At 47.7% G+C, this 62,475-nt stretch overlaps 3 protein-coding genes across 3 annotated transcripts; 2 read left to right on the top strand and 1 right to left on the bottom strand.

Annotated features, from left to right (window-relative positions):
• Nucleotides 1-11,117: 11,117 nt before the first annotated feature.
• On the top strand, nt 11,118-14,544 carry LOC119328163 (cytochrome c1-2, heme protein, mitochondrial-like). The gene is made up of 8 exons (XM_037601182.1): nt 11,118-11,249; nt 11,958-12,025; nt 12,509-12,711; nt 12,897-13,176; nt 13,265-13,336; nt 13,785-13,901; nt 13,989-14,054; nt 14,153-14,544. Exons 2-8 carry the CDS (start codon nt 11,966-11,968, stop codon nt 14,267-14,269), a joined length of 915 nt encoding a protein of 304 aa, XP_037457079.1. The 5' UTR covers nt 11,118-11,249; nt 11,958-11,965; the 3' UTR covers nt 14,270-14,544.
• A 32,453-nt stretch (nt 14,545-46,997) lies between these two features.
• On the top strand, nt 46,998-56,169 carry LOC119329290 (putative low molecular weight protein-tyrosine-phosphatase slr0328). Its single transcript, XM_037602304.1, has 6 exons — nt 46,998-47,399; nt 47,979-48,091; nt 48,187-48,322; nt 48,420-48,487; nt 49,232-49,318; nt 55,897-56,169. The coding sequence occupies exons 1-6, from the start codon at nt 47,084-47,086 to the stop codon at nt 55,972-55,974; spliced, it is 798 nt and encodes a 265-aa protein (XP_037458201.1). The 5' UTR covers nt 46,998-47,083; the 3' UTR covers nt 55,975-56,169.
• Nucleotides 56,170-56,715: 546 nt separating this feature from the next.
• LOC119333467 lies at nt 56,716-57,730 on the bottom strand. Its single transcript, XM_037606347.1, has one exon. The coding sequence runs from the start codon at nt 57,728-57,730 to the stop codon at nt 56,837-56,839; it is 894 nt and encodes a 297-aa protein (XP_037462244.1). The 3' UTR covers nt 56,716-56,836.
• Nucleotides 57,731-62,475: the final 4,745 nt, after the last annotated feature.

Genomic DNA, 62,475 nt, shown 5'->3' with positions numbered 1-62,475 from the left:
TAGTTGGAAGCATAAAATGAAAATGCATATTCTTGGACATAACCCCGCCGTTTGGGCTATTGTGTGTGTTGGTTTGCAAGGTGACTTCTTTGATGGGAAAGAACCAAACCATGAAGCTACCGCGGATGAGTTGAAGATGTTGCAATACAATGCTCAAGCTTGTGATATTCTCTTCAACGGATTGTGCCCCGAAGAATTCAACAAAATCAGCCGTCTTGAGAATGCAAAGGAAATTTGGGACACTTTGATTGATATGCACGAAGGTACCGACTCCGTCAAGGAATCCAAGTTGGATGTGCTTCAAAGTCAACTTGACAAGTTCAAAATGAAGGATGGTGAAGGTGTCGCTGAAATGTACTCTAGGCTTGCTCTCATCACAAATGAGATTGCCGGCTTAGGAAGTGAAGAGATGACCGATAGATTCATCATCAAGAAGATTCTAAGAGCCTTGGATGGAAAATATGATACCGTGTTCACATTGATCCAAATGATGCCCAATTACAAAGATCTCAAGCCAACGGAGGTGATTGGAAGAATTGTTGCTCATGAGATGTCACTTAAGGATAAAGAGGAACTTCACAACAAATCAAGTGGTGCCTACAAAGCCTCATGTGAAGCTCCTACATCATCAAGTGAGAAACAAAACTTCAATGAAGAATTGAGCTTAATGGTGAAGAACTTCAACAAGTTCTACGAGAGTAGAAGCAAATATAGAAGCTTCAAGTCAAGGTCCTACAATGACAAAAGATCTTCTAGTCAAGAGCGAAACTGCTACAGTTGTGGAAGACCCGGACACTATTCCAATGAGTGTACGGCTCCCTACAAGAGAAGAGAAAATTCTCCAAAAAGAAGAAGCAAATAATCACCACCAAGAGAGAGAAGGAGTAGAGATGATCGTTATGAACGAAGATACTCACGGAGAAGCAAGGATTCGGAAAGGAAGGAAAAATCATCAAGGAGCTACACAAAACGAAGACATCAAGCTCATGTTGGTGAATGGGTATCCGACTCCGACAGCCACTCCGAGAGAAGTTATCACTCCGACTCCGAAGATACTCAAGATGAAGGTGTTGCCGGTCTAGCACTTGTGTCAACCAACTCCTACGACATATTTGACTCACCAAATGAAGGAATTGGAAGATGCTTCATGACCAAAGGTCCTAAGGTAACACACCCCAAGTATGTTGATTTCAATAGTGATGAAGATGACTTGTTAGGTGATGATTTGCTTGTTGACAACTCTAGTGATGAATACTATGATGAAACGTCAATTAATCATGCTAATCAAGATAAAACGAATGACAATGATAAGGAGAAGATTGAGGCTCTAACTAAAGAACTAAACACTCTTAAGTTAGCTCATGAAACTATCTTCGAAGATCATCAAGAACTTTTAAGAGCTCATGAGAAATTACGCTTTGAAAAGCTCAATCTTGAGCAAGAGCATGAGTTCTTAAAAGCAATCAATGATGATCTCCGCAAGAAAAGTTCTTCTTACATTGCCAAGCGTTTACTCTTATCCACTTACATGCCTCAAGTCAAGTCTAGTAACAAGAAAGATTCTTCCTCTAGCAGTAACAATGATCATGCTAAATCCAATATTGTTGCTTCTAGTAGTTCTCTTGATTCCACTAATGATTCTCTTAGCCAAGTTATACTTGAGCAAGAAAATAGCTTATTGAAGGGAATTATAGAGAAAGGAGTGTACAAAAGCCTTGCCGGGAGTAAGCAATTCGAGGAAATTGTGCGCAAGCAAGGAATGCACCGGAAGAATCAAGGTGTTGGTTTTGAACGAAAGTTCAATGCCAATGGAGTTGAGTAGGAAGAAGATCAATACCCCAAGACAAAGTTTGTTCCTCAACAAGAGAAGTATGATACTTCTTTCAAGGGGACACAAGCTCAAGATGATCTTCCACCACAAGACTACAAGCAAAAAGGCAAGGACAAGCTTCAAGAAGAAATTGATTCATTTGAAGAAGCTCCTAAGACCTCAGTCAAGTGGATTCCCAAGACTACTTCAAGTTCCACTTCATCAAGTACGACTACAACTCCAAGGATTCCCATCAAGATGGTGTGGATCCAAAAGAAGAAGAACTAGAGAGTTCTTGAGGGTGACTCCGCCAACATACTTCACTCTTATCATTTTGGCAAGAACAAGTGCAATCAACTTCCACATCTTGCACTAGTTCAAGGAGTCACAAACCCTCTTGTTGGTAAGACAAGGGACAAGGTAACCTAAAAGTTTTCATGGACATCATCTTGTGTGTGCATCACTCTATGTCTATGGATATCCTTGTTTGTTCCTTGTGGGACTAACCCATGTAGGTATTGAAAGTGCAATTCACTCAAATGGATAGCTCCAAGTGATCTACATCAACATTGAGTATCCACATCTTCAACATCTACATGAAGTCATCATCGACAAAACCCGAGGTTAGTTCATCCCTCTAAGGGGGATATCACATCTAGGGGGAGCTTTACTCTAAGACTTGAGCTAAAGCAACTCTAAAGATGTGAACACAACAATGCTTTATGTAAAAGTGGTAAACCCACTTGAGCTTAAACGATGAGTATGACCTATGATCAAGCGTTCTCACTTGACTCATAAGTCAATATACTCATATATAGATGACCTTGTCATCGCAAATTGCTTGATAGATGCTAGAATTGGTTGTGCATGTCTTGTCACATATTTCATTTGCCATCTTATTGTGTGAGCATGCTGGTTGCATATTTTACTCATTCGAGGACATCCACTTGTTGTTTTGATTGTTTGGTTTTATTTCCTTTTGCCAAGTGGATGGACAAGAATGCCTAAGAACCTCCTCTAGCTATCTATGCTTTTCTCGTCTCAAACTCTATTCATACTACATCACAAAATTTGATCAAGTCAGATTCGAACCACTCTGTGTGAGGAGCGCTCGGAGTCCTTGATTCGTCATAGACTTAAACTTCCAAAACCTCTTTATGATTCTCGGTCTGACCGATACCCTACTTTCGGTCCTACCAAGATCATTAAGTTGATCTATGTTTTCGATCTCGGTGCAACCGATTTGAACCATTCGGTCACGCCGAGTTGCAATAACTGTATACAGTTTTGCATCTCGGTGCCACCGAGCTGTTCCACTCGGTCACACCGACAGGGTCGGGCTATATATAGTCACGGGCAAAAATTTGGAAATTTCTCCGAACCCCTTCGCCCGCGCGATAGCCTGCTCTGCCAACTTGGTCTCCGGATCGTCTCCTCGCCGCAGCCGCCTCCAGTCGCTGGTCTCCATCGCCGTCAACGGAATTCTACCCCGCCGCTGCCGCCGTAGCGAGTCTCCGCCAAACTAGGGTATGGACTCGATCTTTGTGCTATTCTCCAATCCGATTCTTAGCACATTGTGATCATCATGATTCTTGCCACGATTGCAACACTCCTATCCAGTCAATGCGCTCGTAGATTAGGTTTGATTCGAAAATTTTAGGGTTAGGTTTCCGCCGAAACCATCTCGGACCCACCGAGTTGAAAAACTCGGTCCCACCGATTTGGCTTATGCCATTGCACAAGTGAGACTCTGTCTGACCGAGAATTACTTATCGGTGTGACCAATTTTAGAATTCTGTGAAACCCTAGCAGTCTCGGTGCCACCGAACTGTGACTCGGTCTGACCGAGTTCACTAGTTTAGGTGCCAAAACTGCTTTGGTATCACCGAGTTTAAAAATCGATAGATCCGAGATGATTTTAGTGGGAAACTAAAACTAAGTTTTTGGATAATTCTTTTGCAAAAATCTCTGCATTTGTGATGCTCATCTATTCTACCTCATTTATAAACTATTCACAGGGTTAGCAGACAGCTTGTTCATCATGTCAGATCAGAGTGACAGCCAGAATGTGTCAGAATAGCAAGTGCACATGAGTGAGGGCACTAGTCCCTCCAGCTCTTCAGATGATGGCAGCAGAAGTACTCCTAGCAATCTGCCTAAAGCTGCCACCAGACAGAGAAAGAAGAGAACTTCAGATTCTGAGGATGAGGATTATGTGGCAGAGGAAGAGGAAGCCACATCAAAGAGAGTTGAGCCAGCATAGGGCACAAAGCCAGGCTTAAAGATCAAAAGGCCAGCAGGTAGGCAGCCTATGCCAAAGGCCAGAGTTTCAACCAAGATTTCTGAGAAGCCCACTCCCATAGAGCCAGTTGCTGCTGAAGGCAAGAAAAGGAAAAAAAGGGTCAAGAAGACCGTAGCCACAGTGCTTGGAAAGGCTTCCATCATGGAAGAAGAGGAAGAAGAAGAGGTAGCTGCACCAGCACCTAAGGCACCCAAGCTGATGGGTGATGCCATAAGATCAGGGGCAGCTGCTTCCAAGGCCAAGCCAGCTCCAAAGCCAAAGCCAAAGAGAAATACAAGAAGCATCCCAGCTACTGAGAAGAACAAGGCCCCAGTGCCTGAAGCTGCTGAAGAAGATGATGAAGAGCAAGTTCTCAGAAAGCTCAAGCCCAAGATCCTAGACCATAGTGATGCTCATCCTGTGGCTGAGGACATGAAGCTCAGGAGAGACTCAGGGCTCAGGAAGTGGAGAGAAGCAGACTCGTATGCTTCAAGGAGAAGAACTGCTGTGGATTACAGGTTTCACACCAAGGAATAGCAAGATTTCTATGAGACAGTGCTGCTTGATAAGAAGCCAATAGTCTGTGATATGAGATGGGTTGACTGGCAATACATCAAGGATAATGAAGAACACTATCCTGGAGTGCAAGACAGCTTCAATGCTTGTGGAGTAGCAGACTTTGTTGGGCAGAAGCTCACAAAGTGGAATGAGGAACTTATTATGCAATTCTACTCCACGGCACATTTCTACCCAGATGGAAAGATCACATGGATGTCTGAAGGTACGAGGTACCAATCTACAGTTGCTGAATGGGCTCAGCTGATCAATGCCCCAGAGGAGCATGAGGATGACTTGGATATCTATGCCAAGAAGAAGATGGACCACAACTCTATGTCCAATATGTACAAGGAGATTCCAAATGAAGCTCTTGAAACTTTCAAATTTGGCTCAGTGCATTATCTTCTGTCAGGGCTGCCAACTATTAATTGGATTTTGAGGCACACCTTGTTGCCCAAGTCTGGAGATCACAAGATGATCAGAGGCCATGCAATAAATTTGCTTCATATATTTGATGTGCCACAGAAGTTCAAGGTGATGAGCCTCATGGTAGAGACAATCAAGAGGACAACAGCAGACCAGAAGAGGAGCTGTGGATATGCCCCACAGATTCAGGAGCTCATCAACTCCAAGATGGGCACGGACATATACTTATTGGACAAGGAACACCTGCCCATCCGTCCAGATTTTGAAGATAATCAAGTTGTCATGAATGAGAATGAACCATCATCAGTTCAAGCACAAGCAAAGAAGGAGAAGGCAAGGAAGGAGAAAGCTGCCAAGATGCCAACTCAAGAGGAGGCATCTGAGTATTTCTTGAAAACCAAACAAGAGCAGCTTGGTTACTTGATTGCATCCACACTGAGGATTGAGCAAGGACTGGCCACCCTCACTCAGAATCAGCAGAGCTTAGAGAGGATCATGGAACAAAAGTTCTATGACTTGGATGTCAAAGTAACAGAGATTCAGTCTGCAGTGGAACAACTTCAGGATGACATGCAGGAGAGGAGAGGCAAGACTACAACTGATGCATTTGCCAGAGTGCCAAGAGCTCAGAGATCATCTACAGTGCCAGTTGCTGACACCAGAGCCACCACTTCTGCACCAGCTGCAGCCTCAGTTCCACCAGCTCCAGCATCTACTTCAGCCTCGACTCCGACCACGTCTACAGAAGGCTTCGTCCTTGGAGTGCTCCGGACTCCACCACCACCAGAAGATCAAGCCTGAGCGTTGATCTAGCACTATGCATTTTCTAGGAACTTTTTGGTAACTTGTTGCCAAAGGGGGAGAAAAATGTATAGATCATAGGCTTCGAGAGAGAGAGAGTGTTGCTTTTTTCTCTCTTGCTTTATTTGGTGTTTTTTCGAACTTTGTTTGCTTTTGAGTGCTTGAGATACTATGTCATTGCTCGTGAGACATTGATGATCATGTGTTTGATCATAAGCTACACTTATGTTTGCTTAATATTATCATCTTATCTATCTTATGTGATCATTCACTATTCTTGGTGATGAGTGCATGTATTTCATTCTTATCATTTTAAGCGCTCCACCAAGATGTATGTGACATGGAAGAGTAACCCATGACTCTAACTCCTTGTGCATTTGCAGTCCAAAGCAAATTTTAAATATGCACAAATTTAGGGGGAGCTCTTACTTGTCACATACTTCTCAAAGCGATGATATATTTCATGCTTATTATCATTTGTCGAAGCTTTGATCTATATGTTGTCATCAATTACCAAAAAGGGGGAGATTGAAAGTGCAACTATCCCTAGGTGGTTTTGGTAATTCATAACAACATATAGCTCATTGAGCTAATGCTATTCCAAGATGATTATTTCAGGAAAGCTCAATGATGGCATGGCATGGATGGTGAAAGTGGAACCCTCAAAATGCTAAGGACAGAGGATTGGCTCAAGCTCAAAAGCTCAAGACTCTTCATTTTATATTTTAGTGATCCAAGATCACATTGAGTCTTTAGGAAAAGCCAATACTATCAAGGAGGGATGAGGTGTTGCTTAATGAGCCTCTTGCTTCATGTGCTTAGTGATATGCTCCAAAACCCTCAGCTACTTTCCCATATCCACAAATGACCTAAACCCTAAGCCAAACTCGGTCCTACCGATTCTTTCTATCCGGCGCCACCGAGTTTCACTTGTCATAAGCCACTGCCAAACCCTAGCAAATCGGTTCTACCGATAGGGATCTCGGTCTCACCGAGATGGGATTGCAAACTCTCTGTTTCCCTTTCATAATTTTTCGGTCTCACCGAAAGAGCGAATCGGTCCCACCGAGATTGCAATGAAAATTCAATGTTTCCTTTTTGTAACTTTTCGGTCTCACCGAAAGAGCAAATCGGTCCCACCGAGTTTGCCTGACCAACTCTCTGGTTAGCTAATTACCAAAATCGGTCTCACCGAGTTTGTGTAATCGGTCTCACTGAGATTACGTTATGCCCAAACCCTAACCATATCGGTCCTATCGAGTTGCATGTCAGTCCCACCGAAAATCTCTAACGGTCACTAGGTTTACCTTTTCGGTCCAACCGAGTTTGTTGATTCGGTCCCACCGAGATTGGAAAACTGTGTGTAACGGTTGGATTTTGTGTGGAGGCTATATATACCCCTCCACCTCCTCTTCACTCGTTGAGAGAGCCATCAGAACACATACACAATTCCAACTCATATGTTCTGAGAGAGAACCACCTACTCATGTGTTGAGACCAAGATATTCCATTCCTACCATATGAATCTTGATCTCTAGCCTTCCCCAAGTTGCTTTCCACTCAAATCTTCTTTCCACAAAATCCAAATCCTATGAGAGAGAGTTGAGTGTTGGGGAGACTATCATTTGAAGCACAAGAGCAAGGAGTTCATTACCTACACACCATTTGTTACTTCTTGGAGAGTGGTGTCTCCTAGATTGGCTAGGTGTCACTTGGGAGCCTCCGACAAGATTGTGGAGTTGAACCAAGGAGTTTGTAAGGGCAAGGAGATCGCCTACTTCGTGAAGATCTACCGCTAGTGAGGCAAGTCCTTCGTGGGCGATGGCCATGGTGGGATAGACAAGGTTGCTTCTTCGTGGACCCTTTGTGGGTGGTTGCTTCTTCGTGGCCCCTTTGTGGGTGGTTGCTTCTTCGTGGACCCTTCGTGGGTGGAGCCCTTCGTGGACTCGCGCAACCGTTACCCTTCGTGGGTGGAGCCCTCCGTGGACTCGCGCAACCGTTACCCTTCGTGGGTTGAAGTCTCCATCAACGTGGATATAGGATAGCACCACCTATCCGAACCACGGGAAAAACATCCGTGTCTCCAATTGCGTTTGAATTCTCCAAACCCTTCCCTTTACATTCTTGCAAGTTGCATGCTTTACTTTCCGCTGCCAATATACTCTTTGCATGCTTGCTTGAATTGTGTGATGATTGCTTGACTTGTCCTACAATAGCTAAAATCTGCCAAGAACTAAAATTGGGAAAAGGTTAAGTTTTTATTTGGTCAAGTAGTCTAATCACCCCCCCCCCCTCTAGACATACTTTCGATCCTACAGCTTTAAGAAGGCCTCCCGCCTAGCAACCGCATTGAAGGAGGGCCGCTGGCCTTGACGCCGACGCGGGCGACCAGGTGAGGCATGGGCGCGTTTCCTGGCGTGGCACGCATTGCGGGATTGGGCCTCAGTCCATCCATCACCATGGCCCGAAGGGGAACGGTCGGCGCGGGGGGAAGGGCAAACCTCGATGGACTTAAGGCGAAGCTGCCCAGCCTGGCGATCCCTAGCAAGATCCGGGGTGGAGAAGGTGGCGTCGGTCCTGGAGCAGAATACGCGGCGAAGGGCCTAGAGGCGGGCCGGGGGTCGTCAGAGTGATCAGATCCGTCAACGGACCGTAGGGTAGAGGCGGATCTGGGACGGACACTGGTCTGCCCCACCTTACGATGTCCCGCAAGCTGGAGCGGGCAGAACTGCACGAGTGCACCGAGCGGGCACGACCCATGGATGTAGGCGAGGTGGCGCCCCTAGCCGAGCGGCCAGAGACGGAGGCGGGTGGCCGCCGCGGCCGGAGTGATCATCGGCGCGAGCGAGAGAGCGAGGAGGGTTGGTTGAGTGGTGGTCACCGAGGGAGTGGTGGTGCATGCCATTGGTTGGCTCAATCCAGAACATATACATGCTATGTTTGTGGTGATTTTGGATCAAACGTTGTATTTGAAGCGATTTTTTGGGAACTTTGCATGTTTTAATTTGAAAAACTCAATGATGAAACTTTATGTTATGTATAAATTTAAATTGAATGTTTTTAACATGTTTATAATTTTGTGCCTTGGTCAACATGCCGAAAATAATACACCTAAAGAAACAGAGAGATTATATTGTATAGTGTTTGAAGTTCATGCAGCGAGGACACAAATTTTACACAATTTTATTTTTACTCCACTAACTATAGAAGATTGGCTAGGTGCGGCCATTGTTAATAAAATAAAAAATTTACTCCGCTAACATTACTCCACCGGATTTTTTAGCAAGAAAACTAGGTCTTTATTGATCAATACCAATGTTTACAAGAATGCGATTGGGTCACTTGACGTGCCCAACCAAATATGGCGCCCGTAAGGTAGAGAAGTACCTGACCTAGCTAATCTATGAGCTTCAGTATTTGAAGCTCGAGGTTCGAAAACAAAATTATAAGAAGTAAAATTTCTCACAGTTTCTAGGATCTCCATAATAACACTTCCATAGCTTCCTCCCACGCCCTGGCGAATATGGTTCACAACATGTTTACAATCTGATGCAATTTGGAGATGTTGTAAACCCAAGTCTTGCGCCAGTGAAGGAGCTTCTCGACAAGCAAAAGCTTCCAAACTAGCTGGATCCGATATGCCCTGGATAACTAACACTGACGACCCAAGATAGGAACCGTCACAATCACGACAGATGGCTGCTGCGGTTCCTGCACTGTGTTGCACTGAAACTCCGGCGTCCACATTTATCTTCACTAGTCCCTCATCTGGCGGGATCCAGCGTCGTTGCATATTATTGCATGTAGAACCAGCTCTTGTTGTGGGCTCAGGTATACCCGGAATTTGATCCAACTCAGAGATGAAGTTTGTGACAAATGTATGAGTTTCATAGGGGCTTTGATTAATACCTTCATGAATGAGTTTTCTCCTTGCATACCATATCGTCCACAAGGTCACCGTCATCCGAGTGAATTCGTCGTGACTTAGAACATCCATCATAGAAAAGAGCCAACTCCTAGCGTCTGGTTCTGGTGTTGCAATCATATGCTCTAACAAATCATGGTCCACGAGAACCCATACGCAACGCGCCATGGTGCACTCTAGGAGATTGTGCCTCCACGAGTCTTGAGCTCCACACACGAACCATTGGTCATGGTGAGACATCTTCCCATGCTTGCGAACATCCTCTGTTGCGAGCGAATTCTTGGACAGCCTCCATAAGAACACTTTTATCTTTGCTGGTACAATAGTTTTCCAGAAAGTAGTCCATGATTTTTCAATTTCAGAGCTATTAGAGGACCCCGCTCGATTCTCTAGCCAATCTTTTCTTCGTTTCTTGATAGCCATGATCATCCTATATGCAGAATGGACAGAGAAAACATCATTCTTTTCAAAATTCCACGCCCAGAAGTCCTCTATGTTTCACGTGCACACTGGAATCTGCAAGATAGCGGCTGTATCATAAGGCAAAAAAATTTGCTCAACTAGTTGTGCATTCCACCTTGCGTTATTCCGGTGCAATAACTCAGAGACCAACTGAGGTGGTTGGGCAATCAGTGACACGATTGGGCGCATGTTTTCTGCTCTCGGGATCCAATTCATATCCCAGATGTTTGTCGTAGCACCTGTCCTTATCCTCCTGATAAGTCCCACCTTCAATATGTCCCGACCTTCAAAAATTGATCTCCAAATCTGAGATGGGTGATTGCCCAACTCAGCTGACAAAAATTCTGTGTTGCGGTAATAGACTGCCTTTAAAATCCTAGCACTCAGAGAGTCCGGGTTTTCATGTATACGCCATGCTTGCCTGGCCAACAGCGCTAGATTAAAGATTTCGAAGTCTCGAAAGCCTAAACCTTCCATATATTTTGGCATGCTCATGGTGTTCCAAGAGACCTAATAAGATTTGCGCTGGCCTTGTTTACTGCCCCACCAGAAAGCTTTGATTATGGACGTCAACTTCTCACACAACCCTCTAGTCAGCTTGAAACAAGACATAGAATGCACAGGTATTACTCCGCCGGATACTGGCTGTTAGGATCGGTTAGAAATGCCCCTTTTCGCTCTTTTCAACACACAATGTGCGAGACCGATCCGCGACCTCAGGCCTTTGGGCCGGGACAACACGGTCCGCCCAGATGGCCAGGTTTTGGCTCAACCTGACTACCCGAGGCAAACGGCCCATACGAGATCCTCGGGGCAAGAGGCCCGCGTGTCAGCGTCATGCCCCCCAAAGCCTCCTCACTCTCATCGCGTTCCTCACATCGCCACAAAGCCTGCGCCTCCATCCACCTCCCTCCCACCCGCTCCCCACCCCCCGCGCCGCCGCTCGTCGGAGCCCCACCTCGCCGTGTCAAGTCCGCTCCCAATCGGTAACTGTGCTACGCCCTTCACTGCTTTCTACCCGTCCCTCCCGTTTCAGCAATATATTACCCGATCTGGTGATCTGCTCCGGTCGTCGCGCGGTTGCGCACGGGCGATCCGGTCAACATCTCGGGGGTGAGTGGTAATCGAGCGCGTAGATAGATCGCGCCGTTTCCTCTGCGAATCTGACACATTTGGGCTGTCGCGCCGTAGTCGTACCGTTACCAATAGCGCGTCTCGGTTTAGATCTCCCGGGGGATTGGTGTTACTGCTTGGGAACTGTAGATATGGAATTGCCACCCGCCACACTTCGGTGAATCTGATCCATTTAGGGTCGTTACAGTCCTGTTTTACCCCCTTCATTTCGTGTGGAGATCATCATACTTTACTGCCAAGCCTGGTCCAGTGTATGATCTAATATCTGTTGAGGTTTGTTAGTTTCCAATCTGAAGTGACTGCCCTGAATTTTATTTCGAGATTTGGGCTTGACGTTGTAGAAAAAAAAACATTTTGCAACATATCCTTCTGATTATTGGGTTTGTACTTTGTGCCACAATTTTCTTCCAATCCTCTCCAATATGATGGCTTGGATAATGTAAATGCAATCACAGTCATTCAATTTATCGCTGGCAAGTTTGCATCTATTGTCTGTTGCTTTTGTGATATCACACCACTCCAACTTGTTTCTATAACACAGCTTGTAATCTTTGATGCAGAGCCCTGAATGGCTGCCGGCAGGGGCATTAACCAGCTTCTGAGGAAAACTCTTCAGAGCCAGTCTTCTGTAAGTGCTTTCTCAGAACTCCCGCTTTGGTATGCATTCTATTGAAAAACTAGTCCAGTATCTAGCCCTGTTATTATTTGTTTTATTAGTTTCCACGGTTGTACTGAAGTTATGACATTACTGTTCCATATGCTGGGAATAAATCCTTGGCATGCTTAGTCTGTATTTAGTTTTTTTCTGATAGAGAAACCAGTTATTGCTCAAATGCTGCATGTTTTTTTTGGGGTGCGGGTTAAACGTTTGGCAGGATTACCTTTTCGTGTAAAGTAGAATGGATAGTTCTCAATGCCGGACTTTCGGTTGGGTCAAGCCATCAACTAGTTAATACTTAATACTACTCCCTCCGTCCCAAAATAAGTGACTCAACTTTGTACCAACTTTAGTACAAAGTTAGTACAAAGTTGAGTCACTTATTATGGGACGGAGGAAGTACTATTTATGCGCTATGACTGCTCGTTCTAACATTATAATCTTTTTTTCCAGGGCTCATCTCTGCTTTCTTCATTTCGGGGAAAGCATGAAGAGTCCTCTGCTGGACTGAGAGCATTGGCTCTTCTTGGAGTTGGTGCTTCTGGTCTTTTAAGTTTTGGTACGATAGCATCTGCAGATGAAGCTGAGCATGGTTTGGCAGCTGCAGAGTACCCCTGGCCGCATGCTGGCATCCTTAGCTCGTATGATCACGCATCGTAAGTCGCCCATTTGTGCTTCTTTTATTTCGTAGATGAACTATGTGTTTAGTGTGTCACATTGAGATTAATATTATGAACAAAATATCGCTGTGCTAATGTATTTTCCCAGTAAGATAGTGAAAAAAAAGTTAGGGCATTCATTTTGAACTGTAACGCTTTATACAAATAAAATCTATGAGCAGAATCCGCCGTGGACATCAAGTTTACCAGCAAGTGTGTGCATCTTGTCACTCCATGTCATTGATTTCATACCGTGATTTGGTTGGGGTGGCCTATACTGAGGAGGAAACTAAGGCAATGGCTGCTGAAATTGAAGTGGTTGATGGTCCTAATGATGAGGGTGAAATGTTCACACGTCCTGGCAAGCTGAGTGATCGCTTCCCGCAGCCTTATCCAAATGAACAAGCAGCCCGATTTGCAAATGGTGGGGCATATCCCCCAGATCTCAGCCTTATCACGAAGGTAATAATAGCCCATCTCTTTGCATTGCAGTGGTGTAATCTTTCATCTCAAACTTTTAACTTACTGTATTTGATTCATATGAGCTCAGGCAAGGCACGATGGCCAGAACTACGTGTTTGCTCTTCTTACTGGTTACCATGACCCACCTGCTGGTGTTCAGGTAAGCCTCCTGTATGCCTTTTGGCTCCATCGTGTAGCTTAGGTTTGTACTTTCTTTCTGTATTCATTCTCTCTCTGTACCTGCATTAAAGTTGCTAAGGCACATGGTATGCAATCATATGGATACATTTCACACCAACACACGAATACATTCCAAAATTAGGATTTTTGGCTAGCCTAAGAAGACTTATTTACCTTCCCTGCCAATGTTTATTGTTTCTGCTGAATATATTCTATGATGTTTGCAGTACTTTATACACTTACTGAAAAAGCTTCTTTTGTCTATCATCTAGCAAGAGGCTGCTAACTATAATAATTGTTGTAAACCTGTAATTTTTTGTACTGTTTACTTTTTTTTTGTAATTTCTCCTCTGTTGTAATAGTTAGCAAGAGGCTGCTAATAGACTCTTTTGGCATTAGTAAACTTACTCTGACTGATTAAATTGTAGATTCGTGAGGGTCTGCATTACAATCCCTACTTCCCTGGTGGTGCCATAGCCATGCCTAAGATGCTTATGGATGGGGCTATTGAGTATGAAGATGGTACTCCTGCAACTGAAGCCCAGGTATGTCGTTTAAACCTTTGTTGAGCCCTTAATGCGTAAATTGTTGTCTTATTGTGCTAACACCGAAGCATTAAATTTCTATCGCAGATGGGCAAGGATGTTGTGTCATTCTTGTCGTGGGCTGCTGAGCCTGAAATGGAAGAGAGGAAACTGGTAACTGCCTGACACTTTACTCATGTAAAAGTTACACACTGTTTTAGTTTTCCATTGTTCTGATGTGCCTAATACCTACATCATTTTTTTTCTTCTAGATGGGTGTCAAATGGATCTTCCTACTGTCACTTGCTCTTCTCCAAGCCGCATACTACCGTCGCATGAGGTGGTCCGTCCTCAAGTCCCGCAAGCTGGTCCTGGACGTCGTCAACTGATGACCATTGTTTCTTCTTTTTATTGCAACGTTGAGGCTTTAAGCAGAAGCGATTGAAATAATGGCTTCCGTTGTATATTTTTGCTACTAGGGTTGTCTCCCATCATACCTTGGGTACAATCTCTTTTGTTTTCTTCCTCTGCTGCAAAAGCATTTCTCCAAGGAGCAGTTATTTTCAAATATTTTTTGCCAGTTGATACCTGATGGTACCAACATACTTCTAACAGAAGAGTTGATAAATGCTTTATATTGCATGCGGTTGTCTATTGTCTTGCCCATCCGTCCAGATGAAGTTCATAAATGCTTTATATTGTGGAACGCAGCATCATGCGGTTGTCTATTGTCTTGCCCATCCGTCCAGACATGCTGATTTGCATGTGATCACATCACACTCTTTACAACATTGTCGTCTCAAAATTATGTAGTGGTAATCTGAGGGGACGTGAATTTTTGGGACATGAGTGTGCCGTGACGCTTTAAATTCGTAAATTCACATACTACTTTGTCTGGTAGAGCATGTACAGAGATTGGTAAGACAATCTTATCTTAATCTTGGCTTGTAGTGTAGAGATGATAAAAAAGATGATGTACAATGGGCGGTCTCTTAATCTTATCTGTAATTCCTAAAAATATGGTGAGAGAATTGTTGCTAAGAGATCATCTCTTATCATTAAAAGAAGGCCGAGAGGATGCAAAACACGTGTTGTTTCTATATTGTGTCAGAAGGCAAAAAAGGTGTGGGATAAGTTGGGGATGTACGAGGCGGTTAAAAAAGCTTGTGTTGTTGATCGTGCGGGAGAGGCAATCCTTGAATTATTACTCCTCATGCGAGATCAAGAATATCTATAATGGGTTTTTAGAATGCATGTGAATTGATCGCTATAACCGCTTGGTATTCATGGTTTTAAGAAACAAGTTGGTTTATGGGAATTCGTGCTATAACGGCAAACTATGTAAATGTCTGCTCCCCTAATGCAACTAGGAGAAATGGAGGATGGAGTAGACCTCCTATAGGGTTTGTTAAGTTGAATGTCGATGCTTCCTTTGATCATGATCTGTTTAGAGGCGCAGCCGATGCTGTATTCACGGATGACAAAGGAAAATTTATTGTTGCCGGAAATTGAAAGATTGATTGGTGTGCTGATGTACTGACAACGAAAGTGTTGGTGCTTAGATTTGACTTATTGCTGGCACAAAAGGCAGGTTGCAATCGTCTCGTTATTAACTTTGATAACATGGAAATCATTAACACAATGAAGAACAAAGGACTTTCTGCGGAGTGGCGGCGACAATTTTTGATAATTGCTTTTTTATGGCCTGCGAACTTGCTAGGTTAGTGAAATGTTTCGTGGCAAGGGATTAGTTCGAGGAGCTTATAGAAAATAATGTATCTATTTTTATAGATGATGTAACCATTGTTTCTAATTAATAAAGTTATTGTTGTCTTTTTCAAAAAAATAAAAAGAGAGAAGGTAAAGTCATTTCTTTGGTTTCTCTTTTCTTCACCTAAGCATTTATCCTATGCGACACAAATAAAATTAAGATAGCACAATTGTACATGCCCGTGCATTCGCAGATCTGTAGAATTTAAATAGCTGCTTGGTGGCTTGATGACCTACATGTTATTTAGAAATGTTTTTTGTTATGAATCAAACGCAACCCGGTACGAGTTAGTTGGGGTAGAAGAGAGGGGAGGGCACACATTTTAAATATGCTTCTTGCAGGTGGATGTAAATTGAACGGTGTTGAATCTTATCAAATTCAGTCTATGTGTGATCAGTTGAAGTAGTGTCTACTATATGTAGTTTAGTAGACTGAATCAATATTACAGTATATAATTTATTATCTAGCATTAATTGTATGGTAGGTGAGCATACATTAAACACTCGAGGATAAGGGGGACACATGAAAAACAACACTCGAGGATATAGAGGATCCACATGAACCTCAACTTATGGTCACTAGGCGAGTAGTGCGACCTCATCTTGGATAATGATGAACACATGAGCAACACTAGGACACTGGCGGAGCTACAGTGGATTCCTTGGGCGGGCCAACCTGAAGAAGAAAGCGTAGAAAGAGATAGACAAGGACACTTGACTGGCTAGTTGAGCCGCGTTTCAACTGGACAGGGCGGGCCAGAGCACAGGTTGGCTCCAACATAGCTCCGCCACTGCACTAGGACATAAACATAAATATTGGTGCTGGAGAAGTTGATGGACATAAAATATTGGCTACGACAAAAAGGACCAAGAGAGAAGATGAGAAATATGAACTAAAATAAATAAATTTGAAAAATCCATGCTTTTACAACACACATGTACGAATGTTCTACTTCCATGCAGTTTCGCTAAGAGATAACATTTAATGTGTACAGAACAAATAAACAAAATTAGTACTCTAAAAAGATCATCTTTGAAGCATTTTGGACCGTCTGTTTTGTTTTTTATACCCAAAGTTCTATGAATGTGATTTCTTTATGAAAATTTATTTGTAGGAAGAACACTCAAGACCGTGTGCTAAAAAATTCAAAGTATTTTCAGTTAATTTTTGCCATTTTTCCAGAATGTACTGTTCACCTAGGTGCATTTTCATTTTGGAGCAGGAGAGCACTTTCAGAGAGAAAGAGAGAGTGGACGTGATGAAAATGTACGAGGGCACATGCAAACTCACTACTATTTCAAACGCGGTGAACTAAATGTAGCTCAAATGGTTATGTTCTTGTGGTGAAATCAACCCATTAGAGTTCATGTCCTAGACTTGTACTGGTGGTCGCATTTTTCCGAATTTACTTTAGGTCTTATGACGATTTGCGTTCAGCGGAAGGAGACGTTCTCGTCAATTATGAAGGCGTCCGTGATGACTTCATCAATTCCAAAATATTGTGCCGGCTCAGTATATCGAATGTACTCATAGGAGTATGTGTATGCACGTGCCAAAGTGGTTGTTTTAATCTGATGTCACATCCCTAGCTTCTGGTGCTGCCTAGTGTTTGCATCATGTTTAAATTTCTGAAAACTTAAACTGGAGAAATTTAGAAGCCTCAAAACCCTAAATAAAAGAAGGGCAAAAACCCTAAAATCTCATTCATTGTTCCAAAATGCTCTTCTTAAATGTTTGATAATTTTTGGAAAGGGTTCTGGTCCCAACCAAAATATTGAACATTTTTAAGGACTTAATCTTGGGACTTTGAATTTAAATCATTAGCTATTTGAATTTGAATTATATTCATATAATTAGAATATAATTTCAAATACCCCTGAAATATTTTATGAGCTTTTGGAAAAGTCCATCTAGCAAAATAAAAATATTCAGAGGAGTTTTTGGCATTGTTTGGATTATTTTAAATTCAAAACAGTGGCAAAAGATTAAATAAAAGAAAACAGAACAGAAATATAAAAAAAGAGCAGAAGCCTACCTGGGCCACCTACCTGCAGCCCACCTAGCGCCCCACCTGGCGCCAGCAACCGGCCCAGCTCCTGTGCTGGCAGCCCATCGGTGCGCCCAGCCCACCAGGCGCCTCCCCCTGTCGCCTTCCTCCTCGTGCCAGTAGGCAGAGGAGGGACACCGCGACGCCGCCGCGCGCGCCACCTCCACCCTGCTCTGGCCACCTCCTGCTTCGCGCTGGAGGCTCGTCCTCCTCCCTGACCCCGTGCCTGGATGACGCCACGCTGCCCCGACTCCCTCTCGCACTCTTCCTCGCCTCATCCCCTCCTCTGTCTCTCTCTCACACGCACGGCCGTCGCCACCGACGCCGTTCGCCGCGGCCACAGCCACCGCCTCGCCTCTCCGACACGCCCATGGGCTCCGCCTCGTCCCTCTCTTCCTCCTCACCGAGCCGTCCGACGCCGGAAGCCCCTGGACGTCGCAAGCACCGCCGTTCCCCTCGTCGGCCACCGGAGATCGCCGCCGTCAATTCTCCGTCGCAGAAGCTTCCCCGAGCCCATTGAGCCGCTCTGCGAGTCCGCCGTGATCCCCTCTTCCTTTCCCCTCACCTCTCTCTCTCGCGCATGCCCTGTAGCCGCCGCCCCACGAGCACCCGAGGCCGCCGTCCGCCATGGCCGGTGAGCTTCGTGCTCCCGAGCTCCTCCACCTGCGCTCGTTGCCTCCGAGTGCTCCTGATGACCCCAGTGACCCGTAGAGCCCCTCCAGCGCCTCAGCTCCCTCGTTTGCGAGCAGCAGTGCCGAACCCGACCGCACCCGAACTCCGGCCGCCGCTCACGAGCTCGCCGTCGTCGGTACCGGCCACCACAGGCACGGCCACCACCACCATTCGATGCGCACCAGCAAGGGCTCTCCAACGAGCCCAAGCACGGCCTCGCCCGTGCCCTGTAGCGCGTTTCCGGTTCGCGCCGCCGTCTCGGGCCTCGCCGGCGTCATGTCGCCGGTGGGTTTGACCCACTTTGACCACGGCGGGACCCCCCCTGTGTCCATGACATGTGGGGCCGGCCTTTGACTGAATTAGTGTAGGATTTTAATTAGTGCTAATTGCTCTGTTAGTTAATTAGGATTAGTACTAATTGAATTAGTTAAACTAATTACCCCTGCTGACACTGACAGTGGGCCCCGTGGCTATTAATTTGATTAGTTAGAATTAATTAACTCTGTTAGTCACCTGAGTCACTGACCAGTGGGCCCCACTGGTCAGGTTTGACCGGACCAGCCCCTGTTGACCTGCTGACGTCATGCCAACGCCATGCTGACGCAATATTCCTTTTCTGGAATTTAGTTTATTTTATAAATAATCAGGAAATTCTAGAAAATTGTATAAAGTTCTAAAATTCATAGAAATTCAACCGTAACTCCAAATTAAATAAATTATATATGAAAAATTATCAGAAAAATTCAAGGAATCCATCTGTACCATTTTCATGCATGTTTGAACAATGTTTGTCCTCTGTTTTGGACAAAATAAATAAAGGGCATTTAAATAATCATATATGGAGTTGGAGTTTGAATCATGTATTCAAACCAACTTCATTTAAATCATAGCTAGGTGCATTAGCCCAAAACACATTCATATTGCCGTGTCATAGGATGCATCATATTATGCATTGCATTGATCGTGTTTCTTCTGTGTTTGCCGGTGTTGTTCCCCCTCGATAGACGTTGTACCGGCGATGTGATCGATGACACCGATGAAGAGCTATATTATCTTCAGAAGTGCCAGGCAAGCAAAACACCCTTGTTCATTCCGATATAATCCCACTCTCTCGCTCCTGCTCTCTTTTACTGCATTAGGACAACAACGATTCATCTGTTACTTGCTGCGGTAGCTGAATCCCTTTATCCTCTGCATGACCTGTCATTCCACAGTAAATAGATGAAACCCACTAGCATGAGTAGGAGTTGTTTGAGCCCTGTTGTGCCTACTCATTCTTGCTTGTTTGTCATGCCTGCTACTGCTTAGAGTTGTGTCAGGTCTGATTCATCGAGAATGAATCAGAGGTGTGTGAACATGTCCTACTGTGTGTGAGCTAAGTGTGTGAACACGATTTGGTAAAGGTAGCGGTGAGAGGCCATGTAGGAGTACATGGTGGGTTGTCTCATTGAAGCCGTCCTCAGGAACTGAGTTCTGTGTTTGTGATCCATGATTCAGCTACTACCACGCATTGGGCCCGAAACCAATGGACCCTCTCGGCTTCTTAATCACCCTTGTCCTCTGTCAAGGAGTTGTAAGTAGTTTCTGGTGTTTGTAGTATGCTGGAGGCCGTGGGCAGCGCTGACCGGAGGGGTGGGCTGTGATGCGGTAGGCACGTGGCATGGTGTACCGGGCGCCCGTTTGGTGTCTCGGGAACCCTGTTCACATCGTTTGGGGCTGTGAGCAAAACTCCGGCCGGATCTCCTCATGGATGGAACCCGAATAGGCGATAAACCTGGACTAGAGACTTGAGTGTTTAGGCAGGCCGTGGCCGACACCCACGTTGGGCTTCCGCTTGAAGGTTGCCGAGTACATGTCGTGTAAACGGCGGTAAGTGGTGAGAGCGTGTGTGAAGAAGTACACCCCTGCAGGGTTAACATCATCTATTCGAATAGCCGTGTTCGCGGTAAAGGACTTCTGGGTTGCTTATATCAGTTCATAGACAAGTGAAAGTGGATACTCTAAAATACGCAAGATAAGCGTGAGTGCTATGGATGGCGTTCTCGTAGGGAGACGGGAGCGGATCCATAGTGGTGTATTGATATGGTGAATATGTGGACTCGTGTGCGCCACCTCAAAAGAGTTACTTGCAGTCGTAGTTCAGGATAGCCACCGAGTCAAAGCTGGCTTGCTGCAGTTAAACCCCCACCATCCCTTTGTTGATAATGATGCATATGTAGTTAGTTCTGATGTAAGTCTTGCTGGGTACATTTGTACTCACGTTTGCCTATTTTATGTTTTTGTAGAGAGACTTCGGTCTCGCTAGTAGTACCGCGTGGACTTCGGCGTTTAGCTTGTTACCTCAGCTACGATCTTGTGCCCTCGGCAGGATCTGGTAGATAGTCAGGCTTCTCAGCCTTTTTCATTTTATAGTTGTCTATACTCAGACATGTTAAGCTTCCGCATGTGCTTTGACTTGTATGCTCTGAATGTTGGGTCATGAGACCCCTGTTTGTAATATCTCGCTCCTCGGAGCCTATTGAATAAATACTTAAGTCGTAGAGTCATGTTGTGATGCCATGTTGTATTTGCACATATCGAGCATATTGTGTGTATGTTATTGAAATGCTTGGTATGTGTGGGATCTGGCTATCTAGTTGTTTATCCTTAGTAGCCTCTCTTACCGGGAAATGTCTCCTAGTGTTTCCACTGAGCCATGGTAGCTTGCTACTGCTCCGGAACACTTAGGCTGGCCGGCATGTGTCCTTCTTCGTTCCTGTGTCTGTCCCTTCGGGGAAATGTCACGCGATGAATACCGGAGTCCTGTTAGCCCGCTACAGCCCGGTTCACCGGAGTCCTGCTAGCCCAGTGCTACAGCCTGGATTCACTCGCTGATGACCGACACGTTCGATGCTGGGTCATGGATGCCTGTCCCTGTAAGTTAGTGCCACTTTGGGTTTACGACTAGCCATGTCAGCCCGGGCTCCTTATCATATGGATGCTAGCGACACTGTCATATACGTGTGCCAAAAGGCGCAAACGGTCCCGGGCAAAGGTAAGGCGACACCCGTGGGAATACCGTGCGTGAGGCCGCAAAGTGATATGAGGTGTTACATGCTAGATCGATGTGGCATTGAGTCGGGGTCCTGACAGCTTTGGTATCAGAGCTTGACTGCCTGTAGGATTACCAAGCCAAACTGGTCGAAGTTGATTCTAGAAATTCTTTAGTTATATAAGGGAATTGATTGTGGGATGGAACGTAAGGCTCTTTTTACTCCTTATACCTCATGGCCTTCTGATCTGAGTCATCATCTTCTCTTCTACGGGGATTAAGAACTAGGCTATCTCTTCTTTCCATCAGGATCACGTGTTACTAATCCGTAGACTTATAAGATTGTTGGATTAAGCCACAGTTCAGTTTCTACCTCTGTATGTTAATTATTGATCTCGAGACCTTGATATTGTGCTTCTGAGTGGTTATGCCACCATTTTTGTGAATGTCTCAAATCTTTTCTGAGCATTTACAGCCGTTATGCTGTCCGAGTCATCCCAGGTTTCCAAAGAGTCTGATGCATTTGCAAAATCCTTTTCCTCTGGTTTCAATGTCTTTTAGGCCAGGTTAATCACACAAATTGTTGAGTTGAGGTACTCTACTGCCTCGACCTTTATGTTGGAGTTATTATCATGACCCTAGGTGTCTCAGGGGATCATCTAGTAGTCTAGCCATGTTTTGTGTCCCAGTGTGATGATTCTGGCTTTTATTCTCGAAAGCATCCCGTGATGCCACTTAGTAGTAGGTATTCTACTCCTTGGGTTTTGAACCCGAGATTCACCCTACTTACTTCATGTTGATAGTAATTGCTAGCTCCCTTAGGTTATTAGTAACCTTTGCGATAGTCCTTGAAGTCCGTGGTATCTTCTTCTTCCAAATACCATGAACTACTTATGGCAGAAGTTCCGCGTTGAACTGAACGATCACAACTAGAGTGCTCTTGATGAGTTCTCCATGCTATATTGTGACTCTGCCAGCTCAATCTTTCTGCATGGGTTATCCGGAAGAATTATGTTGAACCTGGTTCGACATACTAATCTACGCATCCACAACTCAAAAAGTTATATGTTCCTTTGAGTTGTCCCTCTTTAGCTGTCTACTGACCTTCGTCTATCAATTGATAGTCAAGAGTATGCGTGCGTTCGTTTATCGATGCCTATTACTCTTGTGGTCCGTCAAGCCATTCTATCACGGAATGACTAGGAGAAACAAACTCCAGTACCTCTTCCATATCTAGGATTGGGTTAAAACAATTGTACTCCGCAGATCAAAATGCCAATCCAGCTTTTGCCCTGTTCTACCTTGGAGTATTACCATCTTTTATATCGGGATTGTTATAGGAATTGCACACCATCCTATGAACTCTTGGTACAGTGATACTTCTTGCCATCATTGTTCATTCCTCGGTTCCTGTGTTATTGTAACCGGAATGCCGACAAATGAATCATGGCGTGTGAAATCAATACTGCTAGCAACTCTGTTGCTTGGTAGTTAAATGGACGATAACCTCATTCTTAGCGTGTTGATTATTGAATCGTCACCCTAAGACTGATTGTGCTATCTAGTCCTTGTTCTCGGTGCACTCCTCGATCGATGAGTTAGGATTATTTCAAATCTTCGCTCTATTGATCATATCGTCTTGCCTCAAAAAGCAAGATTGTTCTCGAGCTTACTAACATATCGGTGGTTCGTGACTTTCCAAATATCTTCTTGGAAGTGTTACCGGGTTGTTTCCTGACTGTTATGTTGAACTCGTGATCAAGTTGGTTTCTTGTGAACCACCCTTTCTCCAAGAATCTGTGTTGGATATCCCTGAGCTAGTTGGTTAAGCTAGACAACAACTTGGAGAATTGGAAGATAAAAGCTTGCCTAACTTAGTTCGTTCCAAAGGGATATTCTTGTGTAGAGTGTGTTGAAGAAAGATGCTATCTTCATCGATTGGTCCCTGTGATCAGTTGCTGGACCTATTGTCTTATCAATCCTTTGATTTGAGTGTGGGCTATCGTCAAATCAAATCAGTACCAACGATGCTCGTAATGTTGTCTTACTCGTGGTTGATCCCTCGAGCATACACCATTATATCTTTTGGGTCTGACCAATGCTATCACTTGTTCACTTAACTATGGAATTCCTTTTGAAAGGAAACCCAGATGAATTGTTGTTGAGCCCATTGACAACATCCTTGTCTTCTCCATAATTTTGCTGAACATTAAGCTAGTGTTGAAAAACTTTTGAAAGCATTTGTTCATGCTAGCTCATGAAGCATATGTTCGGATGTAAGAAGTGACTTCCTCTAGTTCATGTGCATTTGATGCAAGTTGCCGCCGTGGATTCGAGGAAGATTGTTTTGTTTCCTTTGGAATCATCCCAAATCAGTCATGCACACGTGCGAAGTATTCTGTAGTCTGGAGGCTTGCAACCTTCATTCTATATGTGTCCCTAGCACACTAAGCCACTGATTGACTTGTTCAAGGAAAATAAGTCTATGCTTGGGATCTAATCCATGGACTTGCGTAAAGACTTCGATATCCTCGATGATGGTTCTCCACCTGAACTCGGTAGTGTTTAATTATAAGACTACTACGTGGCCATGCTTGTCTGGGACAACGTGTTCACATGTTTGTAGCAGAACCAACTCATGTTTTGGAGCTTACTATCGTAGTTCATTCCCCGAGAATCTCACAACGCCGTCTCGTCGATTTGTGTTGTAAACTTTCATTTTTCTTTCTAGACTTGATGAGTCTGGAATATTCTGACACCAACCAGATCTGAATCTCAGGCAGATGTGATGGTTGGAACATTTCCCAAGAACTATAATATTGGTCTCGCGATAACCGGTAAAGTGGATATCGTGGCCAACACACCCAGCCGGAAGACCTCCTGTTGTAGTATCTTGATTTGAGGAAGTTGGCCACCTCCCCATAGGGATTTCGTAGGATTTACTCCCTAGTTGCCCCTATGGATTTCTGTGTTCCGAAGTCCGACCTTTTTACTTGATGTTCTAGATATCAAACCATATCTATGAATGGGTTACACTAGCACATCAAGGAGAACATTAGAAGAGGAGTGCTAAATGTCTCTCGGTCGATCATCCAGATTTCGTTCCCTTGGCCTCGCTAAGGTGAAATCTGAGAAAGTGTTATCCTCCTTTGCATCTGCATCGTCCATCGCTATTCATCATGGTAGTATGTTGTGTTGTCAGCACCCTTGACACGGATGTTGATAAAACCTTGATGATTGTGGAAATGCTCAAGTTCTTGAGAGCACGCACAAGCGCTACGTGTTATCATCGGCTCTAACTGGGATTCCTCTCAGTTTCCTCGGCAATGCTATGACCTTTCAAACAGTGAATTCACTCTCTATTGTTGGGTTCTTCCCCAGTTACCAGAATCATTCCCAGCATTTGCATTCTGTTCCCAGCTTGCGCCGCCATTGTGCCATTCTACCATGGGTCTCTTCCATTTCCGGTGGTAAGCAAAATCATCCATTACGTTGTCTTCAACAAGGTAATCCACATCATCCAAGTCCGAGTATGCCATTCTACCGACCCCCTCCAAACGATCGCTCGAGAATTGCCTTAGGCTGGTTTAAAGAGTCTCAATGATCTCTGAATCAAAGGTAATTCTTTTTGCCACTTAAGGGGATAATCTACGAATCACCCTCCTCCAGGATGTTTCGTCGTGGTATCATGGCAACTCAACTCCTCGCTACGTTGACAATCGTTTACCACCTTCTTAGGTGTGGAATTGTTGTCTACCTAGTGAGCCCTCGTCATCTGTCTCACTCCATTTCCTCAGATGTATGCTTCGTGTCTCAGCTCGAGAGATGTGACAATGTCTCATCCCATGAGTTGATCCTAAGTTGTTCGGTCTTCAAGAAGATAGATTCTTCTAGAGTTTTCCTTCCCTCTTCTCGTCATGTTAGCTGGAGTTCTCAGAGGAAAACGTCGAGACAAAGATGGTGATTGAAACAACGTTCATTTGAAGTGCAACCTGGATCGTGAAGATTGTACTAGTTTCGTTTCCCCTTCATCTTACCCTACGCTTGAATCTCGGGACGAGATTCTTGTTTAGTGGGGGCGAGTTGTCACATCCCTAGCTTCTGGTGCTGCCTAGTGTTTGCATCATGTTTAAATTTCTGAAAACTTAAACTGGGGAAATTTGGAAGCCTCAAAACCCTAAATAAAAGAAGGGCAAAAACCCTAAAATCTCATTCATTGTTCCAAAATGCTCTTATTAAATGTTTGATAATTTTTGGAAAGGGTTCTGGTCCCAACCAAAATATTGAACATTTTTAAGGACTTAATCTTGGGACTTTGAATTTAAATCATTAGCTATTTGAATTTGAATTATATTCATATAATTAGAATATAATTTCAAATACCCGTGAAATATTTTATGAGCTTTTGGAAAAGTCCATCTAGCAAAATAAAAATATTCAGAGGAGTTTTTGGCATTGTTTGGATTATTTTAAATTCAAAACAGTGGCAAAAGATTAAATAAAAGAAAACAGAACAGAAATATAAAAAAAGAGCAGAAGCCTACCTGGGCCACCTACCTGCAGCCCACCTAGCGCCCCACCTGGCGCCAGCAACCGGCCCAGCTCCTGTGCTGGCAGCCCACCGGTGCGGCCCAACCCACCAGGCGCCTCCCCCTGTCGCCTTCCTCCTCGTGCCAGTAGGCAGAGGAGGGACACCGCGACGCCGCCGCGCGCGCCACCTCCACCCTGCTCTGGCCACCTCCTGCTTCGCGCTGGAGGCTCGTCCTCCTCCCTGACCCCGTGCCTGGATGACGCCACGCTGCCCCGACTCCCTCTCGCACTCTCCCTCGCCTCATCACCTCCTCTGTCTCTCTCTCACACGCACGGCCGTCGCCACCGACGCCGTTCGCCGCGGCCACAGCCACCGCCTCGCCTCTCTGACACGCCCACGGGCTCCGCCTCGTCCCTCTCTTCCTCCTCACTGAGCCGTCCGACGCCGGAAGCCCCTGGACGTCGCAAGCACCGCCGTTCCCCTCGTCGGCCACCGGAGATCGCCGCCGTCAATTCTCCGTCGCAGAAGCTTCCCCGAGCCCATTGAGCTGCTCTGCGAGTCCGCCGTGAGCCCCTCTTCCTTTCCCCTCTCCTCTCTCTCTCGCGCATGCCCTGTAGCTGCCGCCCCACGAGCACCCGAGGCTGCCGTCCGCCATGGCCGGTGAGCTTCGTGCTCCCGAGCTCCTCCACCCGTGCTCGTTGCCTCCGAGTGCTCCTGATGACCCCAGTGACCCGTAGAGCCCCTCCACCGCCTCAGCTCCCTCGTTTGCGAGCAGCAGCGCCGAACCCGACCGCACCCGAACTCCGGCCGCCGCTCACGAGCTCGCCGTCGTCGGTACCGGCCACCACAGGCACGGCCACCACCACCGTTCGATGCGCACCAGCAAGGGCTCTCCAACGAGCCCAAGCACCGCCTCGCTCGTGCCCTGTAGCGCGTTTCCGGTTCGCGCCGCTGTCTCGGGCCTCGCCGGCGTCATGTCGCCGGTGGGTTTGACCCACTTTGACCACGGCGGGACCCCCCCTGTGTCCATGACATGTGGGGCCGGCCTTTGACTGAATTAGTGTAGGATTTTAATTAGTGCTAATTGCTCTGTTAGTTAATTAGGATTAGTACTAATTGAATTAGTTAAACTAATTACCCTTGCTGACACTGAAAGTGGGCCCCGTGGCTATTAATTTGATTAGTTAGAATTAATTAACTCTGTTAGTCACCTGAGTCACTGACCAGTGGGCCCCACTGGTCAGGTTTGACCGGACCAGCCCCTGTTGACCTGCTGACGTCATGCCAACGCCATGCTGACGCAATATTCCTTTTCTGGAATTTAGTTTATTTTATAAATAATCAGGAAATTCCAAAAAATTGTATAAACTTCTAAAATTCATAGAAATTCAACCGTAACTCCAAATTAAATAAATTATATATGAAAAATTATCAGAAAAATTCAAGGAATCCATCTGTACCATTTTCATGCATGTTTGAACAATGTTTGTCCTCTGTTTTGGACAAAACAAATAAAGGGCATTTAAATAATCATATATGGAGTTGGAGTTTGAATCATGTATTCAAACCAACTTCATTTAAATCATAGCTAGGTGCATTAGCCCAAAACACATTCATATTGCCATGTCATAGCATGCATCATATTGTGCATTGCATTGATCGTGTTTCTTCTCTGTTTACCGGTGTTGTTCCCCCTCGATAGACGTTGTACCGGCGATGTGATCGATGACACCGATGAAGAGCTATATTATCTTCAGAAGTGCCAGGCAAGCAAAACACCCTTGTTCATTCCGATATAATCCCACTCTCTCGCTCCTGCTCTCTTTTACTGCATTAGAACAACAACGATTCATCTGTTACTTGCTGCGGTAGCTGAACCCCTTTATCCTCTGCATGACCTGTCATTCCACAGTAAATAGATGAAACCCACTAGCATGAGTAGGAGTTGTTTGAGCCCTGTTGTGCCTACTCATTCTTGCTTGTTTGTCATGCCTGCTACTGCTTAGAGTTGTGTCAGGTCTGATTCATCGGGAATGAATCAGAGGTGTGTGAACATGTCCTACTGTGTGTGAGCTAAGTGTGTGAACACGATTTGGTAAAGGTAGCGGTGAGAGGCCATGTAGGAGTACATGGTGGGTTGTCTCATTGAAGCCGTCCTCAGGAACTGAGTTCTGTGTTTGTGATCCATGATTCAGCTACTACCACGCATTGGGCCCGAAACCAATGGACCCTCTCGGCTTCTTAATCACCCTTGTCCTCTGTCCAGGAGTTGCAAGTAGTTTCTGGTGTTTGTAGTATGCTGGAGGCCGTGGGCAGCGCTGACCGGAGGGGTGGGCTGTGATGCGGTAGGCACGTGGCACGGTGTACCGGGCGCCCGTTTGGTGTCTCGGGAACCCTGTTCACATCGTTTGGGGCTGTGAGCGAAACTCCGGCCGGATCTCCTCATGGATGGAACCCGAATAGGCGATAAACCTAGACTAGAGACTTGAGTGTTTAGGCAGGCCGTGGCCGACACCCACGTTGGGCTTCCGCTTGAAGGTTGCCGAGTACATGTCGTGTAAACGGCGGTAAGTGGTGAGAGCGTGTGTGAAGAAGTACACCCCTGCAGGGTTAACATCATCTATTCGAATAGCCGTGTCCGCGGTAAAGGACTTCTGGGTTGCTTATATCAGTTCATAGACAAGTGAAAGTGGATACTCTAAAATATGCAAGATAAGCGTGAGTGCTATGGATGGCGTTCTCGTAGGGAGACGGGAGCGGATCCATAGTGGTGTATTGATATGGTGAATATGTGGACTCGTGTGCGCCACCTCAAAAGAGTTACTTGCAGTCGTAGTTCAGGATAGCCACCGAGTCAAAGCTGGCTTGCTGCAGTTAAACCCCCACCATCCCTTTGTTGATAATGATGCATATGTAGTTAGTTCTGATGTAAGTCTTGCTGGGTACATTTGTACTCACGTTCGCCTATTTTATGTTTTTGTAGAGAGACTTCGGTCTCGCTAGTAGTACCGCGTGGACTTCGGTGTTTAGCTTGTTACCTCAGCTATGATCTTGTGCCCTCGGCAGGATCTGGTAGATAGTCAGGCTTCTCAGCCTTTTTCATTTTATAGTTGTCTATACTCAGACATGTTAAGCTTCCGCATGTGCTTTGACTTGTATGCTCTGAATGTTGGGTCATGAGACCCCTGTTTGTAATATCTCGCTCCTCGGAGCCTATTGAATAAATACTTGAGTCGTAGAGTCATGTTGTGATGCCATGTTGTATTTGCACATATCGAGCATATTGTGTGTATGTTATTGAAATGCTTGGTATGTGTGGGATCTGGCTATCTAGTTGTTTATCCTTAGTAGCCTCTCTTACCGGGAAATGTCTCCTAGTGTTTCCACTGAGCCATGGTAGCTTGCTACTGCTCCGGAACACTTAGGCTGGCCGGCATGTGTCCTTCTTCGTTCCTGTGTCTGTCCCTTCGGGGAAATGTCACGCGATGAATACCGGAGTCCTGTTAGCCCGCTACAGCCCGGTTCACCGGAGTCCTGCTAGCCCAGTGCTACAGCCTGGATTCACTCGCTGATAACCGACACGTTCGATGCTGGGTCATGGATGCCTGTCCCTGTAAGTTAGTGCCACTTTGGTTTTACGACTAGCCATGTCAGCCCGGGCTCCTTATCATATGGATGCTAGCGACACTATCATATACGTGTGCCAAAAGGCGCAAACGGTCCCGGGCAAAGGTAAGGCGACACCTGTGGGAATACCGTGCGTGAGGCCGCAAAGTGATATGAGGTGTTACATGCTAGATCGATGTGGCATTGAGTCGGGGTCCTGACAGCTTTGGTATCAGAGCTTGACTGCCTGTAGGATTACCAAGCCAAACTGGTCGAAGTTGATTCTAGAAATTCTTTAGTTATATAAGGGAATTGATTGTGGGATGGAACGTAAGGCTCTTTTTACTCCTTATACCTCATGGCCTTCTGATCTGAGTCATCATCTTCTCTTCTACGGGGATTAAGAACTAGGCTATCTCTTCTTTCCATCAGGATCACGTGTTACTAATCCGTAGACTTATAAGATTGTTGGATTAAGCCTTAGTTCAGTTTCTACCTCTGTATGTTAATTATTGATCTCGAGACCTTGATATTGTGCTTCTGAGTGGTTATGCCACCATTTTTGTGAATGTCTCAAATCTTTTCTGAGCATTTACAGCCGTTATGCTGTCTGAGTCATCCCAGGTTTCCAAAGAGTTTGATGCATTTGCAAAATCCTTTTCCTCTGGTTTCAATGTCTTTTAGGCCAGGTTAATCACACAAATTGTTGAGTTGAGGTACTCTACTGCCTCGACCTTTATGTTGGAGTTATTATCATGACCCTAGGTGTCTCAGGGGATCATCTAGTAGTCTAGCCATGTTTTGTGTCCCAGTGTGATGATTCTGGCTTTTATTCTCGAAAGCATCCCATGATGCCACTTAGTAGTAGGTATTCTACTCCTTGGGTTTTGAACCCGAGATTCACCCTACTTACTTCATGTTGATAGTAATTGCTAGCTCCCTTAGGTTATTAGTAACCTTTGCGATAGTCCTTGAAGTCCGTGGTATCTTCTTCTTCCAAATACCATGAACTACTTATGGCAGAAGTTCCTCGTTGAACTGAACGATCACAACTAGAGTGCTCTTGATGAGTTCTCCATGCTATATTGTGACTCTGCCAGCTCAATCTTTCTGCATGGGTTATCCGGAAGAATTATGTTGAACCTGGTTCGACATACTAATCTACGCATCCACAACTCAAAAAGTTATATGTTCCTTTGAGTTGTCCCTCTTTAGCTGTCTACTGACCTTCGTCTATCAATTGATAGTCAAGAGTATGCGTGCGTTCGTTTATCGATGCCTATTACTCTTGTGGTCCGTCAAGCCATTCTATCGCGGAATGACTAGGAGAAACAAACTCCAGTACCTCTTCCATATCTAGGATTGGGTTAAAACAATTGTACTCCGCAGATCAAAATGCCAATCCAGCTTTTGCCCTGTTCTACCTTGGAGTATTACCATCTTTTATATTGGGATTGTTATAGGAATTGCACACCATCCTATGAACTCTTGGTACAGTGATACTTCTTGCCATCATTGTTCATTCCTCGGTTCCTGTGTTATTGTAACCGGAATGCCGACAAATGAATCATGGCGTGTGAAATCAATACTGCTAGCAACTCTGTTGCTTGGTAGTTAAATGGACGATAACCTCATTCTTAGCGTGTTGATTATTGAATCGTCACCCTAAGACTGATTGTGCTACCTAGTCCTTGTTCTCGGTGCACTCCTCGATCGATGAGTTAGGATTATTTCAAATCTTCGCTCTATTGATCATATCGTCTTGCCTCAAAAAGCAAGATTGTTCTCGAGCTTACTAACATATCGGTGGTTCATGACTTTCCAAATATCTCCTTGGAAGTGTTACCGGGTTGTTTCCTGACTGTTATGTTGAACTCGTGATCAAGTTGGTTTCTTGTGAACCACCCTTTCTCCAAGAATCTGTGTTGGATATCCCTGAGCTAGTTGGTTAAGCTAGACAACAACTTGGAGAATTGGAAGATAAAAGCTTGCCTAACTTAGTTCGTTCCAAAGGGATATTCTTGTGTAGAGTGTGTTGAAGAAAGATGATATCTTCATCGATTGGTCCCTGTGATCAGTTGCTGGACCTATTGTCTTATCAATCCTTTGATTTGAGTGTGGGCTATCGTCAAATCAAATCAGTACCAACGATGCTCGTAATGTTGTCTTACTCGTGGTTGATCCCTCGAGCATACACCATTATATCTTTTGGGTCTGACCAATGCTATCACTTGTTCACTTAACTATGGAATTCCTTTTGAAAGGAAACCCAGATGAATTGTTGTTGAGCCCATTGACAACATCCTTGTCTTCTCCATAATTTTGCTGAACATTAAGCTAGTGTTGAAAAACTTTTGAAAGCATTTGTTCATGCTAGCTCATGAAGCATATGTTCGGATGTAAGAAGTGACTTCCTCTAGTTCATGTGCATTTGATGCAAGTTGCCGCCGTGGATTCGAGGAAGATTGTTTTGTTTCCTTTGGAATCATCCCAAATCAGTCATGCACACGTGCGAAGTATTCTGTAGTCTGGAGGCTTGCAACCTTCATTCTATATGTGTCCCTAGCACACTAAGCCACTGATTGACTTGTTCAAGGAAAATAAGTCTATGCTTGGGATCTAATCCATGGACTTGCGTAAAGACTTCGATATCCTCGATGATGGTTCTCCACCTGAACTCGGTAGTGTTTAATTATAAGACTACTACGTGGCCATGCTTGTCTGGGACAACGTGTTCACATGTTTGTAGCAGAACCAACTCATGTTTTGGAGCTTACTATCGTAGTTCATTCCCCGAGAATCTCACAACGCCGTCTCGTCGATTTGTGTTGTAAACTTTCATTTTTCTTTCTAGACTTGATGAGTCTGGAATATTCTGACACCAACCAGATCTGAATCTCAGGCAGATGTGATGGTTGGAACATTTCCCAAGAACTATAATATTGGTCTCGCGATAACCGGTAAAGTGGATGTCGTGGCCAACACACCCAGCCGGAAGACCTCCTGTTGTAGTATCTTGATTTGAGGAAGTTGGCCACCTCCCCATAGGGATTTCGTAGGATTTACTCCCTAGTTGCCCCTATGGATTTCTGTGTTCCGAAGTCCGACCTTTTTACTTGATGTTCTAGATATCAAACCATATCTATGAATGGGTTAGACTAGCACATCAAGGAGAACATTAGAAGAGGAGTGCTAAATGTCTCTCGGTCGATCATCCAGATTTCGTTCCCTTGGCCTCGCTAAGGTGAAATCTGAGAAAGTGTTATCCTCCTTTGCATCTGCATTGTCCATCGCTATTCATCATGGTAGTATGTTGTGTTGTCAGCACCCTTGACACGGATGTTGATAAAACCTTGATGATTGTGGAAATGCTCAAGTTCTTGAGAGCACGCACAAGCGCTACGTGTTATCATCGGCTCTAACTGGGATTCCTCTCAGTTTCCTCGGCAATGCTATGACCTTTCAAACAGTGAATTCACTCTCTATTGTTGGGTTCTTCCCCAGTTACCAGAATCATTCCCAGCATTTGCATTCTATTCCCAGCTTGCACCGCCATTGTGCCATTCTACCATGGGTCTCTTCCATTTCCGGTGGTAAGCAAAATCATCCATTACGTTGTCTTCAACAAGGTAATCCACATCATCCAAGTCCGAGTATGCCATTCTACCGACCCCCTCCAAACGATCGCTCGAGAATTGCCTTAGGCTGGTTTAAAGAGTCTCAATGATCTCTGAATCAAAGGTAATTCTTTTTGCCACTTAAGGGGATAATCTACGAATCACCCTCCTCCAGGATGTTTCGTCGTGGTATCATGGCAACTCAACTCCTCGCTACGTTGACAATCGTTTACCACCTTCTTAGGTGTGGAATTGTTGTCTACCTAGTGAGCCCTCGTCATCTGTCTCACTCCATTTCCTCAGATGTATGCTTCGTGTCTCAGCTTGAGAGATGTGACAATGTCTCATCCCATGAGTTGATCCTGAGTTGTTCGGTCTTCGAGAAGATAGATTCTTCTAGAGTTTTCCTTCCCTCTTCTCGTCATGTTAGCTGGAGTTCTCACAGGAAGACATCGAGACAAAGATGGTGATTGAAACAACGTTCATTTGAAGTGCAACCTGGATCGTGAAGATTGTACTAGTTTCGTTTCCCCTTCATCTTACCCTACGCTTGAATCTCGGGACGAGATTCTTGTTTAGTGGGGGCGAGTTGTCACATCCCTAGCTTCTGGTGCTGCCTAGTGTTTGCATCATGTTTAAATTTCTGAAAACTTAAACTGGGGAAATTTGGAAGCCTCAAAACCCTAAATAAAAGAAGGGCAAAAACCCTAAAATCTCATTCATTGTTCCAAAATGCTCTTCTTAAATGTTTGATAATTTTTGGAAAGGGTTCTGGTCCCAACCAAAATATTGAACATTTTTAAGGACTTAATCTTGGGACTTTGAATTTAAATCATTAGCTATTTGAATTTGAATTATATTCATATAATTAGAATATAATTTCAAATACCCCTGAAATATTTTATGAGCTTTTGGAAAAGTCCATCTAGCAAAATAAAAATATTCAGAGGAGTTTTTGGCATTGTTTGGATTATTTTAAATTCAAAACAGTGGCAAAAGATTAAATAAAAGAAAACAGAACAGAAATATAAAAAAAGAGCAGAAGCCTACCTGGGCCACCTACCTGCAGCCCACCTAGCGCCCCACCTGGCGCCAGCAACCGGCCCAGCTCCTGTGCTGGCAGCCCACCGGTGCGGCCCAACCCACCAGGCGCCTCCCCCTGTCGCCTTCCTCCTCGTGCCAGTAGGCAGAGGAGGGACACCGCGACGCCGCCGCGCGCGCCACCTCCACCCTGCTCTGGCCACCTCCTGCTTCACGCTGGAGGCTCGTCCTCCTCCCTGACCCCGTGCCTGGATGACGCCATGCTGCCCCGACTCCCTCTCGCACTCTCCCTCGCCTCATCCCCTCCTTTGTCTCTCTCTCACACGCACGGCCGTCGCCACCGACGCCGTTCACCGCGGCCACAGCCACCGCCTCGCCTCTCCGACACGCCCACGGGCTTCGCCTCGTCCCTCTCTTCCTCCTCACCGAGCCGTCCGACGCTGGAAGCCCCTGGACGTCGCAAGCACCGCCGTTCCCCTCGTCGGCCACCGGAGATCGCCGCCGTCAATTCTCCGTCGCAGAAGCTTCCCCGAGCCCATTGAGCTTCTCTGCGAGTCCGCCGTGAGCCCCTCTTCCTTTCCCCTCACCTCTCTCTCTCGCGCATGCCCTGTAGCTGCCGCCCCACGAGCACCCGAGGCCGCCGTCCGCCATGGCCGGTGAGCTTCGTGCTCCCGAGCTCCTCCACCTGCGCTCGTTGCCTCCGAGTGCTCCTGATGACCCCAGTGACCCGTAGAGCCCCTCCACCGCCTCAGCTCCCTCGTTTGCGAGCAGCAGCGCCGAACCCGACCGCACCCGAACTCCGGCCGCCGCTCACGAGCTCGCCGTCGTCGGTACCGGCCACCACAGGCACGACCACCACCACCGTTCGATGCGCACCAGCAAGGGCTCTCCAACGAGCCCAAGCACGGCCTCGCCCGTGCCCTGTAGCGCGTTTCCGGTTCGCGCCGCTGTCTCTGGCCTCGCCGGCGTCATGTCGCCGGTGGGTTTGACCCACTTTGACCACGGCGGGACCCCCCCTGTGTCCATGACATGTGGGGCCGGCCTTTGACTGAATTAGTGTAGGATTTTAATTAGTGCTAATTGCTCTGTTAGTTAATTAGGATTAGTACTAATTGAATTAGTTAAACTAATTACCCCTGCTGACACTGACAGTGGGCCCCGTGGCTATTAATTTGATTAGTTAGAATTAATTAACTCTGTTAGTCACCTGAGTCACTGACCAGTGGGCCCCACTGGTCAGGTTTGACCGGACCAGCCCCTGTTGACCTGCTGACGTCATGCCAACGCCATGCTGACGCAATATTCCTTTTCTGGAATTTAGTTTATTTTATAAATAATCAGGAAATTCCAAAAAATTGTATAAACTTCTAAAATTCATAGAAATTCAACCGTAACTCCAAATTAAATAAATTATATATGAAAAATTATCAGAAAAATTCAAGGAATCCATCTGTACCATTTTCATGCATGTTTGAACAATGTTTGTCCTCTGTTTTGGACAAAACAAATAAAGGGCATTTAAATAATCATATATGGAGTTGGAGTTTGAATCATGTATTCAAACCAACTTCATTTAAATCATAGCTAGGTGCATTAGCCCAAAACACATTCATATTGCCATGTCATAGCATGCATCATATTGTGCATTGCATTGATCGTGTTTCTTCTGTGTTTACCGGTGTTGTTCCCCCTCGATAGACGTTGTACCGGCGATGTGATCGATGACACCGATGAAGAGCTATATTATCTTCAGAAGTGCCAGGCAAGCAAAACACCCTTGTTCATTCTGATATAATCCCACTCTCTCGCTCCTGCTCTCTTTTACTGCATTAGGACAACAACGATTCATCTGTTACTTGCTGCGGTAGCTGAACCCCTTTATCCTCTGCATGTCCTGTCATTCCACAGTAAATAGATGAAACCCACTAGCATGAGTAGGAGTTGTTTGAGCCCTGTTGTGCCTACTCATTCTTGCTTGTTTGTCATGCCTGCTACTGCTTAGAGTTGTGTCAGGTCTGATTCATCGGGAATGAATCAGAGGTGTGTGAACATGTCCTACTGTGTGTGAGCTAAGTGTGTGAACACGATTTGGTAAAGGTAGCGGTGAGAGGCCATGTAGGAGTACATGGTGGGTTGTCTCATTGAAGCCGTCCTCAGGAACTGAGTTCTGTGTTTGTGATCCATGATTCAGCTACTACCACGCATTGGGCCCGAAACCAATGGACCCTCTCGGCTTCTTAATCACCCTTGTCCTCTGTCCAGGAGTTGCAAGTAGTTTCTGGTGTTTGTAGTATGCTGGAGGCCGTGGGCAGCGCTGACCGGAGGGGTGGGCTGTGATGCGGTAGGCACGTGGCCGGGTATACCGGGCGCCCGTTTGGTGTCACGGAACCCTGTTCACATCGTTTGGGGCTGTGAGCGAAACTCCGGCCGGATCTCCTCATGGATGGAACCCGAATAGGCGATAAACCTGGACTAGAGACTCGAGTGTTTAGGCAGGCCGTGGCCGACACCCACGTTGGGCTTCCGCTTGAAGGTTGCCGAGTACATGTCGTGTAAACGGCGGTAAGTGGTGAGAGCGTGTGTGAAGAAGTACACCCCTGCAGGGTTAACATCATCTATTCGAATAGCCGTGTCCGCGGTAAAGGACTTCTGGGTTGCTTATATCAGTTCATAGACAAGTGAAAGTGGATACTCTAAAATATGCAAGATAAGCGTGAGTGCTATGGATGGCGTTCTCGTAGGGAGACGGGAGCGGATCCATAGTGGTGTATTGATATGGTGAATATGTGGACTCGTGTGCGCCACCTCAAAAGAGTTACTTGCAGTCGTAGTTCAGGATAGCCACCGAGTCAAAGCTGGCTTGCTGCAGTTAAACCCCCACCATCCCTTTGTTGATAATGATGCATATGTAGTTAGTTCTGATGTAAGTCTTGCTGGGTACATTTGTACTCACTTTTGCCTATTTTATGTTTTTGCAGAGAGACTTCGGTCTCGCTAGTAGTACCGCGTGGACTTCGGTGTTTAGCTTGTTACCTCAGCTACGATCTTGTGCCCTCGGCAGGATCTGGTAGATAGTCAGGCTTCTCAGCCTTTTTCATTTTATAGTTGTCTATACTCAGACATGTTAAGCTTCCGCATGTGCTTTGACTTGTATGCTCTGAATGTTGGGTCATGAGACCCCTGTTTGTAATATCTCGCTCCTCGGAGCCTATTGAATAAATACTTGAGTCGTAGAGTCATGTTGTGATGCCATGTTGTATTTGCACATATCGAGCATATTGTGTGTATGTTATTGAAATGCTTGGTATGTGTGGGATCTGGCTATCTAGTTGTTTATCCTTAGTAGCCTCTCTTACCGGGAAATGTCTCCTAGTGTTTCCACTGAGCCATGGTAGCTTGCTACTGCTCCGGAACACTTAGGCTGGCCGGCATGTGTCCTTCTTCGTTCCTGTGTCTGTCCCTTCGGGGAAATGTCACGCGATGAATACCGGAGTCCTGTTAGCCCGCTACAGCCCGGTTCACCGGAGTCCTGCTAGCCTAGTGCTACAGCCTGGATTCACTCGCTGATAACCGACACGTTCGATGCTGGGTCATGGATGCCTGTCCCTGTAAGTTAGTGCCACTTTGGGTTTACGACTAGCCATGTCAGCCCGGGCTCCTTATCATATGGATGCTAGCGACACTATCATATACGTGTGCCAAAAGGCGCAAACGGTCCCGGGCAAAGGTAAGGCGACACCCGTGGGAATACCGTGCGTGAGGCCGCAAAGTGATATGAGGTGTTACATGCTAGATCGATGTGGCATTGAGTCGGGGTCCTGACAGCTTTGGTATCAGAGCTTGACTGCCTGTAGGATTACCAAGCCAAACTGGTCGAAGTTGATTCTAGAAATTCTTTAGTTATATAAGGGAATTTATTGTGGGATGGAACGTAAGGCTCTTTTTACTCCTTATACCTCATGGCCTTCTGATCTGAGTCATCATCTTCTCTTCTACGGGGATTAAGAACTAGGCTATCTCTTCTTTCCATCAGGATCACGTGTTACTAATCCGTAGACTTATAAGATTGTTGGATTAAGCCTTAGTTCAGTTTCTACCTCTGTATGTTAATTATTGATCTCGAGACCTTGATATTGTGCTTCTGAGTGGTTATGCCACCATTTTTGTGAATGTCTCAAATCTTTTCTGAGCATTTACAGCCGTTATGCTGTCCGAGTCATCCCAGGTTTCCAAAGAGTCTGATGCATTTGCAAAATCCTTTTCCTCTGGTTTCAATGTCTTTTAGGCCAGGTTAATCACACAATTGTTGAGTTGAGGTACTCTACTGCCTCGACCTTTATGTTGGAGTTATTATTATGACCCTAGGTGTCTCAGGGGATCATCTAGTAGTCTAGCCATGTTTTGTGTCCCAGTGTGATGATTCTGGCTTTTATTCTCGAAAGCATCCCGTGATGCCACTTAGTAGTAGGTATTCTACTCCTTGGGTTTTGAACCCGAGATTCACCCTACTTACTTCATGTTGATAGTAATTGCTAGCTCCCTTAGGTTATTAGTAACCTTTGCGATAGTCCTTGAAGTCCGTGGTATCTTCTTCTTCCAAATACCATGAACTACTTATGGCAGAAGTTCCTCGTTGAACTGAACGATCACAACTAGAGTGCTCTTGATGAGTTCTCCATGCTATATTGTGACTCTGCCAGCTCAATCTTTCTGCATGGGTTATCCGGAAGAATTATGTTGAACCTGGTTCGACATACTAATCTACGCATCCACAACTCAAAAAGTTATATGTTCCTTTGAGTTGTCCCTCTTTAGCTGTCTACTGACCTTCGTCTATCAATTGATAGTCAAGAGTATGCGTGCGTTCGTTTATCGATGCCTATTACTCTTGTGGTCCGTCAAGCCATTCTATCGCGGAATGACTAGGAGAAACAAACTCCAGTACCTCTTCCATATCTAGGATTGGGTTAAAACAATTGTACTCCGCAGATCAAAATGCCAATCCAGCTTTTGCCCTGTTCTACCTTGGAGTATTACCATCTTTTATATCGGGATTGTTATAGGAATTGCACACCATCCTATGAACTCTTGGTACAGTGATACTTCTTGCCATCATTGTTCATTCCTCGGTTCCTGTGTTATTGTAACTGGAATGCCGACAAATGAATCATGGCGTGTGAAATCAATACTGCTAGCAACTCTGTTGCTTGGTAGTTAAATGGACGATAACCTCATTCTTAGCGTGTTGATTATTGAATCGTCACCCTAAGACTGATTGTGCTACCTAGTCCTTGTTCTCGGTGCACTCCTCGATCGATGAGGTAGGATTATTTCAAATCTTCGCTCTATTGATCATATCGTCTTGCCTCAAAAAGCAAGATTGTTCTCGAGCTTACTAACATATCGGTGGTTCGTGACTTTCCAAATATCTTCTTGGAAGTGTTACCGGGTTGTTTCCTGACTGTTATGTTGAACTCGTGATCAAGTTGGTTTCTTGTGAACCACCCTTTCTCCAAGAATCTGTGTTGGATATCCCTGAGCTAGTTGGTTAAGCTAGACAACAACTTGGAGAATTGGAAGATAAAAGCTTGCCTAACTTAGTTCGTTCCAAAGGGATATTCTTGTGTAGAGTGTGTTGAAGAAAGATGCTATCTTCATCGATTGGTCCCTGTGATCAGTTGCTGGACCTATTGTCTTATCAATCCTTTGATTTGAGTGTGGGCTATCGTCAAATCAAATCAGTACCAACGATGCTCGTAATGTTGTCTTACTCGTGGTTGATCCCTCGAGCATACACCATTATATCTTTTGGGTCTGACCAATGCTATCACTTGTTCACTTAACTATGGAATTCCTTTTGAAAGGAAACCCAGATGAATTGTTGTTGAGCCCATTGACAACATCCTTGTCTTCTCCATAATTTTGCTGAACATTAAGCTAGTGTTGAAAAACTTTTGAAAGCATTTGTTCATGCTAGCTCATGAAGCATATGTTCGGATGTAAGAAGTGACTTCCTCTAGTTCATGTGCATTTGATGCAAGTTGCCGCCGTGGATTCGAGGAAGATTGTTTTGTTTCCTTTGGAATCATCCCAAATCAGTCATGCACACGTGCGAAGTATTCTGTAGTCTGGAGGCTTGCAACCTTCATTCTATATGTGTCCCTAGCACACTAAGCCACTGATTGACTTGTTCAAGGAAAATAAGTCTATGCTTGGGATCTAATCCATGGACTTGCGTAAAGACTTCGATATCCTCGATGATGGTTCTCCACCTGAACTCGGTAGTGTTTAATTATAAGACTACTACGTGGCCATGCTTGTCTGGGACAACGTGTTCACATGTTTGTAGCAGAACCAACTCATGTTTTGGAGCTTACTATCGTAGTTCATTCCCCGAGAATCTCACAACGCCGTCTCGTCGATTTGTGTTGTAAACTTTCATTTTTCTTTCTAGACTTGATGAGTCTGGAATATTCTGACACCAACCAGATCTGAATCTCAGGCAGATGTGATGGTTGGAACATTTCCCAAGAACTATAATATTGGTCTCGCGATAACCGGTAAAGTGGATGTCATGGCCAACACACCCAGCCGGAAGACCTCCTGTTGTAGTATCTTGATTTGAGGAAGTTGGCCACCTCCCCATAGGGATTTCGTAGGATTTACTCCCTAGTTGCCCCTATGGATTTCTGTGTTCCGAAGTCCGACCTTTTTACTTGATGTTCTAGATATCAAACCATATCTATGAATGGGTTACACTAGCACATCAAGGAGAACATTAGAAGAGGAGTGCTAAATGTCTCTCGGTCGATCATCCAGATTTCGTTCCCTTGGCCTCGCTAAGGTGAAATCTGAGAAAGTGTTATCCTCCTTTGCATCTGCATCGTCCATCGCTATTCATCATGGTAGTATGTTGTGTTGTCAGCACCCTTGACACGGATGTTGATAAAACCTTGATGATTGTGGAAATGCTCAAGTTCTTGAGAGCACGCACAAGCGCTACGTGTTATCATCGGCTCTAACTGGGATTCCTCTCAGTTTCCTCGGCAATGCTATGACCTTTCAAACAGTGAATTCACTCTCTATTGTTGGGTTCTTCCCCAGTTACCAGAATCATTCCCAGCATTTGCATTCTGTTCCCAGCTTGCACCGCCATTGTGCCATTCTACCATGGGTCTCTTCCATTTCCGGTGGTAAGCAAAATCATCCATTACGTTATCTTCAACAAGGTAATCCACATCATCCAAGTCCGAGTATGCCATTCTACCGACCCCCTCCAAACGATCGCTCGAGAATTGCCTTAGGCTGGTTTAAAGAGTCTCAATGATCTCTGAATCAAAGGTAATTCTTTTTGCCACTTAAGGGGATAATCTACGAATCACCCTCCTCCAGGATGTTTCGTCGTGGTATCATGGCAACTCAACTCCTCGCTACGTTGACAATCGTTTACCACCTTCTTAGGTGTGGAATTGTTGTCTACCTAGTGAGCCCTCGTCATCTGTCTCACTCCATTTCCTCAGATGTATGCTTCGTGTCTCAGCTCGAGAGATGTGACAATGTCTCATCCCATGAGTTGATCCTGAGTTGTTCGGTCTTCGAGAAGATAGATTCTTCTAGAGTTTTCCTTCCCTCTTCTCGTCATGTTAGCTGGAGTTCTCAGAGGAAGACGTCGAGACAAAGATGGTGATTGAAACAACGTTCATTTGAAGTGCAACCTGGATCGTGAAGATTGTACTAGTTTCGTTTCCCCTTCATCTTACCCTACGCTTGAATCTCGGGACGAGATTCTTGTTTAGTGGGGGCGAGTTGTCACATCCCTAGCTTCTGGTGCTGCCTAGTGTTTGCATCATGTTTAAATTTCTGAAAACTTAAACTGGGGAAATTTGGAAGCCTCAAAACCCTAAATAAAAGAAGGGCAAAAACCCTAAAATCTCATTCATTGTTCCAAAATGCTCTTCTTAAATGTTTGATAATTTTTGGAAAGGGTTCTGGTCCCAACCAAAATATTGAACATTTTTAAGGACTTAATCTTGGGACTTTGAATTTAAATCATTAGCTATTTGAATTTGAATTATATTCATATAATTAGAATATAATTTCAAATACCCCTGAAATATTTTATGAGCTTTTGGAAAAGTCCATCTAGCAAAATAAAAATATTCAGAGGAGTTTTTGGCATTGTTTGGATTATTTTAAATTCAAAACAGTGGCAAAAGATTAAATAAAAGAAAACAGAACAGAAATATAAAAAAAGAGCAGACGCCTACCTGGGCCACCTACCTGCAGCCCACCTAGCGCCCCACCTGGCGCCAGCAACCGGCCCAGCTCCTGTGCTGGCAGCCCACCGGTGCGGCCCAACCCACCAGGCGCCTCCCCCTGTCGCCTTCCTCCTCGTGCCAGTAGGCAGAGGAGGGACACCGCGACGCCGCCGCGCGCGCCACCTCCACCCTGCTCTGGCCACCTCCTGCTTCGCGCTGGAGGCTCGTCCTCCTCCCTGACCCCGTGCCTGGATGACGCCACGCTGCCCCGACTCCCTCTCGCACTCTCCCTCGCCTCATCCCCTCCTCTGTCTCTCTCTCACACGCACGGCCGTCGCCACCGACGCCGTTCGCCGCGGCCACAGCCACCGCCTCGCCTCTCCGACACGCCCACGGGCTCCGCCTCGTCCCTCTCTTCCTCCTCATCGAGCCGTCCGACGCTGGAAGCCCCTGGACGTCGCAAGCACCGCCGTTCCCCTCGTCGGCCACCGGAGATCGCCGCCGTCAATTCTCCGTCGCAGAAGCTTCCCCGAGCCCATTGAGCTGCTCTGCGAGTCCGCCGTGAGCCCCTCTTCCTTTCCCCTCACCTCTCTCTCTCGCGCATGCCCTGTAGCTGCCGCCCCACGAGCACCCGAGGCCGCCGTCCGCCATGGCCGGTGAGCTTCGTGCTCCCGAGCTCCTCCACCTGCGCTCGTTGCCTCCGAGTGCTCCTGATGACCCCAGTGACCCGTAGAGCCCCTCCACCGCCTCAGCTCCCTCGTTTGCGAGCAGCAGCGCCGAACCCGACCGCACCCGAACTCCGGCCGCCGCTCACGAGCTCGCCGTCGTCGGTACCGGCCACCACAGGCACGGCCACCACCACCGTTCGATGCGCACCAGCAAGGGCTCTCCAACGAGCGCAAGCACCGCCTCGCCCGTGCCCTGTAGCGCGTTTCCGGTTCGCGCCGCTGTCTCGGGCCTCGCCGGCGTCATGTCGCCGATGGGTTTGACCCACTTTGACCACGGCGGGACCCCCCCTGTGTCCATGACATGTGGGGCCGGCCTTTGACTGAATTAGTGTAGGATTTTAATTAGTGCTAATTGCTCTGTTAGTTAATTAGGATTAGTACTAATTGAATTAGTTAAACTAATTACCCTTGCTGACACTGACAGTGGGCCCCGTGGCTATTAATTTGATTAGTTAGAATTAATTAACTCTGTTAGTCACCTGAGTCACTGACCAGTGGGCCCCACTGGTCAGGTTTGACCGGACCAGCCCCTGTTGACCTGCTGACGTCATGCCAACGCCATGCTGACGCAATATTCCTTTTCTGGAATTTAGTTTATTTTATAAATAATCAGGAAATTCCAAAAAATTGTATAAACTTCTAAAATTCATAGAAATTCAACCGTAACTCCAAATTAAATAAATTATATATGAAAAATTATCAGAAAAATTCAAGGAATCCATCTGTACCATTTTCATGCATGTTTGAACAATGTTTGTCCTCTGTTTTGGACAAAACAAATAAAGGGCATTTAAATAATCATATATGGAGTTGGAGTTTGAATCATGTATTCAAACCAACTTCATTTAAATCATAGCTAGGTGCATTAGCCCAAAACACATTCATATTGCCATGTCATAGCATGCATCATATTGTGAATTGCATTGATCGTGTTTCTTCTGTGTTTACCGGTGTTGTTCCCCCTCGATAGACGTTGTACCGGCGATGTGATCGATGACACCGATGAAGAGCTATATTATCTTCAGAAGTGCCAGGCAAGCAAAACACCCTTGTTCATTCCGATATAATCCCACTCTCTCGCTCCTGCTCTCTTTTACTGCATTAGGACAACAACGATTCATCTGTTACTTGCTGCGGTAGCTGAACCCCTTTATCCTCTGCATGACCTGTCATTCCACAATAAATAGATGAAACCCACTAGCATGAGTAGGAGTTGTTTGAGCCCTGTTGTGCCTACTCATTCTTGCTTGTTTGTCATGCCTGCTACTGCTTAGAGTTGTGTCAGGTCTGATTCATCGGGAATGAATCAGAGATGTGTGAACATGTCCTACTGTGTGTGAGCTAAGTGTGTGAACACGATTTGGTAAAGGTAGCGGTGAGAGGCCATGTAGGAGTACATGGTGGGTTGTCTCATTGAAGCCGTCCTCAGGAACTGAGTTCTGTGTTTGTGATCCATGATTCAGCTACTACCACGCATTGGGCCCGAAACCAATGGACCCTCTCGGCTTCTTAATCACCCTTGTCCTCTGTCCAGGAGTTGCAAGTAGTTTCTGGTGTTTGTAGTATGCTGAAGGCCGTGGGCAGCGCTGACCGGAGGGGTGGGCTGTGATGCGGTAGGCACGTGGCACGGTGTACCGGGCGCCCGTTTGGTGTCTCGGGAACCCTGTTCACATCGTTTGGGGCTGTGAGCGAAACTCCGGCCGGATCTCCTCATGGATGGAACCCGAATAGGCGATAAACCTGGACTAGAGACTTGAGTGTTTAGGCAGGCCGTGGCCGACACCCACGTTGGGCTTCCGCTTGAAGGTTGCCGAGTACATGTCGTGTAAACGGCGGTAAGTGGTGAGAGCGTGTGTGAAGAAGTACACCCCTGCAGGGTTAACATCATCTATTCGAATAGCCGTGTCCGCGGTAAAGGACTTCTGGGTTGCTTATATCAGTTCATAGACAAGTGAAAGTGGATACTCTAAAATACGCAAGATAAGCGTGAGTGCTATGGATGGCGTTCTCGTAGGGAGACGGGAGCGGATCCATAGTGGTGTATTGATATGGTGAATATGTGGACTCGTGTGCGCCACCTCAAAAGAGTTACTTGCAGTCGTAGTTCAGGATAGCCACCGAGTCAAAGCTGGCTTGCTGCAGTTAAACCCCCACCATCCCTTTGTTGTTAATGATGCATATGTAGTTAGTTCTGATGTAAGTCTTGCTGGGTACATTTGTACTCACGTTTGCCTATTTTATGTTTTTGTAGAGAGACTTCGGTCTCGCTAGTAGTACCGCGTGGACTTCGACGTTTAGCTTGTTACCTCAGCTACGATCTTGTGCCCTCGGCAGGATCTGGTAGATAGTCAGGCTTCTCAGCCTTTTTCATTTTATAGTTGTCTATACTCAGACATGTTAAGCTTCCGCATGTGCTTTGACTTGTATGCTCTGAATGTTGGGTCATGAGACCCCTGTTTATAATATCTCGCTCCTCGGAGCCTATTGAATAAATACTTGAGTCGTAGAGTCATGTTGTGATGCCATGTTGTATTTGCACATATCGAGCATATTGTGTGTATGTTATTGAAATGCTTGGTATGTGTGGGATCTGGCTATCTAGTTGTTTATCCTTAGTAGCCTCTCTTACCGGGAAATGTCTCCTAGTGTTTCCACTGAGCCATGGTAGCTTGTTACTGCTCCGGAACACTTAGGCTGGCCGGCATGTGTCCTTCTTCGTTCCTGTGTCTGTCCCTTCGGGGAAATGTCACGCGATGAATACCGGAGTCCTGTTAGCCCGCTACAGCCCGGTTCACCGGAGTCCTGCTAGCCTAGTGCTACAGCCTGGATTCACTCGCTGATGACCGACACGTTCGATGCTGGGTCATGGATGCCTGTCCCTGTAAGTTAGTGCCACTTTGGGTTTACGACTAGCCATGTCAGCCCGGGCTCCTTATCATATGGATGCTAGCGACACTGTCATATACGTGTGCCAAAAGGCGCAAACGGTCCCGGGCAAAGGTAAGGCGACACCCGTGGGAATACCGTGCGTGAGGCCGCAAAGTGATATGAGGTGTTACATGCTAGATCGATGTGGCATTGAGTCGGGTCCTGACATCTGAGCTCATGTGAGCTCAGATGAACAGTAAAATCAACAACAATAAAAATCCAACAGCAACAAAAAATAAAAAAAACTGTTTTTTGTGTAAAATATTGACAAATGTTTTGGTAGCTTGCGAATTTCATCATGAAATGATATTCGTGAAAACCATGACAAAAAAAACAAAATCAATGTTTCAAAACATTCCATGAATGTCATATGGTGATGAAAAAGCTATCAAAACATTTGTCAATGTTTCACACCAAAAAATCAGAATGTCTTAATTTTTTTTCCGCATATACTATGTTTGTAATGTGTAAAAAAAGTATTTTATTTGAAGGAAGGAAGATAAAAGAGAAAGCGAAAACGAAAAGAAAAAGCGAACCAACCTGTGGTTGGATGGTTAGAGAGACTATTGTATCCCCAGCCCACCAGGATTTAAATCTTAGTGCTCACATTTATTCCTGGATTTATTTCAGGATTTCTGGCAATGCGCATTCAGTGGGATGAGACATTTCTGTCGATGACGAGGCGCATACGATGACTTCGTAAATTTCAAGATGATATGCCGGCTCAGTCGTTTGAAGGTGCTCATAAAGGTAGGATGTGCGTGTGTGCATTTATAAGGGTGAGTGTATGCGCGTGTTTATGAGCGCTTGCGTCTGTACTGTGTTAAAAAAAAACGAAAAGAAAAAAACAGGAAGAGAAGGTTCGCATACCGCGCTTGTCCCTAGCGCTACCGGCCGAGACGAGAGCCGGCGCGACGCGAGCCACTCGCTCACTCGCTTCACAAATCCACGAACCTTAGCTCGCCGTCCGGCCATGGTCGCTGCATCCGTCGCGTCGACCTCCACCCCCGCCGCGTACTCGTCCTTGGCTCCGAACCCGACAGCGCGTGACCCGGTTAGGACTAGGAGGCGCACTACTCATCCACTTGTGGCAGCCACCAATCGCCACGTGCACGGCCGCACTGTGACCAGTCTCCGCCAGATTCACCCTCGCGACCACTTTGCGAACCCTCCGCGGCCCGTATTCGTGGCGTCGGCGGCGGAAGCGGAAGAGATGGCCGCGGAGGCGAGTACTCCGGCGCCGGCCGAGGCCAGCGCGAAGCCCTTCGCCGTCCTCTTCGTCTGCCTCGGTAAATCCCGCGAACCCTACTCAATCCCCACCCCTGGGCGGGCGTCCGTATCACGCCAACTGATTCGAGTAGCTTGCTTTGAATACCCGTCTGGTCTCGCTGCTTACGAATGCTTGTGCGTGCGAGCATCCGTGTACTGCGTTCGCATCGTGCGTGTACGATAGCCTGGGTGCACATCACATGAGAATCGGATTTCTTGTTTCCATGATTACCGTCCCGACGTTCCATTTGTTTCAGTCTGTCTCCCTGTTGTCTTGTTCTCATCATTTTCGTGTCGCAGCATGTGGCGACCGCTCGACTTGGTAGGTGCAAATGTGCAATCACATCATGTGATCCCGATTCCATCTTATCTCTATGTTAGAGATGGTAACGTTTGCTTTCTGATTTTGTTAGTATGTGTGCATGAGCATGCTTAATAAGTGTACATACATGAACTATTGTTTATCTTTTTTTTTATCTCTGTGCGATTGAGGATAGTTTCATTACACCACCTTACTTTGGCTTAAAGCATTTAGTTGTTATGCATACATGCACTATATTTATCTAATTTCCTGTGCTTGATGTATGATGTATGTTCAGGGAACATTTGTAGGAGTCCTGCAGCTGAAGCCGTCTTCCGGAACCTCGTCAGCAAGCGCGGACTTGAGTCCAAGTTTCAGATAGACTCTGCTGGTACCATAGGTTATCATGAGGTTATATTCTACACTTACCTAGTTACCTTTCTCATGTGTACATTTAATCAGTTCAGTGACGGCATAAGAATTGACGATGCATCACATGAATTCAGGGAGATAAGGCCGACTCAAGGATGATATCAACTTCCAAGAAGCGGGGGATTGAGGTGACCTCAATATCCAGGCCTATCAAACCCTCAGATTTCCGAAATTTTGATCTTATCCTTGCAATGGACAGGCAGAATTATGGTTATCTCTCAGCTCCCTTCATTTGTGTTTCACAACCTGAGGACCTTTGTTGATGTATTGCCGCTTATAATGCACTTATATTTTGATCATTACGCAGAAGACATTTTGAGCTCATTTGACAGATGGCAACACAAGGAGACTCTCCCAGATAGTGGACCCAAGAAGGTTAGGTTTATAGGCTTTATTTTTATTGTGCAATCTTAACATTTTGCATATCCATCCTTGATCTACATAATTGTATGGCCATTTGTACTGTTAATGTTTATAGTCTTACCCTTGACCACAATGAATTGATGATATGGTGTGTCCATACCTTCTTTCTTTAAATGTAATATAAAAAGTGAATGAATGGGAACATTATAATTTATTCGCTGTTAATCACCAACTTGATATTTCTGGAAATCCATTAGCCTTGTACCACTTCACCAGCCTTGATTTCATTTAAACAATGCCTTGCATGCTTGTTGCTCCCAATGATGTTTGCTTTTTTTTTTCCAGGAGCTTGCCTGGTTAAATATGTCTACAGTTGAGATTTTATTTACTAATCACTCTCTTTGCTCTGTAATGGGGATAGCCACATAGATGTTGGATAAATTGTTTAGGCAATAGATAATTTAGTTGTCTGATAACGCATGATGTGTTGCCTAGATCTTTTTTTCTTAGCTATTTTACAAAGTACTCCCTCCGTCCCAGAATAAGTGACTCAACTTTCTACTAACTTTAGTACAAAGTTAGTATAAAGTTGAGTCACTTATTTGGGACGGAGGGAGTAAGTTGGTTATCTTTTGCTTGTATTTGACAATCTGACGAACATTGTGGGTTTTAAGTGGTCAGCACAATATATTTGGTGATGCTGTTATTCATGACTCGAAATTCACATATTGATTTGTTTGGTGGCATCCTTACTAGGTTAAGCTGATGTGCTCCTATTGCAAGCGGCATACGGAGTCTGAAGTTCCAGATCCTTACTATGGAGGCGCTAAGGGATTTGAAAAGGTGAGCCAAGGACACCATGCGCTTGCTCGTCAGTATCATGAGTCTGCACTTGATTTTTCAGTCCCTTTTTAGTTTATAATTATCCCCAACTGGCATCAGCCTTGATATGTGCATGAATGCACATAAGCATAGTAGCTAGCATTAGTCAGGCACAGCCCCTATGTTAAACCATCATCTTAGTGGCTAATGACCATACTGTTCATGAGCTTGTCTATGTATTTCTAGAAATTCAATATAGCTAATCAAGTTAAGTTCAAGTCCAACGAAAGTAATATTCTACAACAAACAACTCATTTATTTTGAGGCCAACTCACTTCCTATCTAGGATTTTATTTACTAGTTCTTTACATTCCAATGTGTCAATCGTCAAATGCTTTGGCAATTTCCGTGGGTCCGGTGAAGCAATATAATTTTCAACCAGACCTTTTGATCTTTGGTTATCCTCCGTAGTTATGATGTCTCGGGGTTTGCAACAAAAACTTGGTATATTGACTATAAGGCCATTAAATAGGCGCTTACAACACACTCACGTGCCACACATAAGCACTAAGCTACTAGTAAGTTCTGGTGTTAGTGACACCTGAAGCCAGGACGCACCTGATGTGCCCCACAAATGCGCCTGTGTGCTGATTGTGTGCAGCAGAGCGGCGGACTAGCAGTAGCATTCAGCTGCTTCCATGTGTTCCACCATACAGTGAGCATGGTCACCGAGGATGAGCCTTTTTATGTGATGGTGGGGTGGCGTCGACAGCTGACTGCCATGAGCCGCCAAACTCATCTCCAACATGCTGGCATTCACACCTTCAGGCTTCAGCATATATCAAGCACTGGACTTCCTGTCCAGCAATTTAGCCGCCCCTTGGTTCTAATGAAATTGCGGTATTCTGTCTAAAGAACATTTAAGTGAATCATCTTTGAAACGAAGATGCAGCTTAAGCTACTGCACTGGGCATAATATCCAGGTATTATGTGCACCTACTTGTAAGTCGAATATAGTAAAGCGTGAAGATGCTTATTTTAACACATTAAGAAAGCGAGACTGTCAAGGGCCTCAGTGCCCAAGACAGCGGGGCCTCGACTACGTAGTTCGTAGTCTCGGTGGATAGGAGCGCTAGGGTTTTTGCCTGGCTGCTCAATGGTGCGGGAGGAGCGGATAGGAGACGGAGGAAGAGGTAGGAGATAATAACTTTATTGCTTGCCCTCAAAGGGTGCTGATTATACGATATATAAAGGCCCCATGGGCTGCTAACAAACTAGAAACCTATACGTAACAAACTAGTCTTTTATTCTAGGAACTAATGTATCAGGACCAGGACTCCTGCCCAACCTACGCCTCGCCTGATGCGGCCGACGGCTGCTGCTCCTGGCCGCGTGGCCCACGCCTGTAGGACGTGCCCCACATGAAATCTCTCCCCCCCTCGACGAGCAGCTCGTCCTCGAGCTGAAAAGCGGGGTAGCGCTCGACGAAACTGTCAAGATCCTCCCATGTAGCTGATGATGCTGCTTCACCCTTCCAGTGGACGAGTAGCTGGCGAACGCCGCGTGCTAGGCGCGCACGAGTCACGCGCTCCGGTTCTGGAACAGCCGCTCCGTTGTGGATCGGAGGCAAACCCGGCGGTGCAGTTGGAGGCGTGCCGAAGAACTTCTTGAGGAGGCCCACGTGGAACACGTCATGGAGGCGCGAGCGTGCCGGAAGCTCAAGGCGGTAAGCCACGTCGTTGACGACCTCTGAAATGCGGTACGGCCCATAGAAGCGTGGCTTCAGCTTGCCCCTGGTTGGCAAGTTGAGAGAGGACGCGGCGCGCTGGCGAAGGCGAAGCCAGACCCAATCGCCCACGTCATGCCGAATGTCCCGATGGCGTCTGTCGTAGTAGGACTTGTAGACCGCCTGTGCCTGTTGTAGACGATAGCGGACGTCCTCGAGAAGCTCGTCGCGCTCCGCCATGCTCCTGGCCACTGCGGCTACCCTCGTGTCGCCCGGCTCGTAAGAGCGAATAGTGGGAGGGTCACGACCATACACAAGCTTGAACGGAGTTTCTTGGGTCGCTGTCTGGTAGGCGGTGTTGTAGATGTACTCGGCCCAGGGAAGCCACCGGAGCCACTGCCTGGGACGATCCCCGGTGAGACAACGTAGGTACATCACAATGATCTTGTTAGCAGCCTCCGTTTGGCCATCCGACTGTGGATGAAACGCTGACGTCATGTGCAGCTTTGTCCCGGTGAGGCGCATGAGCTCCCGCCAAAAAGCCGAGGTGAAGACGGGGTCGCGGTCAGAGACCATGGACTGCGGCACGCCATGGAGACGAACAATCTCAGCGAAGAACACCTGCGCCACTGATTCTGCCGTGTACGGGTGGGCCAGCGCCACAAAGTGGCAATACTTGCTGAAGCGATCCACCACGGTGAGGATGACAGACTTCCCACCCACGCGAGGGAGCGCTTCCACGAAGTCGATGCCGACGTCAGTCCACACGCCCGTGGGCACCGGCAGCGGCAGCAACAGCCCAGCGGGGTGCAAGTGCTCGGACTTGTACCTCTGGCAAGTACTGCAAGTGCGGATGTACTCTTGCACCGTCTTGCGAAGGTTAGGTGCGTGGAAGTCGCGGCGGAGACGATGCAAGGTGCGCAGGACGCCTTCATGCCCATCATCGTGCACGGCACTGAGAATCTCCTGGAGTAGCGGGGGCGACGGCGGAATGTAGAGGCGGCCGTTGAAAGTGACGAGGCCGTCGGAGAGAGCCCACGACTGCTGCCGCGTACCCGCCGTGATATCCTCACGCAGCGTGACGAGCGCCGGATCTGTGGACGTCGCTTGCCGGAGGCGATCGATGAAGTCGAAGCGAGGACCCGAGATCGCCATGATCGACGTCTCCTCCGTGTCGCGGCGGGAAAGGGCATCCGCCACCGTGTTTGTACTACCGGCCTTGTACTCCACGGTAAAGTCGAACCCCAGTAGTTTGCCGACCCAATGATGCTGCGGGATGGTTGCCAAACGCTGGTCAAGTAGAAATTTGAGACTGTAGTGATCCGGTTTTACCGCAAATTGGCGCCCCCAGAGGTACGGTCTCCAGTGACGAATCGCGAGCACCAGGCCGATGAGTTCCCGTTCATATGCTGCCAGGGAACGGTGACGTGGCGCGGCTGGCCGGCTAAAGAAAGCCACCGGGTGTTGGTCCTGAAGAAGGACGGCCCCGAAGCCGTATGTCGAGGCGTCACACTCGACGATGAACGGCCGCGTGAAATCCGGTAACGCGAGGACGGGAGCCGTGGTGACTGTCGTCTTGAGGGCGTGAAAAGCTGCTGCCGCCTCCGGCGACCAGGAGAAACCATCCTTGCGAAGGAGGGCCGTTAGTGGCGCGGCAACCACGCCAAACTCCTTGACAAACTTGCGGTAGTACCCCGCAAGGCCGAGAAACCCCCGAACCACGCGCGCCGAGCGTGGTTGCGGCCATTCGGCCACTGCCTGCACCTTTTCCAGATCCATGGCCACTCCTGCAGCGGAGATGGTGTGACCCAGGTATGAGATCGACTCGACGGCGAATGCGCATTTGGATCGCTTGACGAAGAGCCGGTGCTGGTGCAGGACGGTGAAGACGGTGCGCACATGTCGGAGATGGTCAGCCCATGTCTCGCTGAAAATGAGGATGTCGTCAAAGAAGACGAGAACAAAACGGCGCAGGTACGGCCGCAGCAGATCGTTCATGAGGGCCTGGAACGTTGCCGGCGCGTTGCAGAGGCCGAACGGCATCACCAGGAACTCGTAGAGGCCGTCATGAGTATGGAAGGCGGTCTTCGGGATGTCCTCCGCACGCATCCGCACCTGGTGGTAGCCGGAGCGCAAGTCGAGCTTGGTGAAGAAACGAGCGTGCCGGAGCTCGTCGAGGAGTTCGTCCACCACCGGGATCGGAAACGCATTCTTGACAGTAATGGCGTTTAGGGCGCGGTAGTCGATGCAGAAGCGCCAGGACCCGTCGGCCTTGCGGACCAGCAGTACCGGGGACGAGAATGCGGAACAACTCGCTCGGATGATGCCCTGAGCGAGCATGGCGGCGCACTGACGCTCCAGCTCGTCCTTGTGCGCGGCCGTGTAGCGATACGGACGGACGGCCACCGGGGCGGAACCGGGCAGCAGGGTGATGCCGTGGTCGCGGCTGCGGGGCGGTGGCACGCCGGAGGGTTCGGCGAAGATGCCGTCGAACTCGGTGATGATGGCGTCGAGGAAGTCGCGGCCGCTGCATGATTTCAGGGCTGGCCCGTCCGGTCCTGCAATGCCGCGCCAGCACACCCGATGGCCCCTCCGCCAGAATGTCATGGAGAGGGCGCGGAAATCCCACAGGATCGGTCCGAGCGTCGCCAGCCACTGCGTGCCCAGGACGATGTCGTAGCCCGCGAGCGGCAAGGCGAGGAAATCCTCCGAGAACTCCTCTTGGCCGATGCGGAAGGGCACGACGCGGTACGCGCCCTGGCACGGAACGCGCTCGCCGTTGGCCACCGTGACGCGCATCTTCTCGGTGGTGGGGGATGGCAGCGTAGCACGAGCGGCCGCCTCCTCGGCGATGAAGTTGTGGGTGGAGCCTGAGTCGATCAGGGCGAGGAGGGAGACACCCCCGAGAGTAATATGCATCTGCATGGTTTCGCTCGTGCGCACCCCGGAGATTGCGTGGAGCGAGATCTGAGGGTCGGCCCGCGATGCATCATCAGTAGCGGAGGCCGCGTCGTCGTCGTCGTCGTCCGGCGCTAAGTCGAGGAGAAAGATGCGCTGGCACACGCGGTTGTGGCCCCTGCCAAACTTCTCGTTACAGTTGAAGCATAGGCCCAGGCGACGGCGTTCCTCCATCTCTGTCTGGGAGAGACGTTTGATTGGGCGCCCGTCCGGCAGACTGTGGCCATGCTGGGGTGCGGCTGGTGGGGCCGGTGCGGGGGGCGCGAGGCGTGGTCCTGGCGTCGGCAGAATGCCCTTCTGCGGAAAACGCACCGGTGGCGCGGCGGAAAGCGCGCACTGGTCGCGCAGCTCCAATTTGCGGGCGAGGCTCATGGCGACGGCGAGGGACTGCGGGTTATGGATTTCCACGTCGAGGCTAAGGGGTGGCTGGAGGCCTGCGGTGAAGATCTGAACTTTCTGCGTTTCCGACAAGGAGCCTGCCCGGGGAAGGAGCGCCTCAAACCGCTCCTGGAAGTCGACGACGGACGTCGTGCGCTTGCACGCCATCAGTTCGCCCAGCGGGTTCGCGCGCAGAGGAGGCCCGAAGCGGAGGTTGAGCAGCTCGGAAAAGCGGCGCCACAGCGGAGTGCCCTCGTCACGCTGGACCTGCATGTACCACAGCTGGGCAGAACCCTCGAGGTTGTATGACGCCATCCAGACTTTCTCCTCCTCGGCGATCCGTTGTTGATGGAAGAAGGACTCGCATCTGTTGAGGAAAGCGAGCGGGTCGGACTTGCCGTCGAACTTGGGGAAGTCCATCTTCTGAAACCGCGGGGGCCGATCGTTGTGGTGCTGTCCGTCGTGGCTGATATCGGCGGCTGACGAGGAGGCCGACTTCTCCTTCTGGAGGGCTGCCACGGACGACTGCAGGGATGTCACGGTTGCAGTCAGGGCTTCGATCATCTTGGCCAAATCAGCGGTGGTGGGTTCCGACATGGCGGAAGAAACCGAGGCGGCGGCGGATGGCGGCGATGGAGGTGGGCGGGGCGGCGGGTGCAGCGTGGAGGAGGCCGAGGAGCGGCTGGAACCTGATACCAAGTTGTCAAGGGCCTCAGTGCCCAAGACAGCGGGGCCTCGACTACGTAGTTCGTAGTCTCGGTGGATAGGAGCGCTAGGGTTTTTGCCTGGCTGCTCAATGGTGCGGGAGGAGAGGATAGGAGACGGAGGAAGAGGTAGGAGATAATAACTTTATTGCTTGCCCTCAAAGGGTGCTGATTATACGATATATAAAGGCCCCATGGGCTGCTAACAAACTAGAAACCTATACGTAACAAACTAGTCTTTTATTCTAGGAACTAATGTATCAGGACCAGGACTCCTGCCCAGCCTACGCCTCGCCTGATGCGGCCGACGGCTGCTGCTCCTGGCCGCGTGGCCCACGCCTGTAGGACGTGCCCCACATGACAGAGACCAATACAAAAAACAATTATTTGTTTGCCCCTCTTCCTTGATTTCCTTGTGGCATTTCTTTCTTCAGTTTGCAGATGGCCACCATGAGAAGTTCCTACTTGAAACCATTTAGATATAGGTGCAGTAATTATTTTACAAGCTAGCCAGGATCATGCGGTTTTCTTAATGGAGTGTTCCAGCAGCAGCAGCAGCAGCAACAACAACAACAAAGCCTTTCAGTCCCAGAGAAGTTGGGGTAGGCTAGAGTTGAAACCCATAAAATCTCGAAACCTAGTCATGGTTCTGACACGTGGATGACTAACTTCCATGCACGTCTGTCCATGGCTAGTTCTTTGGTGATATTCCAGTTCTTTAGGTCTCTCTTTATGGACTCCTCCTATGTCAAGTTTGGTCTATCCCGATCTCTCCTGCGAGTTCTAGAAAAAAAAGGGTATGTTCTAAACATTCTTTGGGCAATGATTTTCAGGTACTGGATCTGCTGGAAGATGCATGCGAGTCATTACTTGACAGCATCGTGGCGGAGAAAGAAAACGTTTCTGCTTGATCTCAGAATGAATTTCCCTGAGCCAATGTAAGCGTCACATTTTAATTTGATTGTACCAGGAATCAGTTGCAAAGATGTGGAATTAGCTTTCTGTGAGCCATCATCTCTTCAGCCCAGATAATTGTAATGATAATTAACTAAAAATACACTCTCTCATCATCATGCGTATATATGTGTTAGGCTGGATACATTTCATACTTCCTTTGTTTTGATTTTACTCCGGTAACATCGCAGAATACACATATAGCCAGGTCATGTCCTTTGTCGTGAGGATAACATGTAGGGCCCGGGGATGCTAGTTAGCAATTTTCAGGTTTGCTTTACCTTAGAGGATTGAAAAAAGTTCTTTCCGAAAAAAGGCAGAAAACTCTGATAATCAGTTGATAATTTTTTTTGTAATATCAACCGATTTAATTTGATGTGCAGTTGTTCATTTAATATACATAAGCTGCTAATTTCTAAAAACGTGCAGCTATTGTATTTTGTTATGTACAATCGTGTACATTTGATTGCAATTTACAGGACCACTCTATTCTTGTATTTTGCTCTGCAGTTGCACTTTTAATCTACACTGTTTTTGCCAACAACAATAAAAATCTACACTGGGTGCGCTTTATTATGTGCAGCTGATGTATTTATAGTAGTACAATTTTTATTCATGAAATCAATTGATTTTATGTGAGTTTTCATTTGACTGGTTTGTTTGTAAAAGTTGAGACCCTATGTTTGTTTCAAACTCTCGGTGTTGGCTATGGTAATGAACAATATCTACATGTATTTCATTGACGAAGTACATTGACAGAATGAGCAACTCAATATAGAAAATCATGAAATGAAATGGTTGTTGCAAGGAAGTCAACCATCAACGCCGGTAGCACTGCACATGCAAGAAGACGCCGCCGGGCGGTGCTGCCGACGGCTGGTCGGCCATCCACAGTCTCCCCTCCTCCGCCCTCGACCTCACCATGAACTGCGCCCCGGCGCCGCCGCCGCGGCGGCCGAACCACCAGTCGTGCACATCCCACATGACGTCAACCACCTCCCCGTCGGCCAGCAGGACCGCGCGGTTGCCGCGGAATCCCCACCCAACTCGCCGCACCCCCGCCACCTCCTCTCCGTCGATGCTGACGCGCACCTCCCCCTCCACACCGCCCCTGCCGCCGCACGCGCGCACCGCCACCTCGTGCTCCTCCCCGCCCTCGCGGAACCTGCACCGGGTGGCGTGCGCGGCCGTGGCCTCGGCGTCGGCGCAGCGCAGCTGCTCGCGCCGGCTCACGAGGTGCCCAGTGGCGGCGGCAGGACCGGAGGCGAATCGGCGGGATAGGTCGCCCGCGCCGAGGAGGAGGGCGAGCTCGGCGTCTGCGACGACCGCGAGGTAGTAGTCGCCGCCGGAGGGCTCCGGGGAGGAGGAGTACTCGGCCCCCGTGACGTCCCAATGGACGCCGACGGCCGTGCCGGAATCGGTGACGATGGACCTGCTCCCGCGTTTCTTCCGCAGCACGTGCTGCTGGGTGGCGCTCCTCGACGACGACACCACGTTGTCGAAGGCGACGGTTAGCCCCGGGGCTCCGGCGGTGCTCCGGCTCCACGTGACCCGGATGAGGATCCCCTTGCCGGAGGACAGAGACGCGTTGTACACGCTGGTGGTCGCCGCCTGCAGCGAGCGGTCGAGCGCGCAGCCGCGGCCGGAGACAGAGGCCGCCGACGCGGCGGAGACTGCGACAGAGCCGTCGCCGAAGCAGGACAGGTCCCGCATTGCTGCGCGGGGTAGGATCAAGCGTGGCTTGGGAGCTGCAATTCTTGCGATGAATGAGGCTGCAAGGATGTGGGCGAGGAGGAGAAGAAGCGACGATGATGGATGGTAAGCGCGTCGCTTGATTTATTATTCGTTTGGTGAGCTTGCCCGCGGCCGCGTATCTCAGCATAGGTGGCTGCCACCTAATGAGCCGATCCGCTATGCCATTCGAGATCAAGAATTGCAGTCGATTCATTCAGGTTAGCGTTGAATATCGCCTCGCGCCTTATGGTTTAGACTTTTTTTTACATCATGGTTTAGACTTCTTTTTAGTTACAAAAAAATTGTGCACCATGTCAATGGCCGAGGAATGTTTCACGCTTAGTTTAAAAAACAGGACCGGTTATGAAACCGGTGAGCCAGACGGTCCAGGTTTTCACCTGTCAGACCGGGTGTTCGCCGGTTTGACCGTCGTCCGTAGGACATGTTTGGTTCCCGTGAGAGGCAATGGAAACGAAACGTAAGAGCTAACTTCAACGCGTCAATCCAAACTGATGGTGATTTTGTTTGTCCGTCTATTTTTTTTAGGTCGTCCGTGTGCCCGACACAAGCGACCCATTTCATGTCCACGTACAAATTTAAAAGGCCCACGGCTATAGATCATGTCAGCGACCATGCCGTCGCCTAAAGTTCATGTCGGTACCATGCCAGCGGCCGGATACAATGTCAGTCTCCAAAAAGACCATCACACAGTCTTGCTGGCGCGTTTGCCAGCGGCCGACACACATGCCAGCACATAAAAAAGTCAGTAGTTTGACCACGCCATCTCGGCCGTGGTCATGCCAGCACACTTCTGGCATACAAAAAAGGATGGCGCCTGCCACCATAGATCACTCGTCAAATTTGAGCATGTTGGCCTGCATCTTCTCGAACCATTGACCTCTTCCTCGGCGACACGGTGTTGAGGTCCACCTTCATGATCTCCACCCCCGTCATCATGCTAGCGATAGCTACTTCTTTCGCCTTAGTCTTGGCATTGGCGGCCTCGATCTCGAGCATCCTCGCTTGCTTCTCCGCCTCCATCTCAAGCATCCTCGCTTGCTTCTCTGCCTCCATATGAAGCCTTCTCCTTTGGATCTCCATGAAGGTGTTCATTTGCTCTTCCTTGTCTTGCCAGCGCTTCTCCTCCCTTGAGTCCTTCTTGGTCATCATGCCCTTCATGGCAGCTATCAAGGCGTTGGACGCCACATCCCGCTTGTCCTCCTTCTTGGAGTTGGTCTCCCCCCGGCCGCCGTGGCTTCTCGCCCTCCCCAACCTCCTCAATGGCTTTCTTCCCCCCACGCGCCATGAGGGTGGCATATTGCGCCTTGAACTTCTCCTCCCCGTTGATGACCCTCCAACAATGGGATAAGTTAAAGGACTTGCCTCATGTTCGACCTTGAAAGCCTCCAAAGCTTGGAACGCCTACAAATGGATAGCATGCAAGCATATGGGCAAATGGGTATGCAAATGGACATGCAAAACGAAAAGAAAATGAAGAGGCCGCATGCATACCATGTCTTGTATACCGATGCCGCTCACGGGGCGTGCCTTGATGCTCTCAAGAGTGGCACAAAACTTGTTGCACTCTTGCTGGATCACCCTACATCGCTCCGAAATGGATACCCACCCGTGCGTGCTTTGCATTTGGTACGACGCAAACTTCTTGCGCTCATGGTACTCACGGTGGACACGAATCCAAAAGGTTGATGCCTTTGTTCGGCGCCGACCTTGGGGTCTTGCCCAATGTCCCTCCAGCACTCACAAAGGAGCTTGTCCTCGGCCGCCGTGTATGCCTTCGTCCGCTTGCTCTTGCGCTTCGGCTTCACCCCGACGGCTTGGTTGCTGAGCTCGTCCTCAACAAAGGCTCCCCGTCGATCTCCAACTCATCCTCTTCCTAGAGGCCGTAGTCCTCTGGAAACTCGTGGTCCAGCGGGAAGCCGTCCAGGTCCAGGCCGACCTGATCTTGCATGAAGGCGTCGTATATGCTAGCTTGATCATAGGCAGCTGGCGTGAACGACCCTCGGCTGTCCTGGCTTTGGGTCTCATCGGGATCGTAGCCAGCCGTGGTGGAACCGCCAGCGGCCGCTGAACCACCCTCGAAGATGATGCTCTCCATGAAACGGTCGGCCGTCTCATCGGCGGTGGCCGCCGGCATTCTGTCGAACAAGTTGCGAGCGCCGGGGAGCACGCCGGCTGGCATCTTCCCCGCGCATTTCCTGGTCCCTTAGGATGACGAGGCACCGGCCACCGGCGTGGCATTGAGGTCGATGGGCGCGGGCACGGGGGTGGAAGGAGCCACCACGCTCACCTCCGGCGAGCATTCCCTGGAGAGTCGGGAGGCTTACGGGTAGACGTGGAAGTCGGGGATCGGGTGCGTTGCTGACGCGCGGCGACTCCGGAAGCACCATCCGAGGGAACGTGGACGAGCCGGTGCTGTCCGCGGCCACGGTGGCGTTGACGAGCCCGTGCTGGCCAAGGTTTAACCCTAGGTAGAACATGGCCTCCCTTGTTGCCGCCGCAACGCGAGGGCAGCGGCGGCCGCTGTGTGCCTCCGACCCTTCCTCTTGGCCAACTGCACGACCCGCTCCTCGGGCGTCAGCTTCTTCTTGGGTGGCGCTGCGGTCTTGCGAGGGGCACGGGGCTTGCCTTTGTCGGAGGGGGCGGAGGCGAGGCCAGACGAGGCGAGGGAGGCGAGGCCGGCAGCGACATCGAGGGCGTCGTCCATGGCGAGCGGCCGGGAGCGCGCGCTGGCGGGAGGTTTTCGTAAAGTGGAGGGAATGGTGGCTGCTTTGCACCGACTGGCGGGCCAGGGGGAGTAGTTCCCGTGCGGCGCGCGTCCGTCTCGTGTGCGCATCGACGCAAACCAGGCTAAAAAATGGGCCGCAAATGGGTCGGCATGCGGACGAAAAGCGGACGGGCGTCCGCGGCGCGTTGGGCCGACTTTTCTGTCCGCCACAACCCAAATGGACGCGTGCAGACGAAATGGGTCGGCGCATTGGAGTTGCTCTAATGACGCTATTAATGTAAACGGAAAGGAGGAAAATTGGTGGAGTAAAATTATTGGAGTAATTTTTACTTCTTTATAGGTGGCCGAACCTAGCTGATCCCCTAAACTTATACAGTAGTAGAGTAAATTTTTTTGCATAAGCTTTTGTCCTAGCCGCGTGAAATTCAAACACATGACAATATATATCATAAAACATTCAAATTAAAACATGTATAATATAATCATTAACAAGCATATAGTTTCATCAATTGTGATTTTCAAATTAAAACATTCAAAGTTCATCTAAGAGGCAGCACTTCAAACACAAAGTTCGATCCGTAATCACCATAGATATAGCATGTGTTATGTTGTGGATCGAGGCCATCCAATGGCATGCACGAACTCAAACAATGTGCTTGCCACCGCCACCATCGTGCACATGGCCACCATCACCACCACCACCACCACCCTCTCAGCTACCGTCACTACCGCCACCGCCACCATCGTGCACATGGCCACCATCATCACCATCACCACCATCCTCTTGGCCATCGTCACTACCGCCAACGCCGCCATCACCACCACCACCACCACCACCATCCTCTCGGCCGCCGCCGCCACCACCATTCCAAAGAGAGACTTCCGTTTGGGTCAAGATCTCCCCACGGGTGAACTCCCAATACTTTCTTGCTTAATCCATTATGGTTGGATTCGTGAACATGATAGCACGATCTTTGTTTTTCTTGCATCACAAAGCCTCTCCTCCTCAAGTGCAAGTCTACGCTCCTCCGCCTTCAACTTTCTCTCTTTGGCTGCCAACTTGGCTTCCCATTTCCGATCCTCCAACATCTTGAGCTCATTCCATTTGTCCATCTTCTCTTCTTTGCGTTCGGCCGCCAACTCCTTCTTGACCTCAATCATGGCCACAAATTCTTATTTGTATGTGCCACCATATGCACTTCTCTTCTTTCTTTCTTTTCTAATTTTGTTCCCTTTCGGTCTATTGTTGGCCTCTTCATCCACCTCGCTGTCATCCTTAATGGATATGCTCAACCTTGACCTCTTTGGAGTGGTCTTCGCAACTCTCTTGATCAACTTCTCATTTTTGCAAATCTCTTTGTAGCAATAATGCAATGCAAAGGGCTTGTGAGTTGTGACCGAACTTCCTGTTCCTATGCTTGAAGAGTTCTTGGGTGTACATGTTGGGAAACGTTGCATGGAAAACAATTTTTTTCTATGCACACGCAATGATCTATCCATGGAGATGCATAGCAACGAGGGGGAGAGTGTGTCTATACCCTCGCAGATCGTAAGTGGAAGCGTTTCTCAACGCGGTTGTTGTAGTCGAACTTCTTCGTGCTTCAACCGATCAAGTACCGAACACATGGCACCTCCGCGTTCTGCACATGTTCAGCTCGGTGACGTCCCTAGCCTTCTTGATCCAGCAAGACGTCGAGGTAGTAGATGAGTTCCGTCAGCACGACGGCGTGGTGATGGTGATGGTGAAGTGATCCTCGCAGGGCTTTGTGTAAGCACTATGAAAATATGATTGGGGTTGTAAACGGTGGAGGGGGGCGCCGCACACGGCTAAACAATTGTCTGTGTTGTGCTAGGCACCCCCTCCTCATATATATAGGTGGGAGGGAGAGGGAAGAGGCCAAGGGTTTCCCCAAGTAGGTCTGAATCCTACTTGGGCTCCTGCCCTTGGCTGCGCCCCTTCCCATGTTTGTCGGAGGGG

This window comes from Triticum dicoccoides, chromosome 7A, assembly GCF_002162155.2.
Source record: "Triticum dicoccoides isolate Atlit2015 ecotype Zavitan chromosome 7A, WEW_v2.0, whole genome shotgun sequence".
NCBI lineage: Eukaryota > Viridiplantae > Streptophyta > Magnoliopsida > Poales > Poaceae > Triticum > Triticum dicoccoides.
This window is presented reverse-complemented; position numbering and strand designations above follow the sequence as displayed.

Excerpts from the sequence above, each read along its gene's own strand:
- LOC119333467 (XM_037606347.1), bottom strand. The coding sequence starts at position 57,730 with ATGCGGGACCTGTCCTGCTTCGGCGACGGCTCTGTCGCAGTCTCCGCC.
- LOC119329290 (XM_037602304.1), top strand. The coding sequence starts at position 47,084 with ATGGTCGCTGCATCCGTCGCGTCGACCTCCACCCCCGCCGCGTACTCG. Across the intron at positions 47,400-47,978 it reads CGTCCTCTTCGTCTGCCTCG|GGAACATTTGTAGGAGTCCT; the intron begins GTAAATCCCGCG and ends ATGTATGTTCAG. Across the intron at positions 49,319-55,896 it reads GCGCTAAGGGATTTGAAAAG|GTACTGGATCTGCTGGAAGA; the intron begins GTGAGCCAAGGA and ends AATGATTTTCAG.
- LOC119328163 (XM_037601182.1), top strand. The coding sequence starts at position 11,966 with ATGGCTGCCGGCAGGGGCATTAACCAGCTTCTGAGGAAAACTCTTCAG. Across the intron at positions 13,902-13,988 it reads CTCCTGCAACTGAAGCCCAG|ATGGGCAAGGATGTTGTGTC; the intron begins GTATGTCGTTTA and ends TTTCTATCGCAG. Across the intron at positions 14,055-14,152 it reads AAATGGAAGAGAGGAAACTG|ATGGGTGTCAAATGGATCTT; the intron begins GTAACTGCCTGA and ends TTTTTCTTCTAG.